Source organism: Gouania willdenowi, chromosome 19 (assembly GCF_900634775.1).
Source record: "Gouania willdenowi chromosome 19, fGouWil2.1, whole genome shotgun sequence".
NCBI classification, from domain to species: Eukaryota; Metazoa; Chordata; class Actinopteri; order Blenniiformes; family Gobiesocidae; genus Gouania; species Gouania willdenowi.
In genome coordinates this window covers 20,625,355-20,697,443 of record NC_041062.1, presented here as the reverse complement: position 1 = coordinate 20,697,443, position 72,089 = coordinate 20,625,355, and the positions used below count along the sequence as shown (strand labels likewise).

The 72,089-nt window shown below is 39.4% G+C and overlaps 3 protein-coding genes across 3 annotated transcripts in view; all 3 read left to right on the top strand.

The window, feature by feature from the left end:
* LOC114481871 (lysine-specific demethylase 4D-like) overlaps positions 1–11,001 on the top strand; it is an 18,083-nt gene extending 7,082 nt beyond the window's left edge. The window contains exons 12-14 of the mRNA XM_028476928.1: positions 111–172; positions 256–412; positions 10,560–11,001. Coding sequence (XP_028332729.1) covers positions 111–172; positions 256–412; positions 10,560–11,001 — 661 coding nt within the window. The remainder of the gene's footprint in view (positions 1–110; positions 173–255; positions 413–10,559) is intronic.
* Positions 11,002–13,671: 2,670 nt separating this feature from the next.
* LOC114481870 (lysine-specific demethylase 4A-like) lies at positions 13,672–23,370 on the top strand. Its single transcript, XM_028476927.1, has 13 exons — positions 13,672–13,788; positions 15,354–15,515; positions 15,601–15,776; positions 15,864–15,978; positions 19,057–19,250; positions 19,347–19,396; positions 19,921–20,024; positions 20,115–20,252; positions 20,331–20,521; positions 21,296–21,420; positions 21,500–21,599; positions 23,098–23,132; positions 23,255–23,370. The coding sequence occupies exons 2-13, from the start codon at positions 15,375–15,377 to the stop codon at positions 23,368–23,370; spliced, it is 1,485 nt and encodes a 494-aa protein (XP_028332728.1). The 5' UTR covers positions 13,672–13,788; positions 15,354–15,374.
* Positions 23,371–26,783: 3,413 nt separating this feature from the next.
* On the top strand, positions 26,784–43,928 carry LOC114481869 (lysine-specific demethylase 4A-like). Its single transcript, XM_028476926.1, has 13 exons — positions 26,784–26,896; positions 28,470–28,631; positions 28,717–28,892; positions 28,980–29,094; positions 29,430–29,623; positions 29,720–29,769; positions 30,297–30,400; positions 30,491–30,628; positions 30,707–30,897; positions 42,503–42,627; positions 42,707–42,806; positions 43,616–43,656; positions 43,777–43,928. The coding sequence occupies exons 2-13, from the start codon at positions 28,491–28,493 to the stop codon at positions 43,926–43,928; spliced, it is 1,527 nt and encodes a 508-aa protein (XP_028332727.1). The 5' UTR covers positions 26,784–26,896; positions 28,470–28,490.
* Positions 43,929–72,089: the final 28,161 nt, after the last annotated feature.

Sequence of the window (72,089 nt, the reverse complement as noted above, 5' to 3'; positions counted from 1 at the left end):
CCTCTATCTATTGATGAAGCTCGAGGTCGACATGGATTTGATAACTTCAAGATTCACAGCTCTTGTACTTAGACAAGCAAAAATCACTGCCCACCTCTTGCTCTCTGCAGCTCCACCTCGTGTCCGCCGGGTTGTGACACTCCATGGGCCAAAAACGTCAAGCCCTACATGAGTAAAAGGTGGGTCTGTTGCCAACCTGTCAGCCGGCAGGTCAGACATCTTTTGAACTTCTGTCTGCCTCTCAACTTCTTACAGATGATGCATTTGAATATGATGCTCGAGGTGAGTCTCCTCCCTCCTACAATCCAGACACCAGCGGTGCGCAATGCACCCTCAGTGAAGTGGCGACCCTGGTGGGCTACTTTATCATGATAGTGTCAGACCAGGAGAGTGGTCACGTGATGGCCAGCTGGTAGGATGAGTAGATGTTTCTCTTGGTCTTCCAAATCTGCCCTGTGTATCCGACCTCCAACTCTAATCAATCCGTTCTTGTCAATGAAGGGATCCAGCTTTGCAAGGGGACTTTGGCAGTGCACTTTGGTACCCTGAGTTAAGCATTTCAGCTCCTCTTTATACACATCCTCCTGCACAGCCTTGAAGATATCCATCTTTGCTTGAGAACGCTCTCTGGTGAGCGGCTGACTGCATTGATGCCACCCCTTACATCTATCAGTCTTACTCTCTCTGGAGAATGACTTGGCTACATGAACGAGACTTGCCATGCCTCTTACTAGACTCTTCAAAACAGAGAAGCGTTCAAACCTTGATGCTCCAAAACACTGTTCTGCGGTCTTGGTTATGAGACGGGTGACTTGGGGCCGAACATCTTTATCTGCATCTGGTTGCACAAGCTCAAATGATTCTGCTTCATCATCCTGTCTTGGACTCAGCTGACTGAAAAAGGGAGGGCCAAGCAACCAGCTGGATGAGACTAAGTGAGCTGCTGGAATTGGCCTGGTTCCCTGATCTGCAGGGTTTTGGTCAGTCAACACATACTGCCACTGTTTTGGTTCAGTGGAGCCTCGAATGCGAGCTACTCGGTTAGCTACATAGGTATAGAACCTGTAGACCAAAGCTAAAAGCTTTAAACGGAGGCTACTGAGTTCATCTCCTCTTCAGCCTCTCCTCACATTATATGTGGCCTTTTTTACATCTTCACCTGGAGTTATGCAACTTATGTATCATGATGGATTTAAGATGAAAAAACTCCTTGAACTAATAGATAGAAATCTTGTATTTCTTTAGAATCCTCCTGGAATTAACCCTCAAACATAAACACTATCAATCCTCTCTCTGTTCTGGGCCGGGGTCCAGACCTCGAGAGCTGTTTCTGTTGTTTCTCCCATCCAGCCAGTATTTGACCTCCGGTGTCTCTCTCTAAGAAACAGGAAAACAGTTCCCCTTTTTATCTTTCTCATTAGCTGCAGTGCAGCATTAGACGATGACCTGCTAACTACAGATGTGTGAGTGGAGGCTCTTCTTTCCTTTTAGCGCTACATTCTTCAGTTAACGAGGATCAGAGGTCCTGCTCAGGGTTCTGAAGACAGTCTTATTCACTGAGATGATAAGCAGAGCAGAGAAGTTGTCAGAGGTCAGCAGTACCTAACTCTTTAACATTAACTCTTTTAACTTGACAGCAGGGACTTCATTCATGTTTTAATAGTGGAACAGCTCGAGTTCACAATCAGTGATTTTAATCAAATGATCTAAGATGCGTATGTATGCATCCTATATATATATATATATATATATATATATATATATATATATATATATATATATATATATATAAAAACATTTTTAGGTAAAGACTGAAAATATACAAATATTTTCAGTCTTTAACTCGTCCACGGATTCTTCCCATACTAGCGGCTGCAGCACAACCTGCTGCACTTGAAAGGAAGTGTAGATAGTATTCTTCTTCTTCTTCTTCTTCTTCTTCTTCTTCTTCTTCTACTTCTTCTTCTTCGTTTTGTTTCATGTTGGATGGCACCTAGCGTTACAGGTACATTACAGTCACTAACTAATACAGGAGTGTTAACCAGAGAACTATGTCCCTAAATCTATGAAAAAAAAAAACTAAATTATTTTCATTAACTCAGTTTCTTTTAAAAACATAAGCAATGCTTTATATTTCCCCTCCTCAATGTTAAACAGATTTTATAGATTTAAAACTCTTGCCTCCTAATTCTTGAATTCTTCCTTAAAGGTGCATTATGTAAGATTTTTTTTTTTTTGACATAATTTGGTCAAAAATCCATAATCATCTTGTGTGTTATAAATGGAAAGTCAATCTATTCTCTTTCTCCTGGCCCTTTGAATGAGATTTAGAAATCCAGGAGCGTGACACTGGATGTCAGCCAATTCAAGATCTTTCTACAATGGGCTGTTTTGGGTGTTACTATTGGCTGCTGACTGAAGTTGGTAGTAAAAGTGCAATGGCGGATGTTCCAGCAGAAGTCTCCATCACAGCGTTAGACACAACAGTTACATGGCAAATCAAGAAAAGAAAAAAAGTCAGACTGAGGTGGAGAAACAACAGTTAAAGGCACAAACATACTGAGGACGGATCACTTTGAATCCTCTCGGATCCCCGTAACTGTGCAGAGTCCGCCTCACCTACTGGTGTCAGAGGGAGAGTGATAACAGACGGGATAAATTGCGTGTAAACCCAAGAGAAGCTTATTCAAGGTGAATTCATTTTACAGTCTGGATGCAGAGTGATGGTTGTCACTCTGCCCTGAGCGGCAGGCAGCTGGGATCACAGCCCGTTTGTGTGTGCTTGTGGCGGGAACGAGCGGGCAGCAGCCGCTGCTCAGGGCAGTAACTACAGAGTGATACGTGCTTTCATGTCAGAATCTCTAAAACACCAGAAAAAATTCCACTAACACAAGATATTTGTCACTAGTTTCTATTGAGAAAAACGTCCCTAAGGGCGCTATTCTCCCCCTGTACTTCATACCTGTCAAGTTTTGGATTTGAAAATAAGGGAAATTTTCTGGGCCCACTACGAGCCATCCCACCCGCCCCATCTGCCCAACCAAGCTCCAGTATCCCTTATATTTTAAGATAGGTGTACAAGAAATCTAAAATACCCACTTGTCAACCACTTACTAAATACAATTATGTGATTAGAATCTGGTAGGTCGACCTTTATTAACATTGAAATGCTGTGAACATTCCTACTAGGGCTGGGCAATATGAACCAAAACTCAGATCTCAATATTTTTTTCTCAAAATGGTGATAAACAATATAAATCTAGATCATTTTATCAAATAAAGTCTGACCAGAAAAACAATTCTGGGTTGAATTTGCTGATGCAAAATGCCACACATGGACATTTATTAACAAACAGCTGATCAATATGTGCACTCAGAAATCCATCTAACTGAGCTTTACATGTTGTTCTGAGAAGTAAAAGCAGCGACTCATAATAAGCTATTATATATATATATATATAGATATTGATGAAATATAGTTTTCTCTATCGCCAAAATCGACAACTCGATACATCTTGAATCTCGATATATCGCCCAGCCCTAATTCCTAAATTATAAAACAGCCTAAATAAACATATAACTGTCTTTATGAAGCACATGTGTTTATTTAATATACTTACAGTTTATATACAAGTCAATGCATTGCTTGTCTTTAAGTCAGACATTATCATTTTATTTTCATTACATATTTTCTTTTAATTTTTCATGCTCTCTCATGTGGTTCTCTGGTATTCACTAATGACTTATTAGAAACATTTGTTGCAGACTTTACATCATTTAACACTTTTTAAAGCAGCGTATATTTGTGGAGCTTGTGATTGGCTGATTTTTCATGGTGACTTACATTGTTCCTTCCCCCGTGGTAGACATTAAAATCTCAGTTATTAATCTAACAGAACGTGTAACTGTGTCCCATCCTGCAGCTCATTTGAAAGGTAAATTCTGTGTCCCATTTTACAACGTATTTACACCAGTTCTTTGTTTTTTTTTCGCCGGAACGTCTTCATTCATTGTGTCTCTTCTGAGTTATTTCCGGGTTTGTTCCCACTGTCAGCACTAATCTCGTGAGAGCTGCCACTGAGGCCATTTCAGGTGGCAGTTCTCGCGAGGCTAGTGGAGCTGTTCAGTTTAGTAAGACATCTTTGAAATATTATTACATTAAAATACGGGATATTCACGGGAAAATAATAATATGGGAAGATGGCAGGAAAGAGGGGTAAAATACGGGAGTTTCCCGGCCAAAACGGGATACTTGACAGTTATGCTGTACTTAAGTCAGCCGCTGTGCGCCTCCATCCCAGTTACGCACTCTGGGTGGAGCGGCCCTGAAATGCGGGCGTTCCCATTCAAATCTGGCCTTGCGCATATTCTCTGCTGAAGTTCTTTTCTTCTTATGCACTTTTGAACCTGGAATAACTGCAGTGGCCGGAGGAAGTGAAACATTATATTGCACTAGAAGTATGAACTTAGTTACATTTTAAACCACACAGACTCATATTATTGCAGAAGAGACTCAGAAATAATTTATCCAAACTGACACTGTCTCGTTGTTACACTGTTGCACTGTCATGGGTTCAATATGTTCACACTTAACAGTTCTAGACGGTACAAAATGTGTTGCATTTCATTATATTTTATCCGTGCTGTCTGCTCCTTTTTCTGCAGAGACGGTGGGTGCTGCGTCGTGGAGCTGATCAGCTGTGCGCACCCGAGTTGAGCCTGCTCGAGAAATGAAACTCTAACAGACGCAGACTTCTGTTCACGTTGGTCACGTGGATGTCCAACTATTTTCGTACTATGTCCAACGTAAAGCCGCAGTTTGATTCACTCCAGAGTAAATAATAAGTGAGGCAAGCTGTCATATGCAGAGGTTGGTGAAATGCGTATGAGACGATTGATAGCAGAAACTGTTCCCACACATATTTAAATGAGGCTCAGCTTCAGTTCGGATTTGCTCACATTAGCTCCATGAAGGCTTTAGACAATCTATTTTTAAAACTGTGTATTATGTAGGAAGCCACTGGTTGTGTTTCACTGCAAACATCTGTGTCTCCTCTGGATTAAAGCAAGACGCTCTGCGGGATTATTTCCTCATACCTATAGCGCGTCACACTCGGTCACGCTTTAGATCAGGTACCGTATTGATGACAGATGTTGACTGATGTGCTGATTATTTCAGAATGCAGGAATGGAAGAATTTAATCAAATCAGGCTTTCTACACAAACAAACGTGAATCTATAGATAGTTTGGGGGGTAAAAAGGAGAGATTTTAACTGTGGTTCGGACAGAAGAATGCAACCAATTCTCTCACACTGCAATAATCTGATCAAATCAACCTGTTACACTGTTTATCAATGAAGGCGTTTCAAATTAAAAGTGCGCTTTATCATTTTCATGGATTCCAATGACATTTACAAGGGGTGGGAAAAATCTATGTTCCGTGATTTCTAGACAGCCCCAAAAAATGACATCATGGCCTCCTTTGCTTCAGACTGCCTTCATTGACAGACTACGTGCTTTTGGTTTATTTACACGTGGTGAGCGTGTCAGGAGCCTGGACCGGCGAATACGCACAGGAGAGAGGCGCATAACTGTGGCAAGGACTTTAAAACATGTTAAAATTACTGTATTATTATTATTATTACATTTTACCTAGTGGCGGTATATGGCCAGTAGGCGGAGCTGTGAGCATTCGGTGTCAATAGCGGATGTCAGTCACCAATAGAGTGAGACGTCAGACAGTGCTAGTTACACGGAGCAACACAGACGTGAAAACTGCTATGTTTTGTCACTATTTCCTGAGGAATAAAAATTAATATGTGAAACAAAGGATCGACCACAGCGTCATTTTTATAAGTGTAACATAACTGCAGGCATGCAAAAAAGCGCTTCAGTGCAGACTGGAGAATAGGGCCCTAAAAGCATTCACAAAGACACCGGTAAGGGAGGTTGAGTTTCGGTTTCAGTTTCAAAACAAAGCGGAGAGAGGATTCTACAAACTGCAGCTTTAAATCTTTCTCTCTGGATAAAGTACTTCCAGCATTCCGGCCTCTGATCCACACTCACAAAATCCTGTTGGATGTTTTCCCATTAAATGCATTGTTTTATATAAACCAGTGAGTCATAACCTCAGTCTAGATATGATTGTTTCCTCCCTGGAGCTTCTTCCTGCTGATTCCCTTCCTCCCACTTTTTGCTTTACATTATACAAATGACAACCTTTAGTTCCTGCATCACAATATTTCTGCCACTCTCTCATTATCTTGGAGAGAATTATTAATTTATTTGGCTTCACTTTTACTCAGAGATTCCTCCATTAGCTCATTCTGTTTTGCCAGAGCGTCTGCAATCTCATTTCTCTCAATACCACTATGAGCTGCAGATCCACCTAAATCTAACTTCTGTCCCCCTGTGTTGTAGTCCTAAAAGTGCTTCAAAAATGTCATACACCATCTCTGGTCTGACATAGATTCATTATTATCCTTGGCATCATTGCAGACTGAACATGACCTTATTTACCCGATTTTGTTCTATTCATTGCTATACCACTACAATAGCTAACATTTCTACTGTTAAGTGATCTGATGTTATTTTATTAATACTTGCATAATAATCAGGGGCTTTCACCTTTATTTATCTTCATATAGGTTTTTACACAAACATGAAATTTGTTCTCTGCATTTGACCCATCCCTGAGGAGCAGTGGAGCAGGCCACCACTCCCACTTATACATTTAAATTTGGAATACTAAAAGCAAACCCAGTATTTCCCTTCCTGGGTTCCTTAATCTGTCGGTGTAAGTTGGAATGTGAGCTTGGTGTACTGGTCTCAGCCTTTCAGCAACTGCACCATCCTAATTTCCTTTCCCTATGTCTTCCTTCATTTTTTTTTTAATGTATAAATTTAAACATATAGGGGGAAATAACCACGAAGGGGTCACCAGGTAAGAGTATATCTTTCCCTATGCAGTTCCATTTTACTAGCTGTCCCTACATAACACTCCCACTTTGTTGCTCAGCTCTCCCAGCATGGTTCACTGCTGGATGTTCTTCAGTTTGTCCTCGTAGACTTATCCATTGATTTAACACCAACTTTTTGTACCTCAAGAGTAATGGCACTTCTCCCATTTCTACTTGGACTGCTATGGCTGTAGAAGACTTAATAGACCCAAAGGATAACCTCAATTGATTTTGAAGACATCTAGCTTTTTTTTGGATGCTGATCTGTACACTATACAGTACTTCCATAATCAATCAATGATCTTATTATATGTAACGCTGGACCAGACAGAACAGGACTCAAATGCGGGACCCAGAATCAGCGTCCGAGAGTTTTATTCTTAAAAAAGGTCGATACACGCGAGGTCAGTCAGCACAAGCAGAAGTACAAAAGGAGCAGTCAGAGGCAAAATCCAGGAGGCAAAAAACAAGGTGAAAAACAGGCAGAGTCAGAACTAGTCACTAGGAAAACACTAGATTACTGGTCACGAATGAAAACAGACAATCTGGCAAACAGAAACTGAAGGAGTGTTTGTTTGATTTCAAAACAAACAATAACCAGGAATAAATATTTGCTCCCTGGTAAAGATTGTAGCTCTAAAAAGTGGTACAATGATAAACTTGGTGATATTACAGCCTGTGAAAGCAGTACGGGGATGTATTTACTCCTTCTCCGGGTTTTAGTATCGTCCGGTGAAGCCAGCTCCGTTTACTGATCTCCGTGTGTGTTTAATAACTCCATGTGTCCGTGTTAATCTGCACGATTATGTTGTCACCAAAAGCATCATCGCCGCAAGTCGCACATGCGCTAAACGACCGTAATTAACTTAAAGTGGCTTTAAGTGTTGTTAAATGTTTACAAGATAGAGGAATTATCTCATTCAGAATTAAAAACAGAATAAACCAGCCACCTAATTCGGAATTAACTTCAATTTGAAATTAAATTAGCATTAGGAATTAAGTGTTTACCAGGTCAGGTTAAAGAGGAATTAACTTTTATTCCTCTTTAAAGAGGAACTAAAGCTGTCATGTAAACGTGGCCAGTGAACTCCACATTTCTTCCCCTTGTCCACATTTCCCCATCGTCTGCAAAAAGGGAAAACCACATTCCTCTTAATACATCATTTATCAATTATAGAAAATTATAAAGGGCTTACTATGCTGCCTTGAGGTGCTCCATTCTCAATCACACATTTTACTGAGTATTTTTTCCCTACTCTAACCTGTATTGTTCTTTCTAATAAGAAGTTCTTGATCCATCTATAAATCCTAAATAGATTGATTAACAATCCTTCTCTCCACATCATATTATACGCCTTCTCTATGTCAAAAAATACTGTCACACCTTCCTAATGTCATGTTCCAAACATAAAGCTGGATCCATGGTATTTTGTCCTCTCCTAAAACCACTCTGATATTTTGACTTGTATCCTTTATTTTCAAAATAATATGTTAACCTATCATTGATCATTTTCTCCATTATTTTGCAGATTTTAGACATTAAAGAAATTGGTCTATAATTCCCTGGATGAGTACAAACTTTTCCTGGCTTAGGTATTAGAACTATGATCGCCTCCTTCCAACTTTGAGGCAATTTTCCACCCACCCAAACTTTATTATATAGATTAAATAAACAGTCCTTTGACGTTTCACTGAGACTGTTAATCATTTAATAACAAATCTGAATCTTACATGGTGCTGACATATTGGTTTTCCTAAGAGAGCGGTTGAGTTGTGTTTTTGTAAATGGCCTATTTAATATATCATTGACTTCTTCCTCATGTTGTAATATCTCCTCATTCTCTGCTGTTGTCACTTCCCTCCCTCTTTTCCCCTCTTCACTAATATTGTCGGAACTATATATTTCAACAAATATTTTTACCAGCATACCTGCTTTCTCCTTGTCTTTTATTGCTGTTTTTTCACCATCACTTAATGCTGATATCCGGAGTTTCTGAGAGGACATCTCGATGTCCCGCCCTCAACAGCTCCACTTCCTCCCTCGCCTTTGCAATCTACCAGAAGCCACACCCCTACTTTTCTGCATGCGCCACATGGAACATAACAAGGTTATGGTCACATTGATATAGGTCTATGGGTCAGGTAAGAGCCAAAATCATATTTACCTGTTTGCTGTTGTGGCCTTGTTTCCATGCACAGTTCCGCGTTCACTTTGATTGACAGTCTCAAAAACATGAAGTCGAATCCTATTGGCTGGGCGCACTCTGCGATTGTTTCCATTTGTATAGGGGTCTATAGGATGAAGGAGGGACTTATATACATTAATGTATAAGACTGACCACCGGCAATAGACCATAGTAAAAGACTAGTTAGGTGTTTTTGTGCATTTCAAATGAATCAAACATAAACATTGATTTTTCAGAAACTCCGGATATCAGCTTTAAGACAAGACATCCACACTCTCTTTTAAACCGCTTCATTTTTTGAATCATTCTCCACACTTTATCAATTCTTGTTTCTCTTCCTATTAAGTTACAAAATTTCCTCCAAAAATCCTTCCTTGCATTTTTAACAGTTCTTCTTACCGTTGCTTGCAATTTCTTATATGTAATAAAAGTCTTTTTTTAAACAATTTAAAAGCTTTATTTTGCAACTTAATTACTTCACCACACTCATTTGTCCACCATGGTAAAATCTTTTTCCTGTACTTACCACCCTTCTCTTGAATAGACTGCTTTGCTGCCTCAAGAATAGCTCTACAAAAAGAAACATTTCATTTATCAGCACTCTCATTATTATCAACTTTTTCCATTTCTTGATCAGTAATACATCTAAATTTTTCCCAATCTGTGAGGAAGCAGCTTGCAGATGGCCTGGCCAGGATCAATGAGAGCCAGCTCCCCGGCAAGTATAAAGTATGGAGTTACCAGTTCATACCGTACCCAAGGGTGATGTGGCCTTTGAAGATGAGTGAAGTCCCCTCCTCCATGGTAGACAAGATGGACAGACTGGCTAACTCATATATCAGGAAGTGACTCGGACTGCCGAGATGCCAGCCAGACGTAGGCCTCTTTGGCAGAAATACGCTGCAACTACCATTGCGATTCATTGGCCTGAGTTACAGGCAAGAGAAGGCTCGGATGGTGATGGAGCTGAGGGAATCCAATGTCCAACTGGTGAGAGCAGCTGGCTCTCAGATACAAACAAGGAGGAAGTGGAAAGCCCAGGAAGAGGTCAATCAGCAGGCTGAAACATTGCGAGGTAGTCGGCAGAGTCCAGGAGGGTTGAGCAGGCCTTGGGAGGAGTGAGACCACCCGCTTCTGTTGTAAGGCCTCCAAGGAAGAGCGGAGAGCCATGGTGGTAGCAGAAGTGACAAGGACCAAGCAGGATCGCCTTAATAGCAAAGCGGTGTCTGAAAGACGGCAGAGAGGCTGGATGTCATTGGAAGGTGTCACAGACAGGCCCTTGACATGGTCTGACCTGTGAAAGATCCCCCAAGCCAGGCTCAGCTTCCTAAACAGATCTACTTATGACACTCTACCTTGTCCCAGAAACCTCCACTAGTGGTTCGGTGTTGAAGAGACCTGTCCCCTTTGTAGTACCAGCAATGCAAGCCTCCAGCATATCCTGTCGGGCTGCAAGATAGCATTGCCCCAAGGCCACTACAGGTGGCCACACAATATGGTGTTGAGGAAGTTGGCAAAGGTGGCAGGGTTATGCAGACAGGAGGCTAACAGCAGTCTTCCAGCGAGACAACCCATCCTGTTTGCAAGGGCCGGAGAGAATGTCAACCCCCCTCGCCAGAGATGTATGTCAAAAGTCCTCACACCTGGCAGTGAGTGGACCATGAGGGTCGACCTGGGGATGCAGCTCCAGTTCGTCAGCGAGGTGGTAGAAACATCGCTCCGACCAGACCTGGTCATGTGGTCAGAGCCACGCAAGACCATTATGTTGGTGGAGCTCACTGTCCCTTTGGAGGAGGGTATGCAGGCTGCCAACAAGCAAAAAAGATCTAAGTATGCAGACCTGGTGGAAGACTGAAAGAAGGCTGGCTAGAAAGCCATCTTGTGTCCCGTCAAAGTGGGATGCAGGGTCTTCGTCAGGTCTTTAACGGTTTGCCTGCTGCGCGATATGGGATGCAGAGGAGCAGGGTGTTGGAAAGCCATCAAAGAACTGGCCGAGGAGGCAGAGAGGGGCAGCTTTTGGCTATGGCTGAGGAGGAAGCATAAGAGTTGGGGGGCAGATAACACCTAGTGCATTGGCAGGGGGTTGGAGGGAGAGATCCCTGTCATCGCTCCGCCACCAGGAGATGTACTGGGGTTAATGGTCCCCAGCTGATGACCCATTTATACCCTGGGAGTTATTCAGATTAACATTTTGATCTCCTTTTGATCTCATTTCACCCAACAAGATAGATTCACAATAAATTCTGCAGACTTATTTTCATAATTAACATCAATTTTTCAATGCAATTTATCTTTAAAGGGGACATCTCATGCTAAAGGCACTTTTTTAGCCCTTAAATGCATTTTGTTGTATATTTAGAGTGCTTAGAAGTACAGAAAAAATCAAATAAGTCTCTTCGGGTGCTCCGTAGATATCTTTATATTCTGTTTTGCTCATATTTTTCAATCTGTTTTGATTTCTCTATTCTCTATTACGTTTTTTGAACTATTACATCACAGTATTTGCAGCGGAACTGCCAAATTAGTACATCAACTCCAGGTCCAACACTTCGAGCAATCCACCATTTTTATTTCTCGATTTTATTTTGTAGTCCAAGCTCAAGGATGCCGAAGTTACGAGAGGATAAGTCAAAATGTTCGGTTGTTGGATGTAGTAACCCACACGCTTCATTACAACGTCTCCCAGCATCAGAACCTTTTCAAAGTGCCTGGTTGAGTTTTATTTTTTATGGAAATGTACCCACATCTGTGGGTAAGGTCATTTTTGTGTGCGCGAAGCACTTCAAGGATGACTGCTTCTGCAACCTCCGCCAGTATAAAGAAGGATTTGCCAAATGCTTTGTCTGATTGAGGGGTCAATTCCTTCTATCTTTGGAGACGACGAACAGAGCACTTCAATAAGCTGTAAATAACGGTAAAAAGTGTGATGATAAGACATCCCTGTCATTGTTTTGTTAGCATTAGCAGTTGCACCGTCTTCAGACTTCATATGTTAGCGCTGTGTGCTCGTTTTAGATCCTTGATGAAATGGCCTACGTGATTTAATTTAAGTCTAAAGTTTTCATTAGTCATTTCATTTTGCCGTTTTTGTCTTTGAAAAGACTGTATTAAAATGTATTTCGTGATGTTAGCTTGGCGCTAGCGTTAGCTCGGTGCTTGTGTTAGCTCACTTGTTAGGGTTCTGCAGGTTCATCATCTTCATATTCATCTCGCTCCGCCAGGTCAGACTCTGGCTCGAACATGTAAGGCTGGATGGACAAGTCTTCTGTTGTTGACATTGTGTAAATAACCTCTGAATAAAAAGACAATAAATAGACTGAATAAATACACAAAATGACTCCAGAATCACACTACAATGGCAACAAAAAACAATGATTATACAAAAAATGCACAAAAAGACAACAGAAAGATACAAAAATACACATAATGACTCATTACAGAAAAATATAAAAATGAGTAAAAAAAAACAAAAAAAAAAACACATTTATTATGCACATGTCCCATAGAATTAAACCAGGGAAATCACATACACTATTTAACTTTTGCACCCACACATAAACCCCTTAATAACACTACAGAGTACAGAGTATGTACACCTCTTTGTATATCCAACCTTCAAACACATACTCATTTGGCCATAATTGACAATTCGACTTAAGCTCCTCCCACTATATGAATACATACTTCTGACAGGCACTGTACTATTTGCACGACTTGAATTGCAATAAATAACTGGAAAAATTAGGGTGTTCTAAAACTTTTGATGGGTTGTGTATATTATTATTTATCTGTGTTAGAGTTGATCTCAAAAGGTTCTCTTGTTACTGTAAGACTGTATATATTCTGTCTCTTCCATAGAGAGCCAACCATTGTTTAACAAACTGCACTCTAGTCTAAACCATTAACATGCTCAACAATATGCGTGGTAAGGTAAAAAGATGACTGGTGAATGTAAACATGATGAAATGCCCATTTTGTTTAAATCAACAGAAATAAATTTCATGAATAAATCAAATTACTGTATTGCTCTTATCTTTAATGAACTGAAAGCAGTGTTTACCGTGTAAAACATGTTTATCCGTATTTTTGAAGCCATTAGTATGCATTATAAATGTATCAAACACTACCTACGCCTTAAGAGGGATATAGTTGTCTTTATTATAATACATTATTAGTTATTTTAACATAAGCACCGCTGTTTGGCTCAGTGTATCACTCACATTTGCACTTCATTTTGCAACTTGTTTTTATTGCAAGTTTTGCCTTAATTTATTCATCTTTAGCAACACTGCCTATTGACTTCTACAGATATAACCCGAAACAATTTTTTAAAAATCTAAAAACAAATGTATTAGGTTATTATTAGTGCTACAGGAGCCCTGCTCATAATAATGCATTTTTTGAATTTCCCACAAGTGGCAGTTTGAGCCAAAAGCGTTTTAAATGCAGCTCAATGTTTACAGGGAGTCATGGCAACGCAGGCTAAAAGATGAAAGATGATCAGAATAAACCGCAGTGTGAGTTTTGCAGCAGGAGCTACAACAGTGACAGCACTAAAGACTCTCAGATAAGACTAAAGGAGGTCTAATATCATTTAAACCAGTTAGTAAACATTGACCAGCAGAGGTCAGCAGTGTCCAAGGTTTGTGACTAAAGTTATTTGTAATATTGTACATTTTAATGACTAATTCGGTGATATTCCTAAATCAAGTTGGTAAATACAGCTGGATTTGTAATATTGTAGATATAGTTATTTATTCAGATAAATTCCTGAATCAAGTATAAATTTATGTTACATGTTTAGTTATAATCTGATGTGATTGAGCTGATATTGTAAAGCTTTTTATTTAATTTTATTTTTTGCCAAATACAACACAAAAACAGAAAACTACAGAAAAAAATACCACAGATCATAGACAAAATTTACAAATCTTATACGTTATAATAGTCAGTGTGTGTGTGTGTGTGTGTGTGTGATATTATAATAATGGTATTGTTTTATTAGAGGATGATGGGAGGAGACAATAACAAGTTAAACAAGTTAATAATAGTCAAATATGTGGGGTATAGAAACGATATATATATATATATATATATATATATATATATACAAAATAAAATTGAGAGAACAGAGGGGCAAAAAAATAAAGCAAATGCATTAAAAAAAAAAATAAATAAAATAAAAAAAATAAAAAATACATATATATATAATTATATGAACCCAAAACTGGTCATTTGTAAAAATGGATTATCATCGCTATTGACATTCTTCCCCCAGCCCCTCACCCTATAATGTACACTAATAATAATAATAATAATAATAATTATTATAATAATAATAATAATAATAATAATAATAATAATAATAATAATAATACAAAGAATTTGGAGAAAATAAACAAATGACAACATTATAAAAAATTCCTAAACTACAGAGGCAATCATAATAACCAGAATCAGGAGCAGATGACAGCGAGGGAGATTGTGGGATATGCAGTTGTGCCATAAAAGGAATCAAATAAAATGAATGGTTGGAAAAGTAGCAATATATGCACAAAAACAAAACAAAATAAAGAAAGAAAAATGCTAATGGATAAGGGAATAAAGGATCATAAGCAATAGATGTAAGGTACAGCTGAGAAGGATTAGGTGTGTAAGAAATCTATTAGCGAGAGCCATATGGAGGGTGGTTGAGTGGTGTTAAGAGGGGTGGGTGGTTTTTTTTCCAAAGCAATGTGATCTGACAGAAGGTTCTTCCAGTGGGTGATGTGTATGGACTTTTTAGATTTCCAGTTCATGAGGGTAGTTTTCTTGGCGATAGCGAAGGAAGTGAGGAGTATTTTATTATTGGCAGTGGCTATCCGTACGGGTGCCATATCAATATACCGACGTTCTATCTATACGCAGCGCCCCTATTTGGCCAGTTTAGGTCATGTGACTAAAACTAAACCTAAACCTAACTCTAACTCTAACCCAAACCCTAAAAATTGTTGCAATAATATAATAATAATATAAAAAGCCATAGGTAGCTGTCAATTACTGATTTTATTTTATTTTAAGAATAATTTCTGTAAATCGGACATTTGTGTGGTGAAAATCCATATCACTCAGCATAATTTGAAATACTACAATCTTAGTTTGTAGCTACAAAGTTAGTTTGTGGTTATGATAAGGTCAAATATTTGTCCATTTCCATTGTGTGTGCAGGAACTTCTGAGGAGATCTAAGATGACATCAGACATGAGTTTTCCAAACCCTGACGGCAGAGGCATCATGACTTTCTTCCCAACGTACGAGGAATTCAGCAACTTCAGCCGCTACATCGCCTACATAGAGTCCCAGGGGGCTCATAAGGCCGGCCTGGCTAAAGTGAGTGTTATCATTGGATGACAAAAGTCCTTTACTTCCTGTGTGCGTAAGTTTGTTTTAACACAATAAATTCTCTTTTTTCTAGATTGTTCCACCTAAAGAGTGGAAACCGAGAGGCTCGTACGACAACATCGATGACTTAGTCATACCGACACCCCTTAAGCAGGTGGTGTCGGGCAATGCGGGCGTGTTCTCACAGTATATCAAAAGGAAGAAGGCCATGACTGTGAGGGAGTTCCGGAAGATGGCCAACAGTGTTAAGTTAGTAACACGAGGAAAAAACCTATGTTGGATTAAACTTTCTTTATTTTAGGTTATTAATCTGTTGTTTCTGTAATGTTTTCTTAGATATCGTCCTCCAAAACATTCAGACTTTGAGGAACTAGAAAGGAAGTACTGGTCGAACGTGAACAAAAACTGCCCAATATATGGAGCAGATGTGAACGGGAGCTTATTCGAGCCGGTGAGTTTTCATTAAATTGATTAAATACATTCTGCGTAGGTCACTTCAACTGCCAGTCTTCGGCAGAGGTTTCTGCTGATTGCCTTTGATGGTTCCTTTTGAAGTTTCACTTGACTTCAAAGGAACCATCAAAGGCAATCAGCAGAACTCCTCTGACGAAGACTGGCAGCTGACAGTCGAAACATGTCGAAACATGTGCTCCGCGGGGCCGTCGCAGTCTGGGGGGTGCCGTGGGGGGGGTCTCCGGCTTTGCTGCTCCGGGGCCCACAGTGCCGCTTGCCCGTCTGCACCATCTACCATCTCGCGTGGCCCGCCACGCGGACGGGCCCGGCTCGCACCGGACAGTCCTCCTACATGTACACTTCACCTCACTCCCAGCTGGTCTGGCCCATTCACAATATGCACCACACACCCATACCCAACCCTTGGGGGGCTGGATGGTGGGACTGGGGGTGGAGGGGGCCGCCACCTGTGTCACTATGTAGTGGCGTGGGGGCGGCACTCCCACCTCTAGTTACCCTACTAATCCCTCCAATTTTAATCACACCTCAACATGCCACCCCCCGGAGGGTGTACCCTCACTTACACCCTCCGGCCTATTACACCACATACACGTATATCCACAGAGGTAGGATGGGGAGCACCGCTCCCCTCCATCCCCCTTCTTTTAATTACACCCCATACATTCACTGAACACACACACTCACACAGGGGATAGGGAAGTGCCTCTCCATTGGGGAATGGAGAGGCACCATAACAGGGTGGTGGGTTGGCTCACATATTTGGGCCTCTCCGGTGGGGGCCTGGCCCCTCTGTTGGTGGCTGGGCCACTACATACAGTGAAAATACATCAGGATGGTGTGGTCGGGCGTGGCGGTGGGTCTCGGGGGGGGCTTTGCTGGGGTCTCTCCTTGCGGGGTCTTTCCGGGCGGTGTCGGCCTGGTGGAGCGCGGGGACGCTTCCTCCCCTTGGGTGAGGCTTGGTGCTTGTTTCGTCGGCTGGTGGCCTTGGGGGCGGGCCCCGCGGTGTGCGGGCCTGGGGCGGCCTGCCTCGCCGGTTTGGGGGGTGGGTGTGCTGGGGGTGTGCTGGTGTCCTCACCGGGGTTGGGGCGGGGTTGCTAGGTGCCTCGGAGCGATGCTGTTTACTGGGGGGCGGCGCTAGCTGTTCCGGTGGTGGAGGTTGCTGTCGGCCGCCTGGTGGGTCTGTCCTGCCATCTGCGGACTGGTGGGTTGGTCCGGGGCATCTTTGGCTCGGGGCTGCGGTTCCGCACTTGATGTGTGCCTTTGGGGTGCCTCCGTCCCCGCGGTGGGGATCGCCGGTTGCTCGCGGGCCGGTGGGTGGCGCTGCCCCGTGGCTGGCGCTGCCCGGGGGGCGGCGGGCCCTGGGCTGCTGGCCTTGGGCTGTCCGGGGCTGTGCGGTCCTGCTGGGCTGTGGCCGGGTCCTGGGCGGGGGTGGGGGGTGCGTCCCGGGGGGCTTGGCCCGGGGACTTGCCCTTGGGGGGTCCTGGTCCCGGGGGGTGCTCCTGGGGCCCGGGGTGATTGGCTGGCTGGCCGGGCCGGTCCTGGCGGGGGTCTTTCGGGGCGGGTGCCGCGTGCCGCGCCGTTGCATACCTAATGGTACGGCCCCTGCTTGGGCAGTGCCCCGTGAGGCAGGGTGCTGGGGATGCACAAGGCGGTCTGGCTTGGCCCTTGGAGGGGGCCCTGGCTTTTTAAAAAAAAAAAAAAAATAAATAAAAAAACTAAAGCCCGTGGCGCGGGCGACATCAACAATAGGTGATTTGGGGCGCCATGGGGGGCTAGGTTGGGGTGCCTGGGGGCCGACGGGGAGACTCCCGGCGGCCCCCTGGTGCCTTATGCGGCTTGGGGTGTGGTCGTCCTCCCTGGGCGGGCTGCTCCTGGTGCTGCGTTCATTCCGGGTCCCTCTGGCCTGGGGTCGGGTCCCTGCTGGCTCTGGGCCCGACGGCGGGTGCCCGCCGGCTGCCCGTTCGGCGTGGCTCTGGTCGTCTGCTGGGCGTGGGCTTTGGCTCCTCCGCTGGGGTCTCGGGCGGGGAGCTCTCTGGGCCCTCCCCTCGGGGGGTTGGGCGCGGGGGTGTGGGGGGGGGGGTGGGGGGGGATGGGGTGGGGGGTCTGGGGGTTGTGGGTTGGATTGGTGGCGTGGTGCGCTGGGTCCTTGGCTCCTTGGGGCTTTCTCGGGTGTGTATGGGGGGGGCGATGGTTGCCTCTCGGTTTGGGATCTTGGGGGCGTTTGGGGGGCTGCTTGGCCGTGTGGTGGTCGCCGGGGGCCCCCGGGTTGCCCGCTCTTGCTGCTGGCCTGGCTGCTTCCGGGGCCCGGGGGCGGCTCGTGGGTTTTGCAGTGGCGGTTCTTGGAAATACATTTGTCATGGATGCACTGGCCTTGGGCTGTGGGATAACACTCATACTGGGCTCAACCACAGACACGTTGTTCCCAAATACCTGTTCTATGGAATTTCCACTCACTTCTTCCTCTGCTCACAGCCACCACCATTATTCCTAAGCCGCACACTGGTCACCAAACTGGCTTGATAACTCAACAACAAGCACAATATACACAACCACAATTTCACATCGCATCACTTGAAATCTATCGACTACTCCCCACCCATTCCATTTCCTATCTTGTATTCCTCTTCCCTGTTAACTTCCCCACCCCTCTCCAACCCCTCACCTTGGTGTAACACTGCCCTCTCTTTTTTTACACCCTCCCTTTAATAAAGTATTTCTTACCCTTCCCTAGGGAGGGCTGGTGATGGTCACAATTATGCAATGAAATAAATAAATTTATTTAATTGCAATAACAAAATATGCATTGCTGTTAAAAGATTGCACTTCTTGTAGTGTTAACCTTCGACAGAATGTGCAGACAAAAAAAAAAAAAAAAAAAAAAAAAAAAAAAAAAAGAAACATGTCGGGAGATAAAAAATTTCTGAAAAACCTTGTTTGAATAAATAAACAAAACCTCAACTTATGCTGTTCAAAAGGAAGACAAAATGAATCTCGCTGGAACTATGTGTTGGTGACTTTTGTGTTTAATGCATCTCTTTGTGTTTTCCCCTTAAAGAATGTGAAAGACTTTAATATTGGCAACCTCGGCACCATCCTGGACACACTGGAGCAGGACAGCGGCATCAACATAGAGGGCGTTAACACACCTTACTTGTATTTTGGGAGTTGGAAAACCACTTTTCCCTGGCACACAGAGGACATGGACCTCTACAGCATCAACTACCTTCACTTTGGAGAGCCCAAATCATGGTGAGGATGAACGACAACTCATTGTCATGATCAAAACATATAAATGTATTACTTACTGCATCGATAAATGACTAAACTGTGTGTGTGTGTGTGTAGGTACGCTGTGTCTTCAGAGCACGGGAAAAGCCTGGAACATCTGGCCAAAGGTAAGAGATCGATATATGACAAATTATTTTATATACATTTTTAGAATTGCTGTTAAAAATCACTGTTGCCACCTTATGTCATATTTAATTTGAGTCTCAACCACAAATAGACAAGTGGTGACCAACATGTGGCTCTCACACTGATTTCGTGTGGCCCCCTAAAATGAATAAAAGCACAAATGCCTCAAGAACACACAAAAATACCGGAAAATACACAACATTTGAACCAAAAGTACACAAAATGACTCCAAAAACACACAAAAAGACAACAAAAACTAACTAAAGGGCAACAAAAACTCAGAAACTACAAAAATGACAGAAAAACATGTGTAATGACAATAAAACACACACAAAATAAATGTACAAAATGACAGAAAAATATACCATAACAACAAAAATACAGAATAACTCCGAAAACACAAAACTCACAAAACAAAAATTCACAAAACTAAAAGAACAACAAAAACACACCAAAGTACAAAAATTCCTAAAACTAAACTTTGTGATTTCTGTGTGACTTTTAGACTTTTTTCCTGAAAGCGCCAAAAACTGTGAGGCGTTTTTAAGGCACAAGATGGCGCTCATCTCACCTTCAATCTTGGAGAAACACGGCATTCCTTTTGAAAAGGTAAGCAGAGTTTTTCTTTTTCAAGCATTCATCCAAACAAGGACAATGATTTAAATGCTGTAACTGATTTCCTTTGTTTACTCTTTGAAGATTACACAAAACGCTGGTGAATTCATGATAACGTTCCCTTATGCGTACCACGCTGGTTTTAATCACGGTTTCAACTGTGCCGAGGCCACCAACTTTGCCTCGGAACGATGGATCGAGTACGGAAAACAAGCCGTCATGGTGAGGAATAATGTTTATAAGCTCGTATAATTGTTAAGCAAATAAAAGCTGAACAACTCTGTGCTTCGTCGTTGGCAGTGCTCGTGCCGGGAAGACATGGTGAAGTTTTCTATGGACGTGTTTGTGCGTAAATATCAGCCTGACCGTTACGCTCAGTGGTTGGAAGGGAGAGACGTGGTGCCCATCGACCATTCCCAGCCCACCCCAGAGGCTGAGGAGTTCTTCGATGACAACGGCTACTCCAAGGACAGCTGTGGGAAATGGAAAAAGTAGGTGGAAAATGTCTTTGTGTGAGGGTGCACATGGTGTTCTGCATTTTTTGGGCTATAAGTCGCACTGGAGTATAAGTGGCATCAGTCTACAAGATGCGCCATGAAAGAGGATAAGAAAACACACATATATACAGTGACGTGCCGTGACCACTAGGGTTGGGTAGACACGTTGCAAATCAAGACCACAATGGCAATTTCATATGTTTCTGCTGGCAAGTGTTAATCTAACAAAATCAACATCATAAAACACCATTAAAGAAACATAAACAATTATTTAATATAGCCTCCATACTCTCCCAACAAGATACATCTCATGACACGACAGCGCATCCGTTGTTTGTGTTGGAAACACGGTGAAAAAAAAAAAAAATATATATATATCAACCATCCTGTTTTCTATCATCTGAATCATTTAAAGTGTAAAATTAATAACGGTAGTTGACTTCATTCGTCCAATTTAGAATGTTTGGTTTAGCATTTTTGTAATTAGCCATACATCGAGTTAAAAATATCAGAGCACAGGGACAGCTTTTGTCAAAACATCTTAAGTTTGACTTTGGACAGATAACAAATGAAATGATGTTGTTATTGTGACCCCTTTTTATTCTATTATATCATTATACTACTTCAGCCACCAGAGCGTGTCAGCACACTGTTTGTGCACCTTTGTACATCTCAAAGGTTTTACGCCACATTTGGAAAAACAGTAGAGGATCCTTTTAAAGTTGATAAATGTATTCATAATAAATGTTCCCCCCACATCCATTTCAGGACTAAACGGAGGATTGAGACCAAGAGACCCAGAGTGTGTCTGGAAGTACCAGAAAAGGAAGAGGAGAATAAGGTTCCTCACAAATCTCCAAGAACTACCACGAAGGATGGCAGAAGTAATACAGGTATCAGTGATGCTAAACATGCTAAAGTATTAGAAAACTTACACTGACAGGAAGTATGATTGGGTGATTTGTTTCTCAGGTTGGCCAAAGTTGATTCTGGTGGATATTTTTCACCAAGGCTTCGGTGACAGAGGCCGAGCTCCCACCATCCAGTCCCAGGCTGAGCCCTCACAACACAGGTAAGACTGTGCAATTAATCGAAATTCGATTTTGATTATTACACTCAATGGTTACAAAAACAACATAATAGAGAAAAAAGTATTATTTGAGAAAATAATATTAATAATAATAATAATAATATATTTTTTAATTAAAATGTTTTATTATACATGTGTTTTATTTGTATAAAACAAATTTCCACGATTTAGGATATCTACAAAAATAAAGCTTGGCACACACAAGAAAAAATGATTATTAATACAAATTTGTTTAATGCTGGGGTTCTCAACTGGTCTCAACCTGGGACCTATACATTTTGCCACGGTCATTAAATCACGACCCATTTTTTTTTAGAATTCAACCAAATTTAGTTTTTCAAAAATACCTATTGACAACACATATATAATCCTTTTTATTTTTCTTTTTCTTTTTTTTTTTATTCTATATATTTCACAAAAAAGTTTGAAAACCACTGGTCTAACTTGTCCTGACTGTGTTCCTCCAATAGATAGAAGAAGAACAATCCTACTGCAAGCCGAAGAAGCAGAAGCTGCAGCAGGCGGAGCCTCGTAATCACTAGCTCATCAAAGACGAGCCCAGTGATGATGCTGCGTCATCGCCATTAATGGAGTTTGAGATTCTTGCCAGTTGAAGCAGCAAAAAATAAATCATATATACATATAGAATGTCTCCAGTTTTGCTTCACATATCAATAATGAAAACAAATGCACCAATCTAACTTTTATTATTATTATTATTATTATTTGTATTTCTAATTTCTGTAACATAAGTTTTAAAAGCTGTATAGACCCTTGTGACTGACGTCACGGCACATTGACCCAGCGCCATCTTGGAAGATGACGGCTATTCTGTCCTGGCTGACAGATAGTGAACAAATTTGAGAGACCCAGTAGATTGACTCAAGTTGCTTTACTGAATCTTCCCGTACTTTTTTTTTGTAAAACTGCAACACAATGAAATTAACACAATGTTACAAATTGAAATTAAATATATGCAACAACACTGGTCACACTTTCGTTCTTCCTTTCCAGGTTATAAATCAAGTAAGTACATCACACTGTTAAATAAGGCAAACACATCTTTTTTACAGTATGTTTCCACAGGTAAATAACAGCATAAACACAGTAAACAGCAATACTGGTTCACACATAAACATAACATATAACACAAACAAGGTCTGACAATTAACTGAATTAGTCATAGCAGATAAACTAGCTTCTTGCTTAGCTTCACGATTAGCGTTAGCATAGTTAGCACGGTTTTTGTGACTTAAAATAAATGTCTCAAACACTATCTTAAAGATCACAGTGCCACAAAACAACTAAAATAATAAATTGCATTCATACTCACTGTTAGTTCAACTCCAAGACTCAGACAACAACACTCTGTGGCAGAGCACTTGTAGCTTATGCATGAACAAAGAAAGTGCCTGGTCCTTTACACCGCAGTAACTCTAAAACACCACCAGGGGGACTTAACCCTTTCAATCCCTGACAGGAGTCAGAACAACGGCCCTATACAGATGCACCTGCGTGGGTGTGTTTACTTGAATAGTAGTGTTGTTTTTTGACTTATTAAAAGCAGCCCATGTGCTTAACGAAGGTTGTAGGTCGTCTCCGTTTGGCCTCAATATGTCGGATTATGTTGACACTAGAAGCTGAGAGAAGTCGGTACCAGGAGAAACTGGGTCTGATCAGCGGGAACGACCCCTACAACGTTCCTGATGACAAATGGAATGAAGATGTCTCTTATTTCCAGGGAGTGACTTAACCTGACATTGTGAACTACCTTTACAGAAGTCTATAATATTTCTTGGATATTCATTAATGGTGTTTAGTCAAAAAGTTTAGCTTGTTTAGGGGAAGGATTAGGATGCACTCAGTAATCCATCTAACTGTGCTTTTCATGCTGTTATGATAAGTAGCAAAACCAGTGACTCCTAAAATGAGAATTTGAATAAAAAATTAATTATAAAATATATATTGATATAGGCGATAATATAATATAAATAGAAGACTCTATATCTCTTGAATCTCGATGTATCGCCCAGCTCTAACACACACACACACACACACACACACACACACACACACACACACACACACACACACACACACACACACACACACACACACACACACACACTACTGGTCAAAATAGAACAACACACTTTTTCCAGCAAAGCAATGATGGAATCACCAGAAACTCACAGTGCGGGCCTCCACCTGTCAGTGGATCACCAACTTCCTGACTGACAGGAAGCTGCAAGTAATGCTGGGAAGCATCACATCTAGCACCCGGTCACTCAGCACTGGCGCCCCTCAGGGGTGTGTTCTCTCCCCACTTCTATTCTCCCTCTACACCAATGACTGCACCTCAGGGGACCCCTCTGTGAAACTTCTGAAGTTTGCAGACGACATCACCGTCATCGGTCTCATCAGGGACGGGGACGAGTCTGCCTTCAGACGGGAGGTGGAGCAGCTGGCTCTCTGGTGCAGTCAGAACCATCTGGAGCTGAACCCGCTCAAGACTGTGGAGATGCAAGTGGACTTCAGAAGAACCCCCCCCCCCTTACCATTCTGAATAGGAAAGTGGCTACCATGGACTCCTTCAGGTTCCTGGGATCCACAATCTCACAGGACCTGAAGTGGACCTCCCACATAGACACAACCAGAAAAAAGACACAGCAGAGGATGTACTTCCTGCATCAGCTGAGGAAGTTCAACCTGCCCCAGGAGCTGCTGATGTTCTACACCTCCATCATTCAGTCTGTTCTGTGCACCTCCATCACTGTCTGGTTTGGATCTACAACCAAGCTAGACAAACACCAACTACAACAGATAATTAGGACTGCAGAAAAGATCATTGGTGTTGATCTGCCCTCAATCCAAGACTTATACCTGTCCAGGGTCAATAAACGGGCAGGTAGCATCACTGCAGACCTCTCACACCCTGCACACAATCTGTTTAAACTCCTCCCCTCCGGCAGACGCTACAGATCACTGTACGCCAAAACAACCCGCCATAAAAACAGTTTCTTCCCCCAGGCTGTCACTCTGATCAACACTTAACAGTCATAGAGTGTCAGACCTGTTTCTGTTACTGTGAAATAACCATGGAACTAAACATAAAAACCCTGGATCAGCCTGTCACTGAGAATGTTCATGGACATAGTTTTTCATTTAAATGTTCACCTGCACTATTCATCAATGCACTACTGCACTATTATCTTATTATTATATTGTATTATTATTTTTCTTTTCTTTTTCTTTTTTTAAATAATAATAATAATAATAATAATAATAATAATAATTATTATTATTATTATTATCTTGTTATTTTATTTAGTTCTGCACATATTTGTCTAAATACTGTTTATATTTATTTTTTTATTTTTTTTCCAGTTGTTTGTTATTATTTAATGTTTACACTATTAGACAGCGCACAGTTCACCAAGTCAAATTCCTCGTGTGTATAACATACATTACTTGGTCAATAAAGTTGTTTCTGATTCTGATTCTGATTCTGATGAACAAAACTGTTCAGCTGATGCTCATGAGGGTCTGGTACCACAATGTGTTCCAACACTGCTTTTATGCAGACAGAGGTGGTTGGAAGTAACCAAGAAAAATTGGAACACTTGTAGGAATGAGTAGCACCAGCTTTCAAGGCTGATTCAACCTTCATTGCTGCAGAACAGCTTTAAAGCCATGAAAAATATCTATCTATCTATCTATCTATCTATCTATCTATCTATCTATCTATCTATCTATCTATCTATTTATCTATCTATCCATCTATCTATCTATTTATCTATCTATCCATCTATCTATCTATCTATCTATCTATCTATCTATCTATCTATCTATCTATCTATCTATCTATCTATCTATCTATCTATCTATCTATCTATCTATCTATCTATCTATCTATCTATCTATCTATCTGTAATGCAAGAAAGGCCAAAAAAGATACAAAAATACACAAAATAACTCCAGAATCACACTACAATGGCAACAAAAAACAATAACTATACAAAAAATCCCCAAAAAGACAACAGAAAGATACAAAAATACACATAATGACTCCAAAAAAACAAACATTACAGAAAAATACAAAAATGAGTAAAAAACACATTTATTATGCACATGTCCCATAGAAATAAACCAGGGAAATCACATACACTATTTTACTGTTGCACCTACACATAAACCCCTTAATAACACTACAGAGTACAGAGTATGTACACCTCTTTGTATATCCAACCTTCAAACACATACTCATTTGGCCATAATTGACAATTCGACTTAAGCTCCTCCCACTATATGAATACATACTTCTGACAGGCACTGTACTAGTTGCACGACTTGAATTGCAATAAATAACTGGAAAAATTAGGGTGTTCTAAAACTTTTGATGGGTCGTGTATATTATTATTTATCTGTGTTAGAGTTGATCTCAAAAGGTTCTCTTGTTACTGTAAGACTGTATATATTCTGTCTCTTCCATAGAGAGCCAACCATTGTTTAACAAACTGCACTCTAGTCTAAACCATTAACATGCTCAACAATATGCGTGGTAAGGTAAAAAGATGACTGGTGAATGTAAACATGATGAAATGCCCATTTTGTTTAAATCAACAGAAATAAATTTCATGAATAAATCAAATTCCCGCATTGCTCTTATCTTTAATGAACTGAAAGCAGTGTTTACCATGTAAAACATGTTTATCCGTATTTTTGAAGCCATTAGTATGCATTATAAATGTATCAAACACTACCTACGCCTTAAGAGGGATATAGTTGTCTTTATTATAATACATTATTAGTTATTTTAACATAAGCACCGCTGTTTGGCTCAGTGTATCACTCACATTTGCACGTCATTTTGCAACTTGTTTTTATTGCAAGTTTTGCCTTAATTTATTCATCTTTAGCAACACTGCCTATTGACTTCTACAGATATAACCCGAAACAATTTTTTTAAAATCTAAAAACAAATGTATGAGGTTATTATTAGTGCTACAGGAGCCCTGCTCATAATAATGCATTTTTTTGAATTTCCCACAAGTGGCAGTTTGAGCCAAAAGCGTTTTAAATGCAGCTCAATGTTTACAGGGAGTCATGGCAACGCAGGCTAAAAGATGAAAGATGATCAGAATAAACCGCAGTGTGAGTTTTGCAGCAGGAGCTACAACAGTGACAGCACTAAAGACTCTCAGATAAGACTAAAGGAGGTCTAATATCATTTAAACCAGTTAGTAAACATTGACCAGCAGAGGTCAGCAGTGACCAAGGTTTGTGACTAAAGTTATTTGTAATATTGTACATTTTAATGACTTATTCGGTGATATTCCTAAATCAAGTTGGTAAATACAGCTGGATTTGTAATATTGTAGATATAGTTATTTATTCAGATAAATTCCTGAATCAAGTATAAATTTATGTTACATGTTTAGTTATAATCTGATGTGATTGAGCTGATATTGTAAAGCTTTTTATTTAATTTAATTTTTTGCCACATACAACACAAAAACAGAAAACTACAGAAAAAAATACCACAGATCATAGAAAATATTTACAAATCTTATATGTTATAATAGTCAGTATGTGTGTGTGTGTGTGTGTGTGTGTGTGTGTGTGTGTATGTGTGTGATATTATAATAATGGTATTGTTTTATTAGAGGATGATGGGAGGAGACAATAACAAGTTAATAATAGTCAAATATGTGGGGTATAGAAACGATATATAAATATATATATATATATACAAAATAAAATTGAGAGAACAGAGGGGCAAAAAAATAAAGCAAATGCATTAAAAAAAAAAATAAATAAATAAAAAATAAAAATACATATATATATATATATATAATTATATGAACCCAAAACTGGTCATTTGTAAAAATGAATTATCATCGCTATTGACATTCTTCCCCCAGCCCCTCCACCCTATATGTACACTAATAATAATAATAATAATAATAATAATAATAATAATAATAATAATACAAAGAATTTGGAGAATATAAACAAATGACAACATTATAAAAAATTCATAAACAACAGAGGCAATCATAATAACCAGAATCAGGAGCAGATGACAGCGAGGGAGATTGTGGGATATGCAGTTGTGCCATAAAAGGAATCAAAAAAAATGAATGGTTGGAAAAGTAGCAATATGTGCACAAAAACAAATCAAAATAAATAAAGAAAAATGCTAATGGATAAGGGAATAAAGGATCATAAGGAATAGATGTAAGGTACAGCTGAGAAGGATTAGGTGTGTAAGAAATCTATGAGCGAGAGCCATATGGAGGGTGGTTGAGTGGTGTTAAGAGGGGTGGGTGGTTCTTTTTCCAAAGCAATGTGATCTGACAGAAGGCTCTTCCAGTGGGTGATGTGTATGGACTTTTTAGATTTCCAGTTCATGAGGGTAGTTTTCTTGGCGATAGCTAAGGAAGTGAGGAGTATTTTATTATTGGCAGTGGCTATCCGTACGGGTGCCATATCAATATACCGACATTCTATCTATACGCAGCGCCCCTATTTGGCCAGTTTAGGTCATGTGACTAAAACTAAACCTAAACCTAACTCTAACTCTAACCCAAACCCTAAAAATTGTTGCAATATTGGGTTATAACCTAACCCTAACCCGTCCATTCTCTATGAATTTAAAAAGCCATAGGTAGCTGTCAATTACTGATTTGATTTTATTTTAAGAATAATTTCTGTAAATCGGACATTTGTGTGGTGAAAATCCATATCACTCAGCATTATTTGAAATACTACAATCTTGGTTTGTAGATACAAAGTTGGTTTGTGGTTATGATAAGGTCAAATATTTGTCCATTTCCATTGTGTGTGCAGGAACTTCAAAGAAGATCTAAGATGGCATCAGACATGAGTTCTCCAAACCCTGGCGGCAGAGGCATCATGACTTTCTACCCAACGTACGAGGAATTCAGCAACTTCAGCCGCTACATCGCCTACATAGAGTCCCAGGGGGCTCATAAGGCCGGCCTGGCTAAAGTGAGTGTTATCATTGGATGACAAAAGTCCTTTACTTCCTGTGTGCGTAAGTTTGTTTTAACACAATAAATTCTCTTTTTTCTAGATTGTTCCACCTAAAGAGTGGAAACCGAGAGGCTCGTACGACAACATCGATGACTTAGTCATACCGACACCCCTTAAGCAGGTGGTGTCGGGCAATGCGGGCGTGTTCTCACAGTATATCAAAAGGAAGAAGGCCATGACTGTGAGGGAGTTCCGGAAGATGGCCAACAGTGTTAAGTTAGTAACACGGGGAAAAAACATATGTTGGATTAAACTTTCTTGGTTTTAGGTTATTAATCTGTTGTTTCTGTAATGTTTTCTTAGATATCGTCCTCCAAAACATTCAGACTTTGAGGAACTAGAAAGGAAGTACTGGTCGAACGTGAACAAAAACTGCCCAATATATGGAGCAGATGTGAACGGGAGCTTATTCGAGCCGGTGAGTTTTCATTAAATTGATTAAATACATTCTGCGTAGGTCACTTCAACTGCCAGTCTTCGTCAGAGGTTTCTGCTGATTGCCTTTGATGGTTCCTTTTGAAGATTCACTTGACTTCAAAGGAACCATCAAAGGCAATCAGCAGAACTCCTCTGACGAAGACTGGCATCTGACAGTCGAAACATGTCGGGAGATAAAACATTTCTGAAAAACCTTGTTTGAATAAACAAAACCTCAACTTATGCTGTTCAAAAGGAAGACAAAATGAATCTCGCTGGAACTATGTGTTGGTGACTTTTGTGTTTAATGCATCTCTGTGTGTTTTCCCCTTAAAGAATGTGAAAGAGTTTAATATTGGCAACCTCGGCACCATCCTGGACACACTGGAGCAGGACAGCGGCATCAACATAGAGGGCGTTAACACACCTTACTTGTATTTTGGGAGTTGGAAAACCACTTTTCCCTGGCACACAGAGGACATGGACCTCTACAGCATCAACTACCTTCACTTTGGAGAGCCCAAATCATGGTGATGATGAACGACAACTCATTGTCATGATCAAAACATATAAATGTATTACTTACTGCATCGATAACTGACTGAACTGTGTGTGTGTGTGTGTAGGTACGCTGTGTCTTCAGAGCACGGGAAAAGCCTGGAACATCTGGCCAAAGGTAAGAGATCGATATATGACAAATTATTTTATATACATTTTTAGAATTGCTGTTAAAAATCACTGTTGCCACCTTATGTCATATTTAATTTGAGTTTCAACCACAAATAGACAAGTGGTGACCAACATGTGGATCTCACACTGATTTCGTGTGGCCCCCTAAAATGAATAAAAACACAAATGCCTCAAGAACACACAAAAATACCGGAAAATACACAACATTTGAACCAAAAGTACACAAAATGACTCCAAAAACACACAAAAAGACAACAAAAACTAACTAAAGGGCAACAAAAACTCAGAAACTACAAAAATGACAGAAAAACATGTGTAATGACAATAAAACAAACACAAAATAAATGTACAAAATGACAGAAAAATATACCATAACAACAACAAAAATACAGAATAACTCCTAAAACACAAAACTCACAAAACAAAAATTCACAAAACTAAAAGAACAACAAAAACACACCAAAGTACAAAAATTCCTAAAACTAAACTTTGTGATTTCTGTGTGACTTTTAGACTTTTTTCCTGAAAGCGCCAAAAACTGTGAGGCGTTTTTAAGGCACAAGATGGCGCTCATCTCACCTTCAATCTTGGAGAAACACGGCATTCCTTTTGAAAAGGTGAGCAGAGTTTTTCTTTTTCAAGCATTCATCCAAACAAAGATAATGATGTAAATGCTGTAACTGATTTCCTTTGTTTACTCTTTGAAGATTACACAAAACGCTGGTGAATTCATGATAACGTTCCCTTATGCGTACCACGCTGGTTTTAATCACGGTTTCAACTGTGCCGAGGCCACCAACTTTGCCTCGGAACGATGGATCGAGTACGGAAAACAAGCCGTCATGGTGAGGAATAATGTTTATAAGCTCGTATAATTGTTAAGCAAATAAAAGCTGAACAACTCTGTGCTTCGTCGTTGGCAGTGCTCGTGCCGGGAAGACATGGTGAAGTTTTCTATGGACGTGTTTGTGCGTAAATATCAGCCTGACCGTTACGCTCAGTGGTTGGAAGGGAGAGACGTGGTGCCCATCGACCATTCCCAGTCCACCCCAGAGGCTAAGGAGTTCTTGGATGACAACGGCTACTCCAAGGACAGCTGTGGGAAATGGAAAAAGTAGGTGGAAAATGTCTTTGTGTGAGGGTGCACATGGTGTTCTGCATTTTCTGGGCTATAAGTCGCACTGGAGTATAAGTGGCATCAGTCTACAAGATGCGCCATGAAAGAGGATAAGAAAACACATATATACAGTGACGTGCCGTGACCACTAGGGTTGGGTAGACACGTTGCAAATCAAGACCACAATGGCAATTTCATATGTTTCTGCTGGCAAGTGTTAATCTAACAAAATCAACATCATAAAACACCATTAAAGAAACATTAACAATTATTTAATATAGCCTCCATACTCTCCCAACAAGATATATCTCATGACACGGCAGCACATCCGTTGTTTGTGTTGGAAACACGGAGAATATATATATACTGTATATATATCAACCATCCTGTTTTCTATCATCTGAATCATTTAAAGTGTAAAATTATTAATGGTAGTTGACTTTATTAGTCCAATTTAGAATGTTTGGTTTCGCATTTTTGTAATTAGCCATACATCGAGTTAAAAATATCAGAGCAGAGGGACAGTTTTTGTCAAAACATCTTAAGTTTGACTTTGGACAGATAACAAATGAAATGATGTTGTTATTGTGACCCCTTTTTATTCTATTATATCATTATACTACGTCAGCCACCAGAGCGTGTCAGCACACTGTTTGTGCACCTTTGTACATCTCAAAGGTTTTACGCCACATTTGGAAAAACAGTAGAGGATCCTTTTAAAGTTGATAAATGTATTCATAATAAATGTTCCCCCCACATCCATTTCAGGACTAAATGGAGGATTGAGACCAAGAGACCCAGTGTGTGTCTGGAAGTACCAGAAAACGAAGAGGAGAATAAGGTTCCTCTCAAATCTCCAAAAACTACCACGAAGGATGGCAGAAGTAATACAGGTATCAGTGATGCTAAACATGCTAAAGTATTAGAAAACTTACACAGACAGGAAGTATGATTGGGTGATTTGTTTCTCAGGTTGGCCAAAGTTGATTCTGGTGGATATTTTTCACCAAGGCTTCGGTGACAGAGGCCGAGCTCTCACCATCCAGTCCCAGGCTGAGCCCTCACAACACAGGTAAGACTGTGCAATTAATCGAAATTTGATTTTGATTATTACACTCAATAGTTACAAAAACAACATAATAGAGAAAAAAGTATTATTTGAGAAAATAATATTAATAATAATAATAATAATAATATATTTTTTAATTAAAATGTTTTATTATACATGTGTTTTATTTGAATAAAACAAATTTCCATGATTTAGGATATCTACAAAAATAAAGCTTGGCACAAACACAAAAAAAATGATTATTAATACGAACTTTAATTTGTTTAATGCTGGGGTTCTCAACTGGTCTCAACCTGGGACCTATACATTTTGCTACGGTTATTAAATCACGACCCATTTTTTTTTAGAATTCAACCTACTAAATTTAGTTTTTCAAAAATACCTATTGACAACACATATATAATCTTTTTTTTTTTTTTTTTAATTCTATATATTTCACAAAAAAGTTTGAAAACCACTGGTCTAACTTGTCCTGACTGTGTTCCTCCAATAGATTGAAGAAGAACAATCCTACTGCAAGCCACTGCCGAAGAAGCAGAAGCTGCAGCAGGCGGAGCCTCGTAATCACTAGCTCATCAAAGACGAGCCCAGTGATGATGCTGCGTCATCGCCATTAATGAAGTTTGAGATTCTTGCCAGTTGAAGCAGCAAAAAATAAATCATATATACATATAGAATGTCTCCAGTTTTGCTTCACATATCAATAATGAAAACAAATGCACCAATCTAACTTTTATTATTATTATTTTTATTATTATTATTTGTATTTCTAATTTCTGTAACATAAGTTTTGAAAGCTGTATAGACTCTTGTGACTGACGTCACGGCACATTGACCCAGCGCCATCTCGGAAGATGACGGCTATTCTGTCCTGGCTGACAGATAGCGAACAAATTTGAGAGACCCAGTAGATTGACTGAAGTTGCTTTACTGAATCTTCCCGTACTTTTTTTTTGTAAAACTGCAACACAATGAAATTAACACAATGTTACAAATTGAAATTAAATATATGCAACAACACTGGTCACACTTTCGTTCTTCCTTTCCAGGTTATAAATCAGGTAAGTACATCACACTGTTAAATAAGGCAAACACATCTTTTTTACAGTATGTTTCCACAGGTAAATAACAGCATAAACACAGTAAACAGCAATACTGGTTCACACATAAACATAGCATATAACACAAACAAGGTCTGACAATTAACTGAATTAGTCATAGCAGCTAAACTAGCTTCTTGCTTAGCTTCACGATTAGCGTTAGCATAGTTAGCACGGTTTTTGTGACTTAAAATAAATGTCTCAAACACTATCTTAAATATCTCAGTGCCACAAAACAACTAAAATAATAAATTGCATTCATACTCACTGTTAGTTCAACTCCAAAACTCAGACAACAACACTCTGTGGCAGAGCACTTGTAGCTTATGCATGAACAAAGAAAGTGCCTGGTCCTTTACACCGCAGTAACTCAAAAACACCACCAGGGGGACTTAACCCTTTCAATCCCTGAATGGAGTCAGAACAACGGCCCTATACAGATGCACCTGCGTGGGTGTGTTTACTTGAATAGTAGTGTTGTTTTTTGACTTATTAAAAGCAGCCCAAGTGCTTAACGAAGGTTGTAGGTCGTCTCCGTTTGGCCTCAATATGTCGGATTATGTTGACACTAGAAGCTGAGAGAAGTCGGTACCAGGAGAAACTGGGTCTGATCAGCGGGAACGACCCCTACAACGTTCCTGATGACAAATGGAATGAAGATGTCTCTTATTTCCAGGGAGTGACTTATCCTGACATTGTGAACTACCTTTACAGAAGTCTATAATATTTCTTGGATATTCATTAATGATGTTTAGTCCAAAAGTTTAGCTTGTTTAGGGGAAGGATTAGGATGCACTCAGTAATCCATCTAACTGTGCTTTTCATGCTGTTATGATAAGTAGCAAAACCAGTGACTCCTTAAATGAGAATTTGAATAAAAAATAAATTATAAAATATATAATGATATAGGCGATAATATAATATAAATAAAAGACTCTATATATCTTGAATCTCGATGTATCGCCCAGCTCTAATACACACACACACAATCACTGTTAGGAAGCAAAAGCTCCCTCACAACTAAAATGTGGAATATTTGTTAAATGTTGATTTCAAACATGTATTTAATTTGTTTTGCAAGTGAGAAATTGTGTTTAATATATTTTGTAAAATTCTTGTTTTACTACAATTATGAAGGGTTCAGAAATGAGAGGCATTGATTGAGGAGGCGGAGCCTCGGGCCTATAAAAAGCAGGAAGTGAAGGTGAGGAGGGGAGAACAAGCCAAGATGGCTCCTGCAGCACACATGGACAGGGAAATGTCTGAGCAGGTCTGAATTGAACCCCTTGATGGAGTATTTGTTTTGATGATTTTCTCCTTGTTTTCCTGTTGTTTAAAGAAGGACTGAAAGCAGAAAATAAATGGACTTGTTTTTTTGAAACCTGAATTGCTCCCAGTGACTTTGTCCTAAGTTTGCCATGACACAACCTTTTGCCTTGTAACACACACACACACACACACACACACACACACACACACACACACACACACACACACACACACACACACACACACACACACACACACACACACACACACACACACACACTACTGGTCAGAAAAGAACAACACTTTTTCCAGGTTTTTACTGAAAATTATTCAATTTATTGTGGTGTTTCACTCTGAAATGAAAGCATTGAACAAATAAGCAATTTGAGTGTAAAAAGCAATGATGGAATCACCAGAAACTCACCCAGCTCACAGTGCCGGCCTCCACCTGTCAGTGGATCACCAACTTCCTGACTGACAGGAAGCAGCAAGTAATGCTGGGAAGCATCACATCCAGCACCTGGTCACTCAGCACTGCCGCCCCTCAGGGGTGTGTTCTCTCCCCACTTCTATTCTCCCTCTACACCAATGACTGCACCTCAGGGGACCCCTCTGTGAAACTTCTGAAGTTTGCAGACGACACCACCGTCATCGGTCTCATCAGGGACGGGGACGAGTCTGCCTTCAGACGGGAGGTGGAGCAGCTGGCTCTCTGGTGCAGTCAGAACCATCTGGAGCTGAACCCGCTCAAGACTGTGGAGATGCAAGTGGACTTCAGAAGAACCCCCCCCCACTTACCATTCTGAATAGGAAAGTGGCTACCATGGACTCCTTCAGCTTCCTGGGATCCACAATCTCACAGGACCTGAAGTGGACCTCCCACATAGACACAACCAGAAAAAAGGCACAGCAGAGGATGTACTTCCTGCGTCAGCTGAGGAAGTTCAACCTGCCCCAAGAGCTGCTGATGTTCTACACCTCCATCATTCAGTCTGTTCTGTGCACCTCCATCACTGTCTGGTTTGGATCTACAAACAAGCTAGACAAACACAGACTACAACAGATAATTAGGACTGCAGAAAAGATCATTGGTGTTGATCTGCCCTCAATCCAAGACTTATACCTGTCCAGGGTCAAGAAATGGGCAGGTCGCATCACTGCAGACCTCTCACACCCTGCACACAATCTGTTTAAACTTCTCCCCTCTGGCAGACGCTACAGATCACTGTACGCCAAAACAACCCGCCATAAAAACAGTTTCTTCCCCCAGGCTGTCACTCTGATCAACACCTAACAGTCATAGTGTCAGACCTGTTTCTGTTACTGTGAAATAACCATGGAACTAAACATAAAAACCCTGGATCAACCTGTCACTGAGAATGTTCATGGACATAGTTTTTCATTTAAATGTTCACCTGCACTACTCATCAATGCACTACTGCACTATTATCTTATTATTATATTGTATTATTATTTTTCTTTTCTTTTTCTTTTTTTTAAATAATAATAATAATAATATTAATAATAATAATAATAATAATAATAATAATAATTATTATTATTATTATTATTATTATTATTATTATTATTATTATTATTATTATTATCTTGTTATTTTATTTAGTTCTGCACATATTAGTCTAAATACTGTTTACATTTATTTTTTTTTTCTAGTTGTTTGTTATTATTTAATGTTTACACTATTAGACAGAGCACAGTTCACCAAGTCAAATTCCTCGTGTGTATAACATACATTACTTTGTCAATAAAGTTGTTTCTGATTCTGATTCTGATGAACAAAACTGTTCAGCTGATGCTCATCAGGGTCTGGTACCACAATGTGTTCCAACACTGCTTTTATGCAGACAGAGGTGGTTGGAAGTAACCAAGAAAAATTGGAACACTTGTAGGAATGAGTAGCACCAGCTTTCAAGGCTGATTCAACCTTCATTGCTGCAGAACAGTTTTAAAGCCATGAAAAATATCTATCTATCTATCTATCTATCTATCTATCTATCTATCTATCTATCTATCTATCTATCTATCTATCTATCTATCTATCTATCTGTAATGCAAGAAAGGCCAAAAAATATAAAAAAATACACAAAATAACTCCAGAATCACACTACAATGGCAACAAAAAACAATAATTATATAAAAAATACACAAAAAGACAACAGAAAGATACAAAAATACACATAATGACTCCAAAAAAACAAACATTACAGAAAAATACAAAAATGAGTAAAAAACACATTTATTATGCACATGTCCCATAGAAATAAACCAGGGAAATCACATACGCTATTTAACTTTTGCACCTACACATAAACCCCTTAATAACACTACAGAGTACAGAGTATGTACACCTCTTTGTATATCCAACCTTCAAACACATACTCATTTGGCCATAATTGACAATTCGACTTAAGCTCCTCCCACTATATGAATACATACTTCTGACAGGCACTGTACTAGTTGCACGACTTGAATTGCAATAAATAACTGGAAAAATGAGGGTGTTCTAAAACTTTTGATGGGTCGTGTATATTATTATTTATCTGTGTTAGAGTTGATCTCAAAAGGTTCTCTTGTTACTGTAAGACTGTATATTATCTGTCTCTTCCATAGAGAGCCAACCATTGTTTAACAAACTGCACTCTAGTCTAAACCATTAACATGCTCAACAATATGCGTGGTAAGGTAAAAAGATGACTGGTGAATGTAAACATGATGAAATGCCCATTTTGTTTAAATCAACAGAAATAAATTTCATGAATAAATCAAATTCCTGCATTGCTCTTATCTTTAATGAACTGAAAGCAGTGTTTACCATGTAAAACATGTTTATCCGTATTTTTGAAGCCATTAGTATGCATTATAAATGTATCAAACACTACCTACGCCTTAAGAGGGATATAGTTGTCTTTATTATAATACATTATTAGTTATTTTAACATAAGCACCGCTGTTTGGCTCAGTGTATCACTCACATTTGCACGTCATTTTGCAACTTGTTTTTATTGCAAGTTTTGCCTTAATTTATTCATCTTTAGCAACACTGCCTATTGACTTCTACAGATATAACCCGAAACAATTTTTTTAAAATCTAAAAACAAATGTATTAGGTTATTATTAGTGCTACAGGAGCCCTGCTCATAATAATGCATTTTTTGAATTTCCCACAAGTGGCAGTTTGAGCCAAAAGCGTTTTAAATGCAGCTCAATGTTTACAGGGAGTCATGGCAACGCAGGCTAAAAGATGAAAGATGATCAGAATAAACCGCAGTGTGAGTTTTGCAGCAGGAGCTACAACAGTGACAGCACTAAAGACTCTCAGATAAGACTAAAGGAGGTCTAATATCATTTAAACCAGTTAGTAAACATTGACCAGCAGAGGTCAGCAGTGGCCAAGGTTTGTGACTAAAGTTATTTGTAATATTGTACATTTTAATGACTAATTCGATGATATTCCTAAATCAAGTTGGTAAATACAGCTGGATTTGTAATATTGTAGATATAGTTATTTATTCAGATAAATTCCTGAATCAAGTATAAATTTATGTTACATGTTTAGTTATAATCTGATGTGATTGAGCTGATATTGTAAAGCTTTTTATTTAATTTTATTTTTTCCCACATACAACACAAAAACAGAAAACTACAGAAAAAAATACCACAGATCATAGACAATATTTACAAATCTTATATGTTATAATAGTCAGTGTGTGTGTGTGTGTGATATTATAATAATGGTATTGTTTTATTAGAGGATGATGGGAGGAGACAATAACAAGTTAATAATAGTCAAATATGTGGGGTATAGAAACGATATATAAATATATATATATACAAAATAAAATTGAGAGAACAGAGGGGCAAAAAAATAAAGCAAATGCATTAAAAAAAAAAAAAAAAAAAAAAATATATATATATATATATATGAACCCAAAACTGGTCATTTGTAAAAATGGATTATCATCGCTATTGACATTCTTCCCCCAGCCCCTCCACCCTATAATGTACACTAATAATAATATTAATAATAATAATAATAATAATAATAATTATTATTATATAATAATAATAATAATAATAATAATAATAATAATAATAATAATAATAATAATAATAATAATAATAGCAATACAAAGAATTTGGAGAATATAAACAAATGACAACATTATAAAAAATTCCTAAACAACAGAGGCAATCATAATAACCAGAATCAGGAGCAGATGACAGCGAGGGAGATTGTGGGATATGCAGTTGTGCCATAAAAGGAATCAAATAAAATGAATGGTTGGAAAAGTAGCAATATGTGCACAAAAACAAAACAAAATAAAGAAAGAAAAATGCTAATGGATAAGGGAATAAAGGATCATAAGAAATAGATGTAAGGTACAGCTGAGAGGGATTAGGTGTGTAAGAAATCTATGAGCGAGAGCCATATGGAGGGTGGTTGAGTGGTGTTAAGAGGGGTGGGTGGTTCTTTTTCCAAAGCAATGTGATCTGAGAGAAGGTTCTTCCAGTGGGTGATGTGTATGGACTTTTTAGATTTCCAGTTCATGAGGGTAGTTTTCTTGGCGATAGCTAAGGAAGTGAGGAGTATTTTATTATTGGCAGTGGCTATCCGTACGGGTGCCATATCAATATACCGACATTCTATCCATACGCAGCGCCCCTATTTGGCCAGTTTAGGTCATGTGACTAAAACTAAACCTAAACCTAACTCTAACTCTAACCCAAACCCTAAAAATTGTTGCAATATTGGGTTATAACCTCACCCTAACCTGTCCATTCTCTATGAATTTAAAAAACCATAGGTAGCTGTCAATTACTGATTTGATTTGATTTTAAGAATAATTTCTGTAAATCGGACATTTGTGTGGTGAAAATCCATATCATTTGAAAAACTACAATCTTGGTTTGTAGCTACAAAGTTGGTTTGTGGTTATGATAAGGTCAAATATTTGTCCATTTCCATTGTGTGTGCAGGAACTTCTAAGAAGATCTAAGATGGCATCAGACATGAGTTCTCCAAACCCTGACGGCAGAGGCATCATGACTTTCTACCCAACGTACGAAGAATTCAGCAACTTCAGCCGCTACATCGCCTACATAGAGTCCCAGGGGGCTCATAAGGCCGGCCTGGCTAAAGTGAGTGTTATCATTGGATGACAAAGGTCCTTTACTTCCTGTGTGCGTAACTTTGTTTTAACACAATAAATTCTCTTTTTTCTAGATTGTTCCACCTAAAGAGTGGAAACCGAGAGGCTCGTACGACAACATCGATGACTTAGTGATACCGACACCCCTTAAGCAGGTGGTGTCGGGCAATGCGGGCGTGTTCTCACAGTATATCAAAAGGAAGAAGGCCATGACTGTGAGGGAGTTCCGGAAGATGGCCAACAGTGTTAAGTTAGTAACACGAGGAAAAAACATATGTTGGATTTAACTTTCTTGATTTTAGGTTATTAATCTGTTGTTTCTGTAATGTTTTCTTAGATATCGTCCTCCAAAACATTCAGACTTTGAGGAACTAGAAAGAAAGTACTGGTCGAACGTGAACAAAAAACGCCCAATATATGGAGCAGATGTGAACGGGAGCTTATTCGAGCCGGTGAGTTTTCATTAAATTGATTAAATACATTCTGCGTAGGTCACTTCAACTGCCAGTCTTCGTCAGAGGTTTCTGCTGATTGCCTTTGATGGTTCCTTTCGAAGTTTCACTTAACTTCAAAGGAACCATCAAAGGCAATCAGCAGAACTCCTCTGACGAAGACTGGCAGCTGACAAGTCGAAACATGTCGGGAGATAAAACATTTCTGAAAAACCTTGGTTGAATAAACAAAACCTCAACTTATGCTGTTCAAAAGGAAGACAAAATGAATCTCGCTGGAACTATGTGTTGGTGACTTTTGTGTTTAATGCATCTCTTTGCGTTTTCCCCTTAAAGAATGTGAAAGAGTTTAATATTGGCAACCTCGGCACCATCCTGGACACACTGGAGCAGGACAGCGGCATCAACATAGAGGGCGTTAACACACCTTACTTGTATTTTGGGAGTTGGAAAACCACTTTTCCCTGGCACACAGAGGACATGGACCTCTACAGCATCAACTACCTTCACTTTGGAGAGCCCAAATCATGGTGATGATGAACGACAACTCATTGTCATGATCAAAACATATAAATGTATTACTTACTGCATCGATAACTGACTGAACTGTGTGTGTGTGTGTGTAGGTACGCTGTGTCTTCAGAGCACGGGAAAAGCCTGGAACATCTGGCCAAAGGTAAGAGATCGATATATGACAAATTATTTTATATACATCTTTAGAATTGCTGTTAAAAATCACTGTTGCCACCTTATGTCATATTTAATTTGAGTTTCAACCACAAATAGACAAGTGGTGACCCACATGTGGATCTCACACTGATTTCGTGTGGCCCCCTAAAATGAATAAAAGCACAAATGCCTCAAGAACACACAAAAATACCGGAAAATACACAACATTTGAACCAAAAGTACACAAAATGACTCCAAAAACACACAAAAAGACAACAAAAACTAACTAAAGGGCAACAAAAACTCAGAAACTATAAAAATGACAATAAAACACAAAATAAATGTACAAAATGACAGAAAAATATACCATAACAACAAAAATACAGAATAACTCCAAAAACACAAAACTCACAAAACAAAAATTCACAAAACTAAAAGAACAACAAAAACACACCAAAGTACAAAAATTCCTAAAACTAAACTTTGTGATTTCTGTGACTTTTAGACTTTTTTCCTGAAAGCGCCAAAAACTGTGAGGCGTTTTTAAGGCACAAGATGGCGCTCATCTCACCTTCAATCTTGGAGAAACACGGCATTCCTTTTGAAAAGGTGAGCAGAGTTTTTCCTTTTCAAGCATTCATCCAAACAAGGACAATGATGTAAATGCTGTAACTGATTTCCTTTGTTTACTCTTTGAAGATTACACAAAACGCTGGTGAATTCATGATAACGTTCCCTTATGCGTACCACGCTGGTTTTAATCACGGTTTCAACTGTGCCGAGGCCACCAACTTTGCCTCGGAACGATGGATCGAGTACGGAAAACAAGCCGTCATGGTGAGGAATAATGTTTATAAGCTCGTATAATTGTTAAGCAAATAAAAGCTGAACAACTCTGTGCTTCGTCGTTGGCAGTGCTCGTGCCGGGAAGACATGGTGAAGTTTTCTATGGACGTGTTTGTGCGTAAATATCAGCCTGACCGTTACGCTCAGTGGTTGGAAGGGAGAGACGTGGTGCCCATCGACCATTCCCAGCCCACCCCAGAGGCTAAGGAGTTCTTCGATGACAACGGCTACTCCAAGGACAGCTGTGGGAAACCGAAAAAGTAGGTGGAAAATGTCTTTGTGTGAGGGTGCACATGGTGTTCTGCATTTTCTGGGCTATAAGTCACACTGGAGTATAAGTGGCATCAGTCTACAAGATGCGCCATGAAAGAGGATAAGAAAACACATATATACAGTGACGTGCCGTGACCACTAGGGTTGGGTAGACACGTTGCAAATCAAGACCACAAAGGCAATTTCATATGTTTCTGCTGGCAAGTGTTAATCTAACAAAATCAACATCATAAAACACCATTAAAGAAACATAAACAATTATTTAATATAGCCTCCATACTCTCCCAACAAGATATATCTCATGACAGCGCATCCGTTGTTTGTGTTGGAAACACGGAGAATATATATATACTGTATATATATCAACCATCCTGTTTTCTATCATCTGAATCATTTAAAGTGTAAAATTAATAACGGTAGTTGACTTCATTAGTCCAATTTAGAATGTTTGGTTTAGCATTTTTGTAATTAGCCATACATCGAGTTAAAAATATCAGAGCAGAGGGACAGTTTTTGTCAAAACATCTTAAGTTTGACTTTGGACAGATAACAAATGAAATGATGTTGTTATTGTGACCCCTTTTTATTCTATTATATCATTATACTACTTCAGCCACCAGAGCGTGTCAGCACACTGTTTGTGCACCTTTGTACATCTCAAAGGTTTTACGCCACATTTGGAAAAACAGTAGAGGATCCTTTTAAAGTTGATAAATGTATTCATAATAAATGTTCCCCCCACATCCATTTCAGGACTAAACGGAGGATTGAGACCAAGAAACCCAGAGTGTGTCTGGAAGTACCAGAAAAGGAAGAGGAGAATAAGGTTCCTCACAAATCTCCAAGAACTATCACGAAGGATGGCAGAAGTAATACAGGTATCAGTGATGCTAAACATGCTAAAGTATTAGAAAACTTACACAGACAGGAAGTATGATTGGGTGATTTGTTTCTCAGGTTGGCCAAAGTTGATTCTGGTGGATATTTTTCACCAAGGCTTCGGTGACAGAGGCCGAGCTCCCACCATCCAGTCCCAGGCTGAGCCCTCACAACACAGGTAAGACTGTGCAATTAATCGAAATTTGATTTTGATTATTACACTCAATGGTTACAAAAACAACATAATAGAGAAAAAAGTATTATTTGAGAAAATAATATTAATAATAATAATAATAATATATTTTTTAATTAAAATGTTTTATTATACATGTGTTTTGATTGTATGAAACAAATTTCCATGATTTAGGATATCTACAAAAATAAAGCTTGACACACACAAGACAAAATGATTATTAATACAAATTTGTTTAATGCTGGGGTTCTCAACTGGTCTCAACCTGGGACCTATACATTTTGCCACGTTCATTAAATCACGACCCATTTTTTTTTTAGAATTCAACCAAATTTAGTTTTTCAAAAATACCTATTGACAACACATATATAATCTTATTTATTTTTCTTTTTTTTATTTTTTTATTCTATCTATTTCACAAAAAAGTTTGAAAACCACTGGTCTAACTTGTCCTGACTGTGTTCCTCCAATAGATAGAAGAAGAACAATCCTACTGCAAGCCGTTGCCGAAGAAGCAGAAGCTGCAGCAGGCGGAGCCTCGTAATCACTAGCTCATCAAAGACGAGCCCAGTGATGATGCTGCGTCATCGCCATTAATGAAGTTTGAGATTCTTGCCAGTTGAAGCAGCAAAAAATAAATCATATATACATATAGAACGTCTCCAGTTTTGCTTCACATATCAATAATGAAAACAAATGCACCAATCTAACTTTTATTATTATTATTTCCAATTTCTGTAACATAAGTTTTGAAAGCTGTATAGACCCTTGTGACTGACGTCACATTAACCCAGCGCCATCTTGGAAGATGAGGGCCCTATACAGATGCACCTGCGTGGGTGTGTTTACTTGAAGTAGTGTTGTTTTTTGACTTATTAAAAGCAGCCCATGTGCTTAATGAAGGTTATAGGTCGTCTCCGTTTGGCCTCAATATGTCGGATTATGTTGACACTAGAAGCTGAGAGAAGTCGGTACAAGGAGAAACTGGGTCTGATCAGCGGGAACGACCCCTACAACGTTCCTGATGACAAATGGAATGAAGATGTCTCTTATTTCCAGGGAGTGACTTATCCTGACATTGTGAACTACCTTTACAGTCGAAGATGAATTCATTAGATAAATGTCTAGTCTATGGCTTCCCAACTGAAACAGAGAGGAGAAAAAAATGGTTAGCCAAAGTCAGCAGGAGCAATCTAAAAAAAAAAGTCTGAGGTAATCATATTCAAACACTTCATTTGCACTTTTTTTTACAAATAACACAGTTGAAAAGCTTATTGGTTGATTAAAAAAAAATAAAGATATGTAACCTATGTGGGTAGATAAAACTAAGTTGTGTGTGTGAAGTAAACTCAAGTTATTCTGCAGACACATTTTCAGGCATTAATTAATTATTATTATTAATTAATAATAGTTTAATTTACTACAGCAAAATAAATCACGTTTAAAAGTATTTTCTCTAATTCCACATCGTATTAATAAAATTGAACCTTGTGGATGAGGCTGTGTGTTGCTAACTTTATTCAGTATTTGAACACTCAGTTCAAACAGATGCTGGGGGAATTTGGACTTTTCATATTTAGTTTGGTTTAATTTTCACACACAGCCTAAAAAATAGCATGATATACTATTTTTTGACTCTCAGTTGATTACAGTTAAGAATGTGTGCATGAAATAGTAATTTATCAAGGATGTACCCAACCATGTGTGGGTGAGGCTGTACTCCATCACAATGATGTCGTTGTAGATGAAGCAGGTGTAAAAGATACATGAGGATAATGAGCAGAAGCTCAATCTGCACCATTGGCAGCCACCGATAGTGTGTAGGCGGTACAGAGACAGGAAAATGGCTCATTTACTCCTCAATGATCTTTAACAAGGACCTTTAAATGGTGTGGTCAGTAAGTAAAGTAAGTTTGGCAGGACTTGTACTTAACAATGAAGTCAGGAAACACAGGCACGCCTGTGAAACACTGCTTCATCTGCAGTGATGATAGAATATCCTTCAGATAAAAGCTGCTATTACCCGAGTTGGAATTTCTTCTGAGAATCCTCCTGGAATTGCATCATTCATTGATGTATTTCACACTGCCTTTTAAAGTCTTATCAAAGTTCTAAAGAATAATCACTGCCCTATTTGTATAGTTCTTCAAACCTCTCCATTTGAAATCATTTCATTTGGTGCCTTAAGGCATCTGCAATATTATGATGAGCTTGTTATGACATATGAGTTTGACTCCCACAACAACCAGGCACTATAGCTTTAAAGTGTGTATGACACCACTTTTGACATCCTATGTTTTAACACAATTTTATTCTATGGAATAAATTACGCTGATATTTGGTAATAAAAGGGCCAAACGATGCTCGTTTTTCTGTAAGCTTTAATTAAACAGTAATTAAACCTCAGGTTTTGGCTCATCTGCCACTAAAGCAGGAAATTAAAAAATGACTTGATTATGGGTGGGGCTCCTGGAGCATACACACTCAGTCTGTATTATAAAAATCTCAAATTTACAATCTATGTTAACTAACTACTCAATACTCACTATACATCTATTCACATTTCCCTCAATCCAAAGAACTCAATAATAATACATTCAATTTAAAATTGCCTTTCAGGTCACCCAAGGACACTGTACAGAACAAGATAATAACAGATAAAAATACAAGTAGGATATAAAGATAAAATACATCATACAATAGAGAGGCTGAGGGACAAAATGGTGGAGTTATAGTTAGTAGGCACGTCAAAACAGATGGGTTTTTATTTTTGGATTTGAAAGTGGGGAGGTTGGTGGAATTATGGAGGTCAGGTGGCTGTGAGTTCCAGAGCTGAGGAGCAGGGAGACTGAAAGCTCGGCTCCCCATGGTGATGAGACAGGCAGGGGCAATGGCGAGCTGGATGGAAGAGGAGGATTGGAGTGAGCAGAATGGAGTGACAATATGGAGAAGGTCAGAGAGGTGGGGGGTTGTGGACGGCCTTGTAAGTGTGGAGAAGAATTTTGTAAAAAAAATTCTGTGGTTCACCGGGAGCCAGTGAAGTTGATGTAAGATGGGAGTGATGTGGTGGAAGGAAGGTGTTTTAGTGATGATCTGGGCAGCGAAGTTTTGAAGCAGCTTGAGTTTATAGAGGGACTTTAGAGGTAGGGCGAAGAGGAGGGAGTTACGATAGCGGTGGTTTGGGGTGTGAGGGAGGAGCGGAGGCGGTTGATGGAGCGCATGTGGAAATAAGGAGTCTGCGTGATGTGACTGGAAAGATTGTGTATTGTCCTGGATGACACCCAGACTCTTCACCTGAGGAGAGGAGGAGACTGAGGTATCATCAATACAAAGTGAGAAGTTGTTGACTTTGGAGAGGGTGGATTTGGTGCTTACGAGAAGAAGTTCAGTTTTGTTACTGTTTAATAGACCATGGTTTTATTTCAGAGAGGCAAGAGGGAGGTGGGATAGGGGAACTGGGATTGCAGAAGAGGTAGAGCTGGGTGTCATCCACGAAACAGTGGAAAGAGAGGTGGAATGTGCAGAGTATGTGGCCAAAAGGGAAGAGGTAGATGATGAAGAGGAGGGGTCACAGGACAGAGCCATGGGGCACGCCACAGATTGCGAGCCCACAGTTGCTAGTTTTTATAGGAGGGGAAATGACAAGCAACCAAAACATCTCAAAGAATCACCATTCTCAGCCAATAGCAAAACCCACTGCTGGGTTTCACTCCATAGAGGGCAGTCAAAATAGGGCACATTGAAATACTAAATGGCTAAAATGTCACGAGTTGGACAAGAATATATCAACACCACTATTTGGGATTTAGTTACTCTTTAAACATCGTAATTTTTACTTTTGCCCAGCATGCGACCGTTTACTGAAATCCCAGTGATGTTAACAAGAAAACTCTAAGGGGTGGACTCACTAAGATCTGAAATAAAGGGTGGTATACCAGGTGCATCCTTTGGTGATACAGTTTCCTCACCTGCTGCCTAGAATTCACAAACATTGCAGCAATGATTATCGCACGTGCAGAAGTGGTGGAGACCACCCTATTTAAATGAGTGTTTTGCTCGTACCATGTGGAGAGGTAAGGCGCACAAAAGCACACAATGACATTTGAGGAAGTTAAGGCAGAGGCAGATGACTTCTGAACAAACATTTAATAATGTAGAAAACTAAATAAACAAATAACAATTTAATGTGGCTGCTTCATTAGGTCCCATAACTTTGCTCTAATCAGTTCATGACAAATAGGCAGATTTGGACAGAAACCATCCTATTGATCTGCCATTGATCTGAGTTAATACAGCAACATAGTCTGATCTACTGACCATCATCCAGCAGGTCTGAGCAGCGCTTTGTGACACACACTCTTATATGTTAACATTGGTCTATTACTGCATAAATTAAGCATCTGATCAGCTGATTCTGGCCTGACATCAATGCGACACAAGGGTTTATTGATGGTTAAAACATAGAGAGAAAGACAGAAGCTCACTGGAGCTGTGCGTCCGAAGCGACATCCATATCAGTCCACGCACAACATCCTCTGGCTCTGCACACGCATACTCCACTCGGGCTTCAGGCGTCCAGATTTTTCTCTCCCTTACACATACTTTACTCACACATTATTTTCTCATTCAGTGGATATTAATATTTACTATTGTTTTATTTGAATTATTTCCTTACACCAGAAAGGTTAACAGAGCCTTTTTTTCATCTTCGCTGTTTTGTGTAAACATTTACTGCAGCGGATCTCTGCGTGTGTGATTGTACTATTTTCCTGTGCTAAAACAATCACCGCAAACAGTTCCAGATCTGATTAATTGCATTGGGCCCACTGCATAAATTTATTTGCATGTCCTCCTCCCATTTTTTTGCCCGCCTACTACACATATTCATGAGAGAGAATACCTCTACACCTTGAGTGAATCTGCCCCACAGTGTATAAACAACATGTAGCACACAAACGTTTAATTTCTTGAGAAGTTCACTTTAAAAATGGCTAGCTTTCATGCTCAGATGAGAGTACCAGTGTAGACAGGTGTTGTGACAAGTTCTGTGCCTCTTGTAATGATGGCTGGCTCCACGAAAATAAGTCAAATACATTCACAGAAGTTTTCCAACAATGAGCAGTCTGTTACACAGTATTGCGTCATCTTTGAGAACACTTATTTGTAATATTATGTGCAGAGGACTGATGAGTTGCTGGGTGACCATTTCTATCTCTTTCGACGGACTGCTGCTTGCACCGACTCATTTCAGCAAACAGGCTATTTTGGAAACTTACACAGTTTTCACGGGGGCTTGAACAGAATCCTGCTACACATCGACTCGACATATCGCCAAAAATTAAGCTCCAAACGAGTTTTATCACTGAACACTTTGTAAGAGTCTGTCACAAACCAAATAACGGCTGTTTTGCTGAGACTTTCTGTTGCTGACGTCATTTCCAGCTTCTCCTCGGCCTTATTTGGCAAGTTTTCACTTTAGTGATTTAAAATTCTGATTTATATAATAGAAGCATCAGCCATGAGAAATGATAAATTTCAATCGATTATATTATTTATTTTGAATATTGACAAACATGAATTTTGGTACCCTATTAACTTTTAGGAGGCACTCAGTCCTGTTGCATTGATCAATGTTTAATTTCATGCTTTAGTCTTTGGGTTGAGCAGCTTGACACTGTCTGTGCTGTGTCCGTTTAATAACTTGTTAATGTGTCTGTTCTATATCAAGCACAGAGTGTTTTCTTTGCTGCTCCCTCATAGTTAGTTTCTAAAAAATCAATTCTCTCATTGGTTCTTGTGCGTGTCTGGGCGAGTTATCATTAAATAAGAGTTAATTCTTGAAGAGGCAGAGTGTGAGCATTACAGCTTGAGATGGCTAAATAAAGAACATAGATGGATGCACAGTCTGTTCGTAAAAGGCTTCTGCTTTTATCTGTTGAAATCATCTGTCCTGACTCGATGCTTCAGGCTCAGGGAGCAAAACAAGGCTTAACAGAACTTTTTGACAGATGTTTAAACAACTATTTATTTCCTCTGTTTTGTCCTTTGGTGTTGAGAAGCTCAATGAGTTGGAAAACAGTTCTACTTTAATTTGTATGATGATAAAACTTGTCACGTCGTAAAGATGTCAGAAGTATATCAGGAGAGTGCAGAGTCAGCGCCAGCCAGTATCAAATTGGGGGGGCATTACAGTTTTTTTTGGATTGCTTCCACACTGAAATTAAAAGTAGTACACTATTAGTGAAACCTTACACTCAAGAAGAAAAACATCAGCCCATATTTGTACAACTATAAGCACATTGTCAACCTCACACTTGTTGCAAAACTCTACACACAGTGATTTGCAAAACACTAAACACACTTAACAGACATTACACACAAAAATCTATCATGAAGTCACTTCCTTGCAATACCAAATTACCACACCGTCCAACCAATTGGTTCAACACAGTCATCAGGTGTGCAAACACTCATTTGCTTAATTGTAGACACACCAATCAGGTGTGTAAGCCCTATAAAAAGCAGCAGGTGAGTTATCGGTCTTCAAGCACAATGGAAAGAGTCAGAGAAAGAGTAAGATGAGGATGATAATGAGGAGGAGGACGAGGAGAAAGAGGAAGAGAAGTAGGCCATGCTGGAGGTAAAGGTAAAGGAAGAGGAAGACAAGAAGGTTCTCAAAGAGGACCGAATCTGACAAATGAGATCCACGGCCTGACGCTGAGGGAGGCTGGACTGCGAGTACAGCCAAATCTAAGCCGATATACAGTGGCAAGTGTGATAAGAACATTTCGACTGGAAAATAGGTATTGTACTCTAAAAATATCATCATATCAAAAACATCTGCACGGTTTCAGTAACTGCTTACAGTACTGTAATCTATGCACTATCAGCACTTCTGTTACCTTTTCCTGTGAAATTATTGTATACTGTTCTTTTTTTTTCTACATAGGATTGAGGGTCGGGAACGACAAGGGGGAAGGCCTCCCATGTTCACAGAACAGCAAAAAAGGGAGATAGTAAACATGGTTTTGGCCAACAATGCAATAACACTCAATCAGCTCCAAGCTAACATTGTCAATAACCATGCCATATTCAACAATGTCCATCAGGTCTTGACATCAATACTGGCACGCATCCTAAAAAAGAACCATATTCAAATGAAGCAAATTTATCGAGTGCCTTTCGAGCGCAATTCCGAAAGGGTGAAACGACTGCGGCATGATTATGTATGTGTTCACTTTAGCAGTGTGATCACGCATACTGTCTCAATCTTTTACTGTACTGTAATATGTATACTAGATCTACACTGAACAATACAATTTTGCCTGACACTGTTCTTCAGAGAGTTCTACAAATGGATGGAGAGGAGATCCAGCATGAGTTCATGTACGTAGATGACGCTGGGTTCAACCTGACGAGAACACAAAGGAGGGGCAGAAACATCATGGCCACAGGGCTATAGTCAATGTCCCAGGGCAACGTGGGGTAATATAATACTCTGTGCAGCCATTACACAGAATGGGGTCCTCCACCACCATGCCCATATGGGCCCGTACATCACAGCACTCATGCTTACATTCTTGGACCAATTGCACAACATAACAGCATCAAATCGATCATATGCAATACATTGTTGTCTGGGACAATGTGTCTTTCCACCACTCTGCTCTGGTTCAGAACTGGTTTCAGCAACATCCACATTTCACCGTCTTATATCTTCCACCATACTCTCCATTCCTCAACCCTATAGAAGAGTTTTTCTTGGCATGGCGGTAGAAGGTATATGACCTCCGTTTCCAGGCTGAGGTACCCCTCATCCAATCCATGGAGGAGGCCTGTGACCAGATGGATGTAGCAGCAATGCAAGGGTGAAGAAAGATGAAATTCTCTGGCCAGATCCAGCTAGACGAAGAGACGATTTCTCGTTTGGTTTTTTTTTTTTATTTTTGTGACATTTTGTTTCAGTATTATGAATCTCCATGTCAACATTTTGGGCGTGTTGAGAAATAAATGAGTTTCTTCAGTCTGCAACATTGGTCTTGTGTAGTGTTTGCTGAATTTACATTATATTTGTACTTTGTTGATGGTAGCCTACTCTAATCATAGGGAAGTAGAAGTGCTAAAAGTGTTTTAAGTTTATCACAGCAGAGTGTAACTCGTGCAAGGGTGGTATATGGTAACAAAGTGTGGTTTTTAAAAAGAAGTGTATAGTTTTTACAAGAGTGTTTAATTAGGCAAAGGATCTGTAGTGTTTGCTAATTGGGTGTGTGGTTGTGCTAATTGTGTGTAGTGTTTTGAAAACACGGGCCCTGTTTTGAAAATCGTGCTTAAGCAATCAAAAAACTGTAAGAAAACTGCAGGGGCCACAAGATCCCCCCCGCACTTACTAGCCCTCCCCCGTGCGCACATTACTATCCCCACATACGCGCACACACTTTTAAAATATACATTCAATATTTGAACATGATCCTATTACACCAAACATATATAATATAAAAATATGGAGGCATATAACCTTTTTGTGAGCGGGTGGGTCCACAACCTCAGCATTAATGGCGACAATGTAAACAAACATGCAATACATCTTAACGAAGACGTTAGCCTGACAGTCAAGGATACATGAGGTTTGGTTGTCACATACATATACTACTACTGAATAGTACTTTATGACATGTAGTGAAATAGCATTAGGGTGTTCAGCTTTTATTGTGTGCAGTGTGCAGCAGGGGCAAAGAAAGAAGGTAAATAATAGTAAATGAGCATTTAACGACAACCTAAGGCTATATAAACACAGCCACAAAATCAAAGTTAGCTCGCTAACATACTGTACCTCTGACAAAGTGGTTGCTACAGACACCGGCATCAGCAGACTCTACTCCTCCTGCCAGGAGTATGTTTAAAATCCACTTTTTACGGCGTTGTTCAGTGAGCTTTTTACATTTCTCACCTTTGTGAACGACAATCTTCGTTACTTTATAAAATATCTTTTCCTTTTCTTGATGAGAACGATTGGAGCAGCCGTAAACTACACAAAACATGGGCATTTTGATTATTTCAGACGGCAGATTCTCAAGCAACTTCACTTCCTGCTCTCCATCTGAATTTAGCGCTCTATATCTATATCTTTATACGGCTCTGGCTTTCGCGATGCAGCAATGTGAGTGACGTCACGCGAATCAACAGAGCAGGCTCCGTCTGCGCCGTCAGTGTGAGTTGTCAGTTGCGATAGCCAATCAGATTTCTTGACTTTGAGTAATAAAAAGCTCCCCCTGTAGTGTGGGAATAGTGGGATGACGCCGACACTGGGAGAGTGTGTGTTTTATGTTGAAAGAAATGATGAATGTTTGGTAGGTTTGACCCCACTGCCTTGTTTGATGGTCCATCAGATTGTTGCTGTCTCGGGACACATTCAGCACAGAGTGAACTCCACATGAACTCCATGTACTGAATCTTAAATGTCACTGACTGAAGCGGCGACTCCTTTTCGTATCAAAGTGACATCTATCATTGTTGAATAATCTTTTGCAGGACAGCGTTCTTCTTTTCTATTCATAATTTCTATGTAAAGATCACATCCTAATATCACATTTGATAGATTTGGCTTATTCTGTGTGTCCTGATGATGTTCTACTGTTTATTTTAGTCTGTGACACGCTCAATTAAGACTTCCAAACAGATACACCAAAAAATGTTCATTACACTACTTATAAGAAGAATGAACACAATAATAATTATATTAATGTTGTAGTATCATTAAAGAGAGTTAAAGATAAATTGCATTGAAAAATTGACATTAATTATGAAAAAAGTCTGCAGAATTTATTGTGAACCTATCTTGTTGGGTGAAATGAGATCAAAAGGAGATCAAAATGTTAATCTGAATACCTCCCAGGGTATAAATGGGTCATCAGCTGGGGACCACCAGTCATAGATGTTTCGCTCCTTTAACTCAGTACATCTCCTGGTGGCGGAGCGATGACAGGGATCTCTCCCTCCAACCCCCTGCCAATGCACTAGGTGTTATCTGCCCCCCAACAAGACCTGTGCACATGCCTCTGCGTGCATCTCTAGAACCAAACAGTAGTTTAGTCCACTGTGCCAAGCCATTTTTTTTTTCACATTTTCCTTTTTTTTGGTATTGGGACGCATCTCCAAGCCATCAAGAACGTCATTTGACATCATGTCTGCAGAACTATGCAGGAAATTTGTGTCCAGAACAGCAGTCCAAAATACATCACACAATCTTTTCAAGGCATTAGGTAGAAATGTGCGTGGGCTCATTCTCTTTGGTTTAGAAAGCTTCATCACTCATTAGCATAAAAAAAAAAAAAACTTAAATTTTTTCTCAAATCCTGCCCTATGCTAAAATGTCCTTGTAGAACTGTCGTATAAAAGCAATATTATACTCGAGGTCGTGCTGAAATATCAGCACTGGTGTGTATATCTACCCCACCAGTGGTGATATTTCATCACAACAGCACTCCCTCTCGTGTGATATTGCATAATTCTCTCAGAAAGCGATTAAATTACTACTGTTTTAGAAACTTAGGAACGCAAGAAATGACTGAGGAAAGTATTTTGTATTGCGTTTACACATAAAATGACAGCATTCACTGTGTTTTTATGGTTTGTTGAAGCATGTTGGTTTGTTATTCTCTGAATCTGATTTCAAGTCAAGAATGGCAGTGTTCCTGCTGGGATTTATCATTAAACAGTCCCTCCAGGATCCCGCTAGCATTTTCTGTGATTGTTGTGGGCTGAAATGCCGAATTTCGCAGGCCATTTTTCCAAAAGTTGTGGTTAAAAGTTGCATTTTTTTTAGCCCTAAAACATACTTTACTTACAATTTAGTTATTTTTTTCTGCCAATTATAAATACATATTGACCAGACATGTTCTAGAAAAAATATGCTTTATTGTTGTAAAGCAAGCACCAAGACAATTTTACAAAATGTGCAAACACTGAGCATACCCTGAATGCAAAAGGTGTAAGAGTTTTTATTCAAAATGATCATCAGAAGTGCAAATCAGTAAACAATAATGAACTTAAGGAATCTTAAAGTGCATAACATGAACCTATCATTAAGACATATTTCGTTAGGCATAACAAAAAAAATAAAATTGAAATACAAAGCATTAATGAACATACTATATGTAATGATATTGTGTGCTTCCTGTTTGTTCTCCCACATGGGGTTGTGCACTGGCTTGCATTCTCTTGACGTGCTTTGCAGACGCAAAATGCTTGTCCATAGACGACGTCCGCTTTTGCTCCATGATGACCTCCACTCTTATGAAGCATCTTGGATACTGTTTTGCACGGTCCTTAGCCGATATTTTTGTAAGCAAATGCGAGGTGTTTCTATCGCACATGACTCCATTGAACGTTTTCTCCCGGAACAGGATGTGACGCATTTTCTTCTTCGTAGGTTCCTTGTAAGCAGCGCAAAGCATAAACATAATATACGTAGACGCACTGCTCTAGTGGGCGGCAGCAGTCGATGCAGCGTCTACGTACAGTATATATGTCTATGGCACATAGCCCATTCCGTAGCAACTACAAGCGCTAAAATGCTGCACTGATTTTGCGGAGTTTGCTTGATTTTGCGTTAATAGTTGCGATCGCAACATCGCAAAATCCTGGAGGGACTGAATATAGGCATTGTGTCACTACCTACGTGTCTGTGGGGATTTGAGCTATTTAGTTTTGTCTGCTCTAATAAAGTCTTGGGTTTTCTCTGTTTGTATTGAGTTTGGGCTGCTTGATGGTGCATCAGTGCATCACTGCCCTCTAAATGGTGAGGTCTTGGGTTTGGGTCCCATGTGGGCTGATTTCCTTGCAGTGGGCTTGTAATTAGTCTTTGTAAGTTATCAGTTTATTCCACTTTGTTTCCAGTACTTTTTAAAGTTTATAATATATTCAGCTGGTGTTTTCTTTGAACTCATCTCTGCTGTCTTTCTCGCCACCCTCCTCCTGTGAGGCTGTTTTACATGTCCTCATTATCTTGGACCATCTAAACTGTGAAGGAGTGTCAGTTTGTTTCCCACCCTAACATGTTTCTCATTAGCCTGTTACAGTTATTTGATTAGTTGCTTCTACCAGGAGGAGAGCAACACAGTGACCAAAGGAAGCAAGACAACAATAGTTTTTGTGTTATTCAGCCCAGGTCAGGGTTGGGGTCAATCGCGCAATTGATGATTATGGCGTAATTATAATTGTAATCTTAATTTAAAAAATCTGTTGTTGTCATAATCATAATCAAATTGTAATTGAGTTCAGATAATTGACTTTGTAATTGTAATTGCCATGAAAATTCTATAAAAAGTAAATTATAATTTAACGCTAAACTGGGGAATGATATTACAGTTCTATGTACCAAACAAGGCAACCAATAGATAGAAAATAAATTAGATGATAGATATTTGTTTTTAGTGTATTTTACAGCTAAATTTGGACTCATTATCATTAGAGATGCTAACAGAAAGCTAGCACAAGAGCAGTGTTTGGAATAACGGCGTTAGGTAACGCCGTTTGTTTTTCAGTAACGGGGTAATCTAACTAATTACTTTTACGCCGTTACAACGCCGTTATCGTTACTGAACATTAAATGCGGTGCGTTACATGCATTGATTAAATAAACTTTTATCCGAAAGCATCCCTGGCTTCTTACTCAGCTGTTGTGAGGAGGCGGGTTAAAAACAAGGTGAACGATTATGATTGGCTAAGGCGACACACACGCACATGTGACACACACACTCACACACACACACTACAGATTTGATGAATCAGCAATGATGGCGAGCGTGGAGCAGTCCAATGAAAAGTTTTTATTTTTAAAGGTGACGATTCAAACACTACTTTAAATTAAGAACGTGCATGTGAAGTGTTCATTATATCCAGGAGTGAAGACTTTGTCCACATCCGTTGTAACTCAAATTTAATGAAGCACCTCACAACGACACACGCATCTAAAAAATGTGAATTATTTGGCATAGAGCAACTTTTTTTTTTTTTTTTAACAGTAACGCAAATAGTTACTTCCCTTGGTAATGAGTTACTTTGATTATAGAGTAATTTAGTTACTAACGCAGTTACTTTTTGGAACAAGTAGTGAGTAACTATAACTAATAACTTTTTTAAAGGAACGTTCCCAACACTGCACAAGAGGAAGGTATTTTCTTCTCTCTGCATTAATGTCTCCAGCATCCGTGCTCCCAGCGTTCCCCCTCTTTCGTGTTGTTGTCCGACCCTTATTCCAGGTGCCTCCTCTCTTTGACCGCTGATTGGTTACAGGCCAACGTACAGCCAACTTCCTGATTGGCTGTGCAGGGTCTCACTAACTGGATCTGTGCAGCACAACTGTAATCAATTTGCTAATAATGACTATGTGCCAAACAAGAAGTGCATAACAATAAAAAGTAAATTAACCAAAAGTCAATCACAACATACAGGAGAGTTCAAAACACCGTCAATAGAAATACAGTAATACAAAGAATAAAACCATGCAAAATACTCAAATCCATCCATCACATGTCAAAAACACAACTAATAGCACTTCTGCCTTACAACAAGCCTTTATTTAGTCGGGAAAACCACATTAAAACTAACAATACATTTTACAAGTATGTCCTGGTAAAGTTAAGCAGCTGTACATAAAAAGTTACATTGTCAAAAATAATACAAAAATGTTCTTAAAACAATTAAATAGCACAGAAGAAAAACAGTACAGTCAGAAAATAAGAGCTTATGAAAGATAAAACTGTAAAATCCTTCAGAAATAAATGAGCTAAAACAAGAACAAGGTGAAGTTTTTGTAACAAGGTGCTGTAAAATGTCCCTAACGCTCATCCCTCCTTGTGCACCTACTCCATCAAGTCTTCATTGTTGTAGCTCAGTTCAAGTTTGTCGTCCTCGATAGTTTGTCCTTTTTTTTTGTACCATTATCTAGTTGGATTGTTTTCTCTGGACTTCTTTATCAAAACTCTGTCATTTGCTACACAGCTACTATTCTTTTTTCTGCATTTGAGTCAAAAATGCTCACCACCTTTACCTGATTCTAATTTCCTGCCAACAATGAGTTCTGCATGCATTTAATACAGCAGCAAAAACAACTACAAAGGATGAAAATAAAAGAATAGCTTATATTTGTTTTGGGAGAATGAACTGTCTGAATTTTTGTATTTGGAAATATTCAACTTTTGTTGTTGACAGACTCCAAAACTGACAAAAAATGATCAAAAGCTCCAAAAAAAAAAGAAAAAGAAAAGAAAAACCTTGAATAATACATACATTTTAAAGCTTTTCATCTTACCAAATAATGAAAACTAGTGAAATTCTTCCAGTAAACATCATCTATAATTCTAAGCTCCCAATGGCAGCAAAGGTTCTGCCCTATAGTTTGCTTCGACACACAGAGCATAAAAAAGGCCGAGATCAAATCCTTTGAGAACACATTTGTAAGCAGAACAATGCGTTGCTGAGCTGTATTAATGATGCTCTGTAGGAAATACAGTCCGTCCTTATTGGGAGCCTTCTGGCAGGTTTCTGGTTGTAGAGATAAAAGTCTGTGGTCATCAGCCTGCATGTGTTCTTTCTTCCTTTCTGCACCGTTAACTGAGTGCAGAGTGTTTGAACCGAGCCTATTTCAGTCAATAATAAGTGTTCTTTATTTATCATTATTTATTGACCATGCTTATTGTAAGAAAATACTATATTATGCACAACAGGAAGTCACCTGATGCTGAATGCAATGTTTAGAATAATAACAATGAATAATAATCCATGAACTGTTGATTCATTTTAAGACCAAATCAATTAATGATAAAAATGAATGATTATTTAGTTTTACCAAAACAGAAATACAGAAAAGCAGTGTTTTTTTGTTTTTTTTGTGTGTTAAAATTAAATCTTGATTTTTTTTTTACCATACAACAAGCTGCTCACAGTTAAAGGGTCAGTATTATGAAAAATGTACTGTATAATGGTTTTGCTACAGTGATATACATCTCTTTAGCCTCATTCATAGGGCCAAATTTGAAAAAGTTATGTTTCCTCCCTCCCTTGTTATTCCACATTTTGTAAAACTTCAGCTCCAAACAGGCGAGTTGAATTTTTCTGGCGATGTGACATCACCTCACGGAAACTCCTCCTCCTGACAATCCTGGCTCCTCCTACCCTATATAAGAATGTGAGCTCCTCCCTCTCAAACCACCTCACAGGTAAAACAAACACTGCGGTTTAATATAGAATATCCATTATATTTTATTGTCATATATGTAAAGCTACATACACAAAATGTGTTCTCTGCATTTAACCCGTCCCTGAGCAGCAGTTGTAGCAACGGTGTAGCACCCAGGGAGCAGTTACAATCAGCTGTGATTTAAGTACCTATTATATCACTTTTGATGAGATCTGACGTGTTTGTGACCCAAAGCGACGCAGCGGTTGGACAAAACAGTGGACTATCATCTTGAATGGACTAATCCTGTAATCAGTAGAGTGGGTGGTGACAAGAAAGCGACCGTAGCAGCTCCGGTGTGTGTTTGAAACAGCTGACTAACACTGCTGCTGTTGTGATAAACACACACCGTAGAACAGCTTTTTTTCTGTGCTTTACTGTAATTAGGGCCGGGACGACGCATCGACGTAATCCATGACGTCAAAAACTCTGAAAAACTTCCTCATGAAAGCGTAAAAACGTTTTAGTGATATTTTACAGTTTTTTCCACATTCAGGTGTTTATATTACATTATATTACAGCTCTGTATTCATACATAAAGTTAGCTTCTTCAGCTAACAGGTGTGGATCATATCTGGGCAATATGTTACTGGATCTTGTTCTGGGAGTAAGTGTGGCCTGCTCTTAAATCACTGTGCCAATGAGCATGTGAATTGGTCTTAATCCCCATCAGTATTGCTCAGAATGGCCACGGTTACATGATGTTTTTTTTTTAAATTCGGAATTATTTATTCCGAATTAAAGTGTTCTGCTTCGTGTTTACATGAAAATAGTGATTCCAAATTGAGGTTTACATGGAAAACAGGTTTATTCGGCTTTATTCAATTCCGCTTTAGCTTTGAGGGTTGAGAAGGGTTCTGATTGGACAGGGGGCGAACGTGACATATTCACCATTATTGGGAAAAAAAACACAACAAACCTTTTCTTTTAGGCTACAACATAGAAGTCCACACAATACCAACTGGTTTCACTATTATTTTGATTGTAGTTTTGAATACAGCAGCTGGACAATAACAACACACTGTTTCACTTTGGTCCGCTAAGAAAGAGAAGGTAGATAACTAATCCCTGGTAAATAAAACCCAGTAAAACTACAGAAAACAATACCCAGGAATAGATATTGCTATATAGTGATAGTAGCTCTACAGTGATAAACTTGGTGATATTACAGCCTGTGCGTGCAGTACGGGGCCACATTTACTTCGTCCCCTGGTTATAATCACCTGTCTGATGAAGCGTGTGTAATAAGTCTGTGTGTTCGTGTGAATGTCTGCATGTTTATGCTTCTGTCTATCCACTCTTTTCATTATGTTGCACACTTGTACACAAAGAACACAATCGTACCAATATTCTGCACACCCAGTAAATATTAAAGAAGGCTAACCACAAATGTCATACTGTCACTTTCATTGCTTTTTCTTACCTGAAACACAGAGACACAAGCACATCAACTCCACGTGGCGGTACATTCCAAGACATCTGGGTCGACTGAGCTACACATGGCATCAAAGACCCCTGGGCTGCCCCAAAAGTGCCTGTGTGATACTTATTTGATTTAATCCACAAATGTACCAACTAACGTGCCTGATGACAATATGGGCCGCACAATTATATCCATGTCTTCTTAGGCTCTTACTGAATAAATAGTATCGGCGGCCATTTTGGATTATGTTGTCACCGGCGTGTCACTGGCCGAGCATGCACAGAACGACCGGAATTAACCTAAAACAAAATTAAACTTTTACAAAATAGAGGAGTTATTTAATTCAAAATTAAAATCTGAATAAAGCCACCACCTAATTCAGATTTATGTTTAATTTGGAACTAAAATTGCATTTGGAATTAAGTGTTTACAAGGTCAGTTTAATGAGGATTTGACTTGTATTTTGAATTAAAGAGGAATTAAAGCTCCCACGTAAATGTGGCCTATGCGTCTCAGATGGATGTACTCAGGGTAGATCACAGCCACTGAGAGCACAAGGTACTTCAGAGAACATCTTTGTGGTGTGTGGTTAGCAAGGTTGAAGTGGTGAACAATGTGGGTCAGGGGGGGACAATAGCTGATTAATCACAGCTGTGTTATATCTCCCCAGGAAGCAGCTGGAGAGGTCTCAACCCTTCCTATCGTTATGAAGCAGAATTCACCAAGCGTTGGATTGTTCACCCACCAATAGGGAACGTGAGCTGGGTTTAGACTGTCGTGAGATCATGAGACAGGTTAGTTTTACCCTACTGATGATGTGGTTGTTGCATTACAACACATCACGGCTCTCCTGCATCGGAGACTGTTCACGGTATTGTGTGCAAAGATCCTACTATGGAAACCCATCTCAGTGCCATGCATATAAGCCCTTACCTGGACTACAGTCATGTCACAATCTTGTTTGGATAATGTTTTTTAGACCAAAATAATCTTCTATCAAAGTGGCTGTAGGACCACAGTTGCGGTGAAGCTGGACTCATGGGTTTCAATGAGGAGTTGTCTTTAGTACACCCTCTGATATTCTTGTTGATTTATTAACCGGTGATAATTAATAAGCTTTCTGTCAAATAAATGATCCCATTGATTCTACTTTTAGTTTTAGCTTTATTTTTTTATGTACATGCATTCCAATTATTGATTTTATTGTTTTAGACTCAGTAATTCTAAAGATCAAAAATCTGCTACACTGAAAAAAAAAATCAAGCATTCATCCATCTTTAAGCCTCTGTCAAAAGCAAAGCTTTTCCAGACAAATCCAAAAGCTTTTCATGCATACCAAATGTTAAATCCATGGCCTTTTGTGCTTGTCATCCTCTCCTCTGTTGTCCGTTTTTGACTCTCATTAGGATGTTGAGACGGTTCACTTTCACTGTGCCTGAGGGTCGGATTAACACCAAACAAAGGGATCCGTTGCACCGCTGACCTGCTTGCTTTAATTCATTAGTGTAGTTATAATTCAGTGTGTTTGCTGGGCTTCCAATGCAACTGAGCCAGTGCGATCGCTTCCTAATACATGAGTGTTTTTCAGGGAGGCAAAGCTCTAATCCCATCAACCTCAAAATAATGCTTTGCAAAGAGGACGTGACAGTAATCTAATCCATAAACCATCTTTAAAAAAACACCCTGGCTTTTAAAATAACACAGCGCATTCTTTTTCCCCCAAACATATTCAGTTAGGGAAACAATACTTACAGTACACTTTGCTAGTTACATTCCTTAATATGGAAAGAGCTTTTCTACGGTGACTGCCAAAGCATTTAAATGCATTTCTTTCAGGAAGAGACTTTAGAATCCAGTTATTCAGCAAGAAATTAATCTGCTGCATTACATAGTTTCACTAAATATTATTTAACATGAAAGCACAAATCTGCCCCTGTAGTAAAAATCATATATATATAAATATACTTTTACACATTAGTATCATCACTGATCAATCACTTAGATGCAAACATTACTTAAAACACAACTTTAAAAAAAAAAAAAAAAAAAAGCGACTATTGGGTTTGGAAAAACAAGCAGATAATATGGTCAGTACTTCATCTGTTAATTAATCCTGCTAAATAACTCTCTCCCTAAACCAGGGCTTTTCCCTTTCTGTGTGCTTGTAAACTAAGACGATGTCATTAAACCTGAGCAGAGCACTATATGTGACAAACTCCACCTCTCCATCTGTTTAGGGATTAGCAGTGTGACCTTGGACACTTTGTTGGAATCTTGACCCACAGCTGCCAAATTAAAGTTCTCCACCAAAAACACGACAGTTTTTCTTCTGCATCTATGGACTCAATTGTGTCATTGTATTGTCATTCTTTTGACAAGCTAATCACAGTGGTGGACAGTAAAGAAGTAAGTTACTTAAGTACTGTACTTAAAGGGGACATATCATGCTAAATCCACTTTTTTAGCCCTTAAATGCATTTTTTTTTGTATATTTAGAGTGTTTGGAAGTAAAGAAAAAATCAAATAAGTCTCTTCAGGTGCTCCGTAGATATTTTTATATTCTGTTTTGCTCATATTTTTCAATCTGTTTCGATTTTTCTATTCTCTATTACGTTTTTTGAACTATTACGTCACAGTATTTGCAGCGGAACTGCCAAATTAAGACATCGACTCCAGGCCCAACACTTCGAGCAATCCGCCATTTTTATTTCTCGCTTTTATTTTGTAGTCCAAGCTCAAGGATGCAGAAGTTACGAGAGGATAAGTCAAAATGTTCGGTTGTTGGATGTAGTAACCCACACGCTTCATTACACCGTCTCCCAGCATCACAACCTTTTCAAAGTGCCTGGTTGAGTTTTATTTTTTATGGAAATGTACCCACATCTGTGGGTAAGGTCATTTTTGTGTGCGCAAAGCACTTCAAGGATGACTGCTTCAGCAACCTCCACCAGTATAAAGAAGGATTTACCAAAGACTTTGTCTGATTGAGGGTTCAATTCCTTCTATCTTTGGAGACGACGAACAGAGCACTTCGGTAAGCTGTAAATAACGCTAAAAAGTGTGATGATAAGACGTCCCTGTCATTCAGTGATGTGCCGTGACCACTAGGGCTGGGTAGGCACGTTGCAAATCGAGACCACCAATGACAATTTCATATGTTTCTGCTGTCAAGTGTTAATTCAATTCAAATCAATTTTATTTGTATAAAGCAATTCCAACAGTCATCTCAATGTGCTTATCAAAATATAAAATTCATAATAAGAAAGAAAAAAAACCAATAAGAGCCACATGAACAAGTATTTAATCATCTAAAATACTGTTGATTTTCAACATCATAAACACCATAAAAGAAACATAAACAATTATTTAATATAGCCTCCATACTCTCCCAACAACATATATCTCATGACACGGCAGCGCATCCGTTGTATGTGTTGGAAACACAGAAACAAGGAAAAAATGACAACTTAGAACAGCCTCAGTGAGGAGCATCCACAAAGTCAATCCTTCCTTTTGTACCATTCACTGTGAAAAGTATAAAACATATTCTGACCTTACCTTTGCTGAAGGTCTGGTAGCTCAGGTGTTGGTCTCCATCTTTTAAAAGCTGCCGTTTTTCCTCAAAACAAAGTTTCTCTATCATCTCTAGCGCTGTCATCCACACTGTAGTGTTATCCCACCCACTAGTTAAAGAACGTAGCAGTCACGTGTCATCTATTCACTAATGTGTTGTGAACTTACGTATAGCATTTAGCATAGCACAGTTACGCGCAAAGGCAGCTCTCTGCGCTGCCTTTACGCGTAAATTGATGTCACATTGGGGACCTGACTGCGCATGCGCAAACACGTAAAATCACACAATGAGAACGCAGGCAGAAGAGCGACGTGCCTTTGGGAGGGGGCGTGGCCTCCCTCTGCCTTACAGAGGAGCAAAAAAAAAAAAAAGACTGTGCAGCTGTTCCAGGAAACAACGCTGTTTAGTAATTTGGGCTATGAAACGCACAAAATGCGGACGCTTTCAAACTTATAGGTACTGTCGGCTATTGGAAATGGAAAAATAAATAATTTATAATTAAAAAAAAAAAATTATAATTAAATAATCAAAATATCAATTCACCCTTGGGTAGGCACTGCCTACCTTGCCTACCCTGACGGCACGTCACTGCTGTCATTGTTTTGTTAGCATTAGCAGTTGCTTAGCAGTTGCACCGTTTTCAGACTTCATATGTTATAATAGCGTATGATATAGCATATATATAATAGCACTATCAGAAACTTGGATGACAGAAAAAAAAGGCATGGATTTTATGATAAAAGGATATAAATTTGTCTATAAGAACAGATTACATAAGCCAGGAGGAGGGGTAGCACTATTCATAAAAGAAAATATTGAGATGGAGATTATAGAGTCTTTGAGTTTAACTGTGGAAGAAGTAATGGAATGTATAACAGTGAAAATTACAAGTCCAGAGGGACGTAAGATAATAATCTGTTGTTTGTATCGTGCACCTGACTGTAAAATAGACATATTTAATGAGAAACTAACTAAAATGATAGAAGAAATTAAAAATAAGAAATTACTGATATGTGGAGACTTCAATATAAACATTTTAAATCCTCTAAAAAATACACACATTGAAGACTTCACCAATTGCATGTACACAAATGGATTAAAACCTCTCATAACGCAACCAACCAGAATTAATAAACACAGCTCAACACTGATAGATAACATCTTCACAAACATACAAAACACAGATGTAAAGAGTGGTATATTAATAAATGACATCTCTGATCATTTACCAATATTTATGATATTAAACACAAAAGAGAAGAAGAACCGTGAAAATCATAACACACAGACATACAGGAGACTGGAAGGAGAAAAACAACTAGAAAACTTTAAACAACAGATAAAAAGAGAGACGTGGGAAAGTGTCTTGAAGGAAGGAGATGTAGATACAGCGTATGACACATTTACAGACACAATAACGACAATATACGATAAATGCTGCCCTTTGAAGCAAATAACAACCAAAAGTAAAATAAACAATGTACCATGGATTAATAAGAAAATAGCCAACGTATGCAAAAAGAAAAACATATTATATAAAAAATATATAACAGAAAAAACATTAAAAGCAGAAGTACGTTACAAAAAATACAGAAACAAAGTTAATAATTTACTAAGAGAAAAAAAAAGAGAATATTATGAAAAACAATTAAAAGAGAATAAAAACAAAAACAAAAAATTGTGGGAAATAATAAACAACATAACTATGCGCAAAAGTAAAGAAAAAAATGCAGACCATTTTATAATAAACAATGTAAAAGAATACAATAAAAACATAATAGCACAATAACTCAACAGTTTTTTCATAAATACTGGAAAAGACATAGAGAAAGGGATAAATAAACACCCAACACTTAAATGGAACCATTTTGACAATGAGAAGAAAGACATTGATAAGTACCTTGTACTCGAAGAAGTAACAGAAGCAGAGGTGGACAGAATAATCACTACCTGTACCTCAAAAAAATCCAGAGACATTAATAATCTAACTATGAGTCTAATAAAAACCATAACAGCTGAAATAACCCCGCCATTAACACATATAAGTAATCTATCATTCAAGAATGGGGTTTTCCCAGAAAAGATGACTCATGGCATGACGAAAAGGCTCAAGGGGTACACACGACAAGAAAGGTCGGGAACCACTGCACTAGACCACCACTGCCCTTTATTTGATTTGGTTTTGAAACTGAATATCCAAAGAATAAACAATACAATCTTTTATTTCCTGTTTTGTGTGTGCACAATGGTTATAATGAGCCCCTGTATTGAAATTATTAGTCATTATTTGTTATTTAAAAAAGTAAATGAAGCTCAAAAATAGACTGCAGTATGAGAATGCAATAACCATGGGTGAGACTAATTCATCAGTGCGCTGATCAAGAACAGCATTAGCATTCCAGCCCAACATTGAGGCATTACTTAGTGTCTAAGCCACAGCCAATTGATTTGAGCCGCTGTTTTCTTATTTCTCCCGGCTGAAATGTGCAGCTCTCTGTATTTGCTCACCCACCAATTGGAAACCCTGATAAGACCAGTAACAGCCACAAAACACACATTTAACCGAGAAGGTTGTGGAAATTGAAAAAGCCCAATCTGAATACATTACAGTGAGTGACAAGAGTATTTCTTTATATATTTATCTCAGAATGAGGGGCTGCAGTAAAAATAAGTGAAAAGTAGCTGCTGGGTTCTCGTCATAGGGAAGGCATGTTCAGTTAGCTTCCAGTTGTGACACACAGCGCTCTTTAGCTATGAATCAACCAGTGGAGAAGTTGAAGGAGCAGCTTGTTTCTAATGAAACCATTTGTCTTACTGTGATAAAAGGAATTTTCCTACAGTGAAGCTCGGGGCATCATCATATTATGCAGTGCTTCAAGTCAATTCTAGTCATTTACAGTCGTTCCCAGTCAGATGTGCCATTCTTCTTTAGCTAATCTCTTCTATCAATAGATTATATTTTTTAATAATACAATATGATATGAGCTTATTTAAAGACTGCAAAGGCTTTATTTGTCGAAATAAACACATACAGTATGTATTGCCTTTGCATAGGATTTTTGATATATTTCTTACTTTCTCTGGGCAACCATAGCTCAGGTGGTTGAGGGGTCGTCTTCTGATCCAGAGGTTGGGGGATTGATCCCATTCTATAGCAGTCTATGTGTCGAAGTGTCCTTGGGCTGAACCCTTTAGTTGCTCCCAGTGGTTGATTAGCACCTTGCATGGCAGTTTCAGTCCCATTGGTGTGTGAATGTGAGTGTGAATGGGTGAATGAGCTGATATTGTGAAATGCTTTGGGACTACCTCTGTGGTTATAAAGTGCTATATAAATCATGTCCAGCATTTATTCAATCGTCTGGGCAAAGTTTTAATGTTCTCTTTGAGTAAATGTGTTTTCTCTGTATATTTCAATCTCTTCAGTGGCCACGGGTGTATGAAACTGTATGAAAAGCAATATTTCTAAATGTCCACAAGGTATAATTGTGCTTTGAACGTGTTTCCATTGAAGATTGTTTTGGGGAGGACCCTTGTAACTCCCATGAAATCTCATCCCGCGAGACTTTGGAAGACGGATGCTCAGAACCTCCTCAGAACACTCTGTATTCCTTTGTTGTTTCATGTCTAATGTGGCAGTAATAATTTTAAAGTTAATGCTAAGAAGTGTCCCAGTCTCCTGTTCTGTCTACTCGTACCGCGTACCATGTATGTTTTCTTGGAGAGAAGTGGTCATGGAACCAGGTACCTCACGTCATGTGACCATGTATGTCACAATCAGTGATGTGTATGCATAAAAAGTGTTGCCATAGCTCTTTTGCGACACATTTCTATGTCGAAACGTCTGTAATTCCTGCTCATGCAAGCGTCAAAACTTTCGCGATATTTGAGTGTTTTTTTTTTTTTTTTTTAATTCGTGTTTCCATTGCGCATTTCCAAGGGTAATGGAAACACAGCTTGTAAATGTGGTAATCTGAATAAAAGTGTCAAAGAGTGGAGCTTAAAGCATGGAAGTGTAGTAGTGTGATCATCATCCACATTTTATTGATCTTCTAATGATGTCAAGCTCATGAAGAAGACAATTCATGAAACATTCATATCTTCAGTTTGCACGAAACATAGAAAATGGATGGTTGAGCTTTCCCTAGAAGGGAGTATTGTTGTAGCAGGCTGGTCTCCCTCACTGGAGAGCACTGGGATTGATGGGCGGTAGTGGTGTAAGGATACATTCAACCAACACTTCAATTCGAATCCCGTTAATGGGTCCACAATTCGAAATGAAGGTCAAGTTTAAAATTACTGTCCATTTTCACTCCAAGGTTGGTGACTACAAGCTCTATGTAGGATTGCAGGGAGCCCAGCTCTGTGTGAGGGACATCACATAGTCCAAACACCAGAACCTTGGTTTTTTCCTCATTTTGATTTAAAAAGGTAAAAGCCAGCCATGGTTTGATATCCCCAAGCCATTGTAGTAGGGGAATCAGGGAGTTGGTGTTATTTATTTTAAGAGAGAGATAAAGTTGGTAGTCTTCCACATAAAAATGATAAGAGATACTGTTCTTTTTCAAAATCAAACCAAGAGAAAGCGTGTATCATTAAAATAGAATGGGTCCCAGGATTGAGCCTTGGGGAACACCACACAATCAGCATGTAGGATAAGGAGAAATGTTCAAGATTCTTCAAGAAAAACATCTTTCAGAGAGGTATGGCTTAAACTGTTCCAATGCAGTACCCCTGATACCCACACAGTGCTTCAGACGAGAAAAGAGAATGCTGTGATCAACACTGTCAAAGGCTGCAGTGAGGTCCAAAAGCATAGGAATTGCAGAGTCGCCAGTCAGTACTTAGGATAGAAGATACGAGAAGAGGAACATAAAGTAGCACTTTTGCGGACGATATCGTAATTTTTCTGACGCAACCCATCTAAAGTTTTCCAAGAGCAATGAAACTATTAGAGCCCTATGCAAACTACTCAGGATATAAAATCATTGTAACCAAAACACAGCTTTTATCAATAAATTACTCTCTATCACAAGAGATAAGGGAAACATACACGCTCAAGTGGAATGAGAAATCAATCAGATATTTAGGAGTCAATGTTACAAAAGGAATAGATAAATTGTATGAGGCAAACTATACAAAAATAAATCAAGACATTAGGAAAGACTTGGTCGACGAGGTCAGTCGCACTCTCTGTTTCTCCCTCCCTTCCGTCTTATCTCTCTCCCAGCTGCTGCTTTGTCAGGTCTTGTGAAACTAACAAGAGCCTCTCTCTGCAACTCATCCAAAACCGGAATAATGGAATTAATTAGTTGGTCTCTCAGTGCTATCGATCAGATTTTTTCGACGCAAAGAACCAGGGGTGGTGACCCCGCATGTCCAAGCGGGACGTTTGCGGCTGGATACACACTTGACCCTTGGAACAAGTGGCGAGTTGTGTGTCTGTCCATCCTTTCCGTGGAAGACGTGGAGGACATCTACATGATTGGAATAATGATAGTAGGCATGCTGCTGATCGGAGCTGGTGGCTTCCTAATCTATCGAAAAGTCCGTACTACGCTGGCGACTGTTTTGGAAAAGCTGCCAGTGATTTCTGAAGGATGTAGCAGGGCTCTGAACACTCAGACTCATGTGTTGATCGATATCAAAAGCAAGCAAGAGCTGCTTTTGGATCGTCTACGCGTTATGGATAACAACTGGGAGAAGTTCGAGACCCGGCTTGGAAGTGGAAACTAGGCCACTCATTGGATTACAGCAGAGAGACCCAGGACAGAAGGCTATTGGAAATTAACATAGCCTGTATCAAATCACATTGCTTATCTCCCTTTCGGCTCCCCAGCTGCCAAGGCTAAAGCCAAGGTTGTCTCAACTCTTATCACCAGGAAGTTTCTGCAGACGGCGGCTCTTACCCCCCACTCCCTCCCCCCGCTCCTTCCCTACATTCCTCCTGGAACTGTTGATGCTGAACTTTTCCACACGTCATCTGGTTGTCAGTAACGCAGCTACAGGTCTTCAACTTCAAATGCCTCGTCGGCCATCTTTCCCCACCTCCCATCCGCAGCTGCATGGAGGCGTGGTTGCAGCGCCGACTGGCAGCACGCCCATGTCCCCAAACGGCTGGACTCCTGTTGTTCTTCCCACCTGACCCCCTCCCCCAGCCAACCTCCCACCCAACCCTTCCTACATGCCTTGTCTCGAGTTGTTTGACTGTGTCATGCTTACATTTATGTTTGCAGAGGCGGTTTTTTTCCTGGTTTCACACTGCTTTCTCTGTTTAGGGAAATCAGTTTCAAACTGGCAGTTTTTTTCCCCTCACCCCTCCTCTCCTCCTGTTGTTGATCCCTTTTTTCACCTAAATATGTGGGCGCCGCAAATGGCTGCTCCGGTGTGTTGATGTGTCTCCTTTCACTGCAACTACCTAGTCAAATTCCTCGTATTGTTCTAAACTGTACCTGGTCAATAAAGCTCTTCTGATTCTGATTCTGATTCTGAGAGACGGTCAGTTACTTATTTAGATTCCAGCACAAGGATATAAATAATAAAATTGAATATTTTAACGTAGGCTTTTATATTTTTTTCAATCCCTGCCAGTGTTGATTCCACAAAAACAATTTATAGAATAGGACAAGTGGACATCAAGGTTTATATGGGGCGGAAAGAAACCCAGGATCAGGTTCAAAACCCTGCAGCTCTCTAAAGAAAAAGGTTTGTCTTTACCAGGCTTCACAGAATACTTCTATGCTGCGCAAATTGAACCTCTGATATACTGGTGCATGAGGGGATACACGGCAAAATGGAAAAGTTTTGAAACAGGAATGATGGACAAGGAAATACGAAATGTATTAGCACACAAATAATTATTGGGTAGATCCAATAATCAAAACTTCAGTGATGGGGACACATCATTTTAAGAGAGAGAGAGACGGATTTTGAGTTGGTTTGGGTTGGATTCAAAGTTTATACCTGGTACTTATGACAATGGGTTTAAGCAGTGGGCAAATAAAGGTATCACAGCAGTGTGCACAATAACTGAACGGGGAAAAACTGAAGCAGACATTTGGACTAGGGGAGCATGAACATTACAGATACTTACAAATAAAGGAGTAGTTTGAAAAGGAGACAAAAACTGACACAGCAAATGGAATAATTGAGATATTTCAGAAAGCAGACAAGGGGAATAAATCCAGACTAATCTCAGCTCTATACAAAGATTTGATGTCAGCTAGAAATAGTTAATCTCTTTATATCAAAGGGAAATGGGAAAAGGAGCTAGGTGAACACATTTCTGAAGAAGAATGGTTGATCATGTCAGATCATCAGATGACCACTTGTTTTCAGGAATGCTGCATGGGTCCTGCAGTTGTTCACCTGTACTTAAAGTGAGTCTCCTTAAATAAGCGGCTTCGTCCTCAGGTGACAAGGTTTCTACATACTACAAACTAATTACGAGCTTTAACAGCGGTTCATTCATTGCCATTTTTCAAGTTTTCAAGCGTCACATACGTAAACAACATGGTTTCTGCACAGCGTATGCGCGCGCACGTCAGTCGCGTGTCCCGCTCGTTCTCCAAGTTAAACCTCATTAAAAACCACTTGAGGAGCACAGTGGGACAGGAGAGACTGAGCGGACTTGCCATGATGTCCATAGAGAATGAGAGAGCAAAGAAAATGGACATACAGAGCATCGTGGATGAGTTCACGGAGCACAAGGCTCGTTGTATGCCCTTCAAATAGAGGTGAGTAGGTCTATAGTACTTCATATTGAAATTGTGTTTGATTATGTGGGCCGCTGTGCCAGTTTTACTAAGCTTTACAGCCTCTGATACAGGCTTTGAGTTGAAATGGTTAAAGTGGGAGTCGGCCACTGTCCGTGGTGCTGAGATGCTTTGAATTTGTGTTAGTGACCATCCTAATGTTGTTCTCTTGTTTTGTTATACTTCATGTCCGTGGTGTCGAAGCTTGTAAGCCTCACTGTTGCGGGCAAGTGTATGTTGTGAAATTATGTTATCGTGAGCTTTATTATTTTGGTTTAAAGGGCCCCGTCATTAGCCCCGCCCCTGGCCCGGCTCTGATTTGTTCCGCTACTGAAAAGCGGAGTTATCCAGGTTAGGTTTCTTTGGGAGATGTTCTACAATTGGCTCTTTAAAATATGCTGGAACAGCTCTTATTTAAGGCTGCTGTTTACCACCCTTTGAACATGGGATTCTATTGTTACACAGGCCTCTTTAAAGAGGATGGGAAGAATGACATCTGAGGGACAGGGAAAGGGTTTCAGTTGTGTTGCAATGTTTGTGAGATATGAAAGCAACACTGGCACCATAAAAAGCAGTTGAGCTCTAATATTAGCAACATTGTTCAAGAAAAAAGTGAAAAATTGTTCAGAAACTTTCAAGGAAAGCTTCAGACATGTGGATTTTGAGTAATTAAAATAGCATTAATGGTTTTCAAAACATGTGGTTAATTTACTTTTTGAGAAACTGCAAGTTTCCTCCTCATTAGTTTTCTGATAATTTCTCCAGCTTTTTTTTTAGAATATTGATGGACATGTGAAGTTTGTCCCTCCTGCACTCGTGCCTCATGGCTCTGCCTCGGGAGTCCACTAGTGGAAGCAGTTATTCCTGGTGCTCTTCACTGTCTGGAGTGCTGTGTCGTGAGTCAAGGGTGGTTTATTTGAGCCTCTTCTTTGTTTTTTCACTTTTTCTGTGCAGCTTTGTTGTGCTACTAATTCCCCCAACTGAGTACTCGACTAGGGTGACTTAAAGCTGCAGTTTGTAGAATCGTAAGACACTCCACACTCCCCCGTCCCCCCCTCCCCTCCTGAACAAAACTTACTGGTCTTCTTGCGAACTTGCACACTTTAGTGCTTTTTCTTAATAGATGCTAGTGACAAATGTAGGGACTTTGAAAAGTTTTCTGATGTTTTAGAGACATGAAAGCACATATCACTCGCTGCTGTGAGGACAGTAAGAGGTTCTAAGCCACAGTCGCTACTCACACAAGCAGCCGTGCTGCAGCGAGCCCAGTTGATCAGAGCAG

Bases quoted from the DNA above. Each gene is read 5' to 3' on its own strand.
- LOC114481869 (XM_028476926.1), top strand. From the start codon at position 28,491: ATGGCATCAGACATGAGTTCTCCAAACCCTGGCGGCAGAGGCATCATG. The intron at 30,629-30,706 runs GTGAGGAATAAT...CGTCGTTGGCAG, and splicing joins ACGGAAAACAAGCCGTCATG to TGCTCGTGCCGGGAAGACAT. The intron at 42,628-42,706 runs GTATCAGTGATG...TTTGTTTCTCAG, and splicing joins GGATGGCAGAAGTAATACAG to GTTGGCCAAAGTTGATTCTG.
- LOC114481870 (XM_028476927.1), top strand. From the start codon at position 15,375: ATGACATCAGACATGAGTTTTCCAAACCCTGACGGCAGAGGCATCATG. The intron at 15,979-19,056 runs GTGAGTTTTCAT...TTCCCCTTAAAG, and splicing joins ACGGGAGCTTATTCGAGCCG to AATGTGAAAGACTTTAATAT. The intron at 23,133-23,254 runs GTGGGTGTGTTT...TGTTGACACTAG, and splicing joins CCCTATACAGATGCACCTGC to AAGCTGAGAGAAGTCGGTAC.